Consider the following 72,089-nt stretch of genomic DNA (forward strand, 5'->3'; position numbering starts at 1 on the left):
GAGTAGATTAGAGGAAAGTCACATATCATACGTATATGGTTCTCACATTTAGATTATAAGAATCTAATCAATTTAAAGAAGAGAAACCCTATATTAACTACGGTCTTGTTAACGTTTGCATTTATGGTACACGTTAAACAAATTTAAAACAATTATACATTTTTTTTATTATACTCATTTTCATGTAAGGTGTATCACACTTTTAAATTTCTTAATACATTTTTTAAGGGCACACATTAACAAAATGCTTAATATTGGAATTAAGTTGAAAGTGTCTTGAAAATAAGTAAAAGTGTTTAAAGTGTACTGATTTTAATAAAAAAATGCATTAAAATTTCAATAAAAAATGCCTTATATTTTTCAATTATTCTGTCTTTTTCTTGTCTCATGAACACTTGTTAGCAAAACTCATTTCCATTACCAAAAGTAAGATAGGTAGAGATATAATCATTTAATGCTTTGTTAACAACAGTGCTTAAAAGCAAAAATTTTGGCAAATTTTATTATGATTATTGTATTACTGTTGTTATCCTCAATAACTATTGTCCCATTTTATCATTAATGCTTTAGTGTAAATATTATAAAATGATAAAAAAACAATATCAATAAAAATAGTAATATTCCATAATCACTAAATGATTGTATATCTCTACCAATCTCACTTTTGATAATGGAAATAATCACTAATGGTAAAATACTTATTTAATTTAATTGAATGTGAATTTGCATTTAGTATTTGTCTTACTGAAAATTAGTAAACATATGTGCATAGACTTGGTGCATAAAAAATTATCCATAAAATTATTGTATGATTTAGACTTAATTCATATATTGTAGGGTTCACATTTAAAATGAATATGACCCTATAATGATTTTTTTGGAATATTTTTATATACGAATTCCGTATATAACTTAGCAAGTTTGATAAATAAATAAATAAATTAAAATTTTAAGAGAGACAAAATTTTGAGGGGTGTGCTCTAAAGATTTGTGTGCCATAATTTGGAACATGTTGTCATCAATGCCATTAGTATAAGGGGTTTAAATTTTTTTTCGACAAATTAGGAAACATGCTACTTACATTTAAAATCTCTTATCCAATCATTTTTATAGGAAATTTAATTAAATTAACAAACATAGGGTTGCCCTTGCTTAGACTACATGAATATAGATACCAATTTAAAATTTATTGTAAACAAATGATATTTGCTAAATTAGATTTTTTTTGTTAAATAGTATCAATTAGCTTGATGTTATTATTTGAATGGACTTGATAAGGAGTTCATACTTCAATCCAACGGTAGAGATTCAATTTGAAATTTTATAAATATCCATGCAATCCAGTGAAAAGTCATTGAGGCAAAGTTGAGGTGAATTTTGTATTTTTGAGATATAACTCTTTTTCCTTTGGTTTCTTTGGTGAATCACTAATGAAATTAGAACTTTTTTTCTACTTGAAAGTGGTAAAACTAGAACTGAACTGTTAGGGTGTGTTTGGTAACGTTTACGTTTTCAGTTTATATTTATAAAAATTTTATAATTTGTTTATTTTTAGAAAAACATACACTACAAACACGTTTGGTAATTGATAAAATGTTTTAAAAAATTTAAAAATATAAAAAAGAGTGAGAAATTGCAAGTGGCGGCGGAAGACGGTGGTAAAAAGTGGTGACGGTGGGGTCGTGGGTAGCTGCTGGTGGTGGGTGGTGGCGAGTGGGTGGTGGTGGTGGGTGGGTGGGTGACAGTGGCGGGTGGTGGGTGGTAGCGAGTGGCTGGTGGTGGTGGTGGCGGCGGGTGGTGGGTGGTGGTGGCAGATGGCGGGTGGTGGTGGCGGGTAGGTGGTAGTGGTGGGTAGGTAGGTGACGGTGGCGGGTGGTAGCGAGTGGGTGGTGGCGGATGACGGATAGCGGGTGGTGGTGGCAGGTGGGTGGCAGATGGCGGATGGCGGATGGCGGATGGCAGGTAGTGGTGGGTGGTGGCGGGTGGGTAGTGGGTGGTGATGGTGGGTGGTGGTGGCAGGTGGGTGGCGGATGGCGGTGGTGGTGGTGATGGTGATGATAGTGGGTGGGTGGGTGGGTAACGGTGGCGGGTGGTAGGTGGTGGCGAGTGGGTGGTGGGTGATGGTGGTGGTGGTGGGTGGTGGTGGCGGGTGGGTGACAAGTGGTGGTGGATGGTGGTGGCAGGTGGGTGGTGAGTGGTGGTGGCAAGTAGGTGGCGGGTGGTGGTGGCCTGGTGGGTAGTGGCAGGTGGGTGGTGGTGGCGAGGGGTGGGTGGTGGTAGCGAGTGGGTGGTGGTGGCGAGTGGTGGCTGGTGGTGACAGGTGGGTGGTGAGTGGTGGTGGCAGGTGGTGACAGGTGGGTGGTGAGTGGTGGTGGCGGAAAACGGTGGTGGAAAATGGTGGCGAGTGGTGGCTAGTGTTGGGTGGTAAAAAAAAAAAAAAAAAACTCAAAACTCAAAACGGAAACACATTTTTTGTGTTTTCATTTTTTTGCCAAATTTATAAACTGAGACCGCTGATTTATAAATCAAAAATTTTACCAAACAAGTTTTTATTTGAGTTTTTTAAATGTTTGTAAATATAAACAGAAAACTGAAAACGTAAGTGTTACCAAATGGCACCTTATTGTTCAGTTACTAAACAACAGTTTGAGAAATGCTTTCTTCTTTGTTGAAACAGAAAAGTAAACCAATTACTTACTAAATTAATTTGTTGAACAAATTTTCTAATCAAATTTAGTATTTAACACTGTGTCCTTAAGACAGATTCGTCCTCTCCATAGTGCTTTCAGAATGTGGACGTCTATCTCTCAGGATAAAATGATCAACAACAAACAATAGCAGCACTACAAATTATTTACACAACGAACACACTTCGTGTTTACACTATTTCTCACAAAAAAATAATGCAGCAAAATGCAAAGAGAGCAGGCAGAGTTAGGGACGAAATTGGAGTGAAAGAATCAAAGGAGAGTGTAACAACTCGAAAATTTAAATTGTCCCTTAAATTTTATGCTAGTATTATGGTTATATGTGATAATATATATTATTAAATAAATAATAATAAATACAGAATCTAATTTGGTATTGGATTATTAAATATGAGATTAATTAGGGATTATTATTTGGGACCAAATTAACAGAAATATGGAATTGTAATACTAGTTGGATCAAATTAGAGTTAAGATAGCAAATAAATAAATATAAAAATAAGAGTAAATAAATAATAATAATAATAATAATGGGTGTGGTAGTAAAATAAATAATTAATTTTTTGTTGGTATACGATAGAGTGTAATTTAATTAAGAATTAATTTATTTATATAGTTATATTAGAAAACTGGGCCTAAGTGTAATTATCTTAAATATAAAAATATAACTCTGTGTTAATAATAAGCAAATCAGGTCAAGTTATGAAGCAGATCTGCGGGTTGATTCGACTGGCCACGTGTTGGCTAGATATTGGATTTCTCCCTATAAATAGGGAGAGTTGATCAAACCTGTGAAAGAAAGAAAGAAAGGAAAATGAAGGAAAAGAGAGGAAGGAGAAGGGAGACAAAGGAAGAAAAAGAAGAAAAAAATAATCAAAGTTAAGATGGTCTTTAATAGTGGAAAGAAAATGTGAGATATTAAAGTTAATGTGAGTTATATTATACCTTGAGTTACCATAATATATTTTACTTATGTTTTGACTTACCATATTTATTTTATACAAGTTATGTTTTATAGGTTATTATAAATTATATTAATATTTCAGTTACGTGGATAAATTTCTGAACTCTATTTGTTAAAATGAAATCTATGGATGTGTTTGTTTATATTTTAAAGAATATTTGACTAGAACCTTATAAACAATTATGTTTTGTAATAAAAGTAGAAGCTCCAATGATTATTTTGGTACCCTCACTTAAATATTATTTCTACTCGCACTTATTAATTTGTTCAAGAATTGGTCGGAGGTAACTTCAGTTACTGGCCATCACGATACTTAACCCTTGGGTACGGGGAGCGAGTTGTGACACAGAGGCTGCCTATTTATAGATGGAATGGTGACTGTTTGGTTTGAATTCAACAAGTATGGTACCTGTTCGGTTTAAATTTAAATAGATACAAATCTGTTTGAATTTAAATTAAGTAGGTAAGAAGTGTTTGGACAGATTTGAAATCTGTACAGAAAGGTGCAAATTTTGAACCAAAATTTGAATTTGCACGGTCAGATTTTCATAATTAATTTTTGAATTCTAGACAAATTTTATTTTACCAAAAAATAAAATAAGGCCTAGGTCCCCCCGACCGACCGACCGGACGGAAAGCGACGCGTGTGTGTTTATTTTTGGGTCCAATGAGTTTAGCCCAATTTGCCCATAATCTCTCTCTTCCACAAACTTGGAGTGCCCCTTTGGGCCCTTCCCAAGTTATAATTCCAAACTTTATAGATTCATAAATTTCTTCCCACCAAACCAATGTGGGACAAGCCTTTATTCAAACCTTTAGGAATTTTCATTAAAAACTTCATTTTTATGGAGCTCACTTTGGCTTCAATTTCCTATTCACCCGATAATGGTTTTAAGCAACTAAATATACCACGTGAATCACAATGCGACATAGAACACGTTACCACTTTGACTCGCGAAATTCGACGCATGGGTCCCATCTAAAAATTATACCAAAGTTGAGGGAAAATTCTGTTTTTCCAAAACTTTCAAAATCCATTGGACCCAAAAATAAACACACACGCTCGTGCCGTCATCGCCGTCCGTCCGATCGAGTGGGCGAGCTAGGCTGGGCTTGGGCCTGGGTGCGTGGTGTGAAGTTGGGTTAGGCTTGTCCGACTGAATACCTTTCCCTTCTACAAACTTGGGGTGCCCCTTGGGGCCCTTCCCAAGTTATAATCCCAAGCTTTATAAACCCATAAATTTATTCTCACCAAACCAATATGGGACAAGTCTTTATTCAAACTTTAAGAAATTTCCACCAAAAACTCCATTTTCATGGAGTTCTTTTTGGCTTCAATTTCTCATTCACTCGATAATGGTTTTGAGCAATCAAATATATCACGTGAATCACAACGCGGCATAGAACGCATTACCACCTTGACCTGCGAAATTCGGCACATGGGTCCTACCTAAAAATTAGATCAAAGTTGAGGAAAAATTCTGTTTTTCCAAAACTTCCAAAACCCATTTCTAACAGTCCCCCACATGAATGGAATTTGATGACAACGGAAATACAACAATATGCAGAATTTGTTGAAAGAGTATAAATCAAAATATCTTGCATCAGGATAAGTATCTTTCGACCGTGAACCTTCCCTAGTGATAACCTATTGGACTTACTAGCTAACCAATGGACGCGATGCCTTGAATTGTTCTGCCGTTTATGTAAGTCAAGACAATAGATTTTACACAAAATATCTTCTGACACATCGTGGTTCTCACGGTTGTGTTCATTTTAGCCTTGAACGCTCCTGGTTGTTCATGAGTGCTTCTAGAGAATTTAGCCTCTTCATTCTCATAGAATTGGCCCCAGTTCGACACTCATATAGGCGATTCTTATTATGAGTATCTCTTATACTCGTCTTGATTTTTATGCCTAAATCAAGATATAAGTAATCATTAAAGCAAAGCTAATCCTTAAACCCCTGCATACAACACGTTATGCAGATATCACTCTCACCATAAGAATGGGTAGGGAATTTTAATCCCTTGGTGATTTTTGGCGAGCCACACATAACTTAGTTGTCCATTTGAACTTAGTTCTTAGGATCTCTAGTCATATAAGTAGGGTTACGATTATGATGACTCTTATGTAATAGGCTTTAATTCCATCCCCTTCGATGAACTATATACTTACTCTTTTGTCAAACCTTTTATTAACATATCCGCAATATTCTCTTTAGATTTTACATAATCTATTGGGATTATTCCATTTGAGAGAAATTTCTTTACGGTATTATGTCGACGACGAATATGTCGTGACTTACCATTATACATATGATTCTATGCCCTGTCTATTGTAGATTGACTATTTGTGGGCTTACCTTTTTCTCGCTTCCCCGCCTTTCGGAAAAGGGTTTGAAAAGAAGGCCTTATAGTTCAGACTCCCGCGGTTCTGAATCTAGTCTCACAAGTGCAATGTGAAACTGATAATCACCAAAGAGTCCAATCCGGCAAATCATTTTAGAAAATCGATTTTGAATCATATAATGCCAAAATTAGACTGCTTTGCTAGATTACAAAGTCGCCACATAAATATTTTATTTTTTGGAAAATTTAGGAAACCCTGACTCGTGCCAAAGGCTACGCGTCCGTCATTACCAAAGTTGCCTCGGCTTAGGAACTTGGGTACGAGAGGGGAAGGTCTTGAAATGAGCACCCCCGCTCGCCCGATCAAATATCGGCCTCTACTAATCATGATATGCTCTTTTATAAACCTTATGTATTCTTATTTTGATTATTAGCTAACTTTACTATGTGACACACACACGTAAGTATAGACTATGTCGCAAGAATTGAAACAAATTCAATTCATGTTTGTTTTCGAAAATGGTTTGAAGTTGCCATCTTCAAATAGGCTTGGAAATACGGATTTACCACCTCAAGTGGGCCTAAAACATGATTTGCCACTTCGCAAAGTGGGCTTAAAACTTACACTTGTTGAATTGTTCCAATCCAAACAACAGAGGCTTCATCCACAGGTATTCATGCAGTTTAGCATTTAAGCACATAGCCTTATGGCAAGCATGCGAAACATGGCAATATGACAATCACACTCATGTAAATATGCTAAAGTGTAAAACTCACCGAGTACTCAAAGCCAAAACAAAAAAAACTAGTTAGAAGGAATGCATGATCCTAACTATACAAGATGCCTAATGCAACACATGCAATATGAAATTAATAGGCTCGGCTACTAATACGGCATATGATTCAATTTGATAACATGCTTTTAAATACGTATTCAAAGAAGATATCGGAATTGCAATACAGTTTGAATGATGCGCCAAGCCTCTGTGCATGCAAGACAAATCAGTGGATGCAAACATACGATATGCTAATTTGAAATATGATCCCTAATCTAACCATCAAAAGCGACTAAATAAAAGGGAGAAAGACGCGGGGTTAGAAAACATGCACACACACACGCACACTTATTACAACATTATGCCCTCGCGAAGGAGTGTCCGAATAAATAAGAGCTAAGCTAACCAACTAGCTACGCTAATCAAACTAATCTAATTAAACTAATTAGACTAATTATTACAACACTTAACTAATTAGCAAACTAATCAATTAAAACGAATGTACACTAACTAATCATGCAAGGCATTAAACCACACTGCCACAACTCTGCTTCGGGAAGTGGAAGATGCATGCGCTCGGGTTTCGCCCCGATAAGCCCTCCGTTTTGCTCCCGAGAGGCTTTGTTTGCAAAGTTGACTATACTCCAGAATCTTTCTGCTCTACCTTACCAAAAACTTGCTGAGGATTGCACCAGTGGCCTGTCGGCCATAGGAGGTTGCCGTCGGCCACCTATCGGCCAAAAATGTACCTTGCCGACCAAGAGTGAGGCTCTGCCGGCTATCAGTGAGCCACTGCCGGCCACTGGTGCTCTGAGTTACCACACTGCAACAGAGCACAAACAGAGGAAAATGAAGGGTTTTCCAGGAGTTTATTCGTATTGTGCCCCTCTTTAAGGCACAAAAGGCACAAAATAGGCGCAAAAGTATAGAGAATTTAGGCTATGAGGCACAAAATATCAAGAAAGAGAGAATTCTAGAGAGAGAGAGAATTTGTTTGTCTTCAAAATTTTCTAACCCCCTCACATGCAAGAGAGGGCTTCTATATATAGACAATGCAAAATCCCCTTATAAAGATCCAGCCACACACGTGTTGGAAGATGCCTCAATCTGTGCAAACAGCTGGTATAAAATATAAAATATCTACTGATGCACTGGTGGCCGGTCGGCCATCAGTGATGGCCGGCAAGGCACATCAATGGTCAGAAGGCCAAGAGCCATGGCCGGCAGTGCCCAAGAATAGCCGACAGGCCATCAACAACAACATGCTGAAAGGATCTAAACATGGTCCAAAGAAGAGACAGAATTGATGCAGGGTTTGGAAAACTCAAACCTCTGGCGTTCTGCCGCGGACTTCGAGTACTCGACGAGCAATCAAACTCATCATCAGATGTACCTGCAAGAACATCCAAGTCTTGAGAACGGTCAAAAATGGGGTGTCTACACTATCACAATGAATGCAAATATCTAGCACAGATTTTGGCCACATTAGAATGTCTTCTAAGAAGTGACGAAGTCATTTTGCTTCTTCTCCTACTTTGTCTAAAGCAATGAACTCAGATTCCATTGTGGATCGTGTGATGCATGTTTGTTTCGTGGATTTCCAAGAAACCGTAGTGCCTCCTAGAGTAAAGACATATCCACTAGTGGATTTTGAATATTTAGTATCCGATATCCAATGGGCATCACAATAGCCTTCGAGTACTGCTGGATATCGAGTAAAGTTCAAACCATGATCACGGATAAATCTTAGATATCTAAGAACCCGAATGATCGCTTTCCAATGGTCTTCTCCAGGGTTACTAGTGTACCTACTTAATTTACTGGCAGCATAAACTATATTAGAACGAGTATAATTCATTAGGTACATTAGGCTTCCAATGATTTGAGAGTATTTTAACTGAGATACCACATCACCTTTATTTTTTGATAAATAAAGACTGATGTCTACAGGTGTTCTAGCTACATTCATATCATCATTGATAAATTTACCAAGAATTTTCTCAATATAATGTGATTGAGATAATGCATATTCGTCAGATGTTTTAGTAATTTTCATTCCTAATATAACATTTGCGACCCCCATATCTTTCATACCAAATCTTCTATTCAGCATTTGCTTAGTTGATTTGATCATGTTTTGACTGCTTCCAATGATAAGCATGTCATCCACATAAAAACAAATGATGACATAACCTTTGTCAGTGTTTTTAACATAGACGCACTTGTCACATTCGTTTATCTTAAACCCGTTAGTAAGTATAGGATGATCAAATTTTTCATGTCATTTCTTAGGTAATTGTTTTAATCCATAAAGAGATTTTACAAGCTGACAAACTTTTTTTTTTTGCCCTAGCACTACAACCCCTTCGGGTTGCTCCATATAGATCTCTTCATTTAGATTATCGTTTAAGAAAGTTGTCTTAACATCTATTTGATGTATTTCTAAATTATACAACGTTGCTATAACAATAAGCATGCGGATAGATGTTATTCTTATCACAGGGGAATATGTATCAAAATAGTCTAGACCTTCTTTTTGTCTATAACCTTTTACCACAAGTCTTGCTTTATACTTGTCTATTGAACCATTTGCTTTCATTTTTCTCTTGAATATCCATTTATATCCAAGAGGTTTAGAACCGGGTGGAAGATCCACCAATTGCCAAGTATGATTTTGCATAATGGATTCAATTTCATTATTAACAGCCTTTTTCCACAAAGGTGCTTCAGGACCTGTCATTGCTTCCTTAAAGTTTTGAGGTTCATTTTCTAACAGGTATGTCAGAAAATTTGTACCAAAGAATTTTGATGTTCTTGCTTTTTTACTTCGTCTTGGTTCATCATCAGTTAAATCCTGCTGGTCGAGACCATTACTAGTGTCACGACCCAAACTCGCCCCTATGGGTTTAGCACCGTAACCGGCCAGTAATCTGAGATTACCGAAGGCCTGCTTAACAGTAGAACAGTAATACAGAGTACAGGGGCTGATGGAAGCCAATACAGTAATTAAAGTTGTCCAATGAGCTGTGATAGTCTGTATGAAAAAGACTTTTCATACATGTATACAATCAATACCAAACAGTATGCACAATATTTACAATCTTTCAAGACAGGGACTTAATCCCTATGTAAACAGTACAGTTCAAAAACATTCAGTCTATACAGTATTACAAAACAGTGACAGTTGGGTGAAACTAAGACACCCCAAAAGTAGCCTAAGCTTGATCACACTTGGAACCTCGCAGTGAGGCACAATGGTTGGCTGACAAAACAAGAGCTTGCCTGACGCCCCTAGCAACGGTCCGGTGCCTGAACACTTATATATATATATGAGCAGTGAGCTAAAGCCCAGTGAATAACATATGCGTAAAGAGGTTAAGAATGAATGTCCTTTTAGTATAGAAAACAGTCAATTGATTCAGTATATCAGTCATTCAGTTTATGGCTCATATTTCATGCCAACAGTCATTCAGAAACTATAATAGTCATATGTGGTACATCCAATAGTAAAACAGTACAGTAGGTCTTATAGACCGAACAGTCAGTTGATGGCCATCATATCAGTAAACAGTAGTGGTTCCAACATGGGAACCGATAGAGATCTCTATGACAGTAACAGTACAGTACAATAACAGTAGATTGTTATGGATGCCACGAATACAGTTCACAAATAGGACATCATTCATTCAGTAACAGTATCATTTCAGAAAACAGTACAGTTCAGTTGTTCAGAAGATAATCATTATTGAACATATCTTTACAACATTGTTACTCACAGAATTCTGGGCTATAGATAAGCTAGAGCGTCTCCGGAATGCCAACCCTACACAATTACAGATTGAACACACACTAAGCTACACAGTTGGGAAAAATAATAACTTAATCCCTAATTTGCCTCGATGTGGTTCTACATCAATAACTTCATTAAGATGCCTTAAACTAGGCCTAGGAATGCCTAGAATGAAATGAGGATGCAAAGATGCATTTTAAAAATATTTTTAGAATTTTCAGAAAACAAAGGTCCTGCTCGAGCGTGACTATCTCCGCTCCAGCGGACATGTAACAAAAAGGTTCTGCTCGAGCGTATACTTTCCCGCTCGAGAGGACTGTAAAACAGTCAAAAGTGCTGGATGCACGAATTTCACGCTCGAGCGCCAGTCACCCCGCTCGAGCGTGAGTCCAAAATCTAGAATTCCCAAATTTGAACCTCAAGCTCAAAATCAACTTCAAATGTATCAAATTCAATCCTTTTGGGCTAATTTTCTGGAAAACACTTCAAAACTCATAACATTACATGTTTCCAAGATCCATTTGAGAAATCGAAGCCCAAAGGTAGTTCAATTAAACCCAATTTCAAACTAACTTTCATGAACATGACCTCAATGCAACATGCATGAGTTAAATCAACTTTAAAGCTTCAAATACATGCTCAAGTGAGTCAATTTCTTCAAAGACAAGATGAATTCATGGATTTTAACACAAACATGAACATGCATGCAAGATTCTCATGAAATCCAACCTCCAAACTCAACAATGTAAACATGCATGCATGATTTGAGCTACAATACAACATACTAGGGCCAATTCTAGACTTAGCTCTCTAAACTACCATGATCCATGCTAGATACAACTTAGGTACACAATTAAGAGAGTGATTCCTCTACCTTATGTCTTCAATTCAAGTGTAGAAGCACAAATATGCAAGAATCTCTTCAATTTCTCTCAATCTCCAAGCCAATTCTCAAGAACTCAAGATTTTCTCCTACCCTCTCTCTCTCTAGTCGGTTGTGACTCTCAAAATGGGCTGATGAAATGTTTAGTCAAGAGTGTATGAAGTGGAGAGGAGTTGCCTAGATTAATCCACTAGGTGGCAAATTGGTAAATAGGGCCAACTCTTGTAATCTAGCTTATTTTAATCTAATTTAATCATACCAAATAGCATTTTTAATAAATATACCATTAAATCACATAATTTCTAATGGTCATAAACCATTAATCAATTTCTGATTCGGCCGCCGATAAGGCCTTCAATTCGCAGTTTAAACACAGAACATGAACAGATAATTTACAGTCAAACAGAGAGAAATGCAATTAAACTCATATACTCAATCAATCAGTTCAGACTTTCAGTCAATCAGTCAATTAACATGCTTAGTCTCAGTTTAGCAGCAAATAGTGGTGAGGGTTGTCACAACTAGTCTATTGAGTTTGATTGTTATTAGTCTCTTGACTTTGTGTACAATCATAAGTTCTTTTCTGTAAACTTAATTCCTGTCCTTTCTTGTAAGGAAAGACATGTTCAAAAAATACAGCATTCCTTGACTCTATAATAGTGTTCACATTTATATCAGGTATTTCTGATTTATAAGTCAGAAACCAATATGCACTACTATTTTGAGCATAACCAATGAACACACAATCCACTGTTTTTGGTCCTATCTTTGTCTTTTTTGAAACAAGAACTTCAACTTTTGCCAAACACCTTCACATTTTTAAGTATTTATAGGAAGGTGGTCGACCTTTCCACAATTCATAAGGAGTGTTGTTGGTTTTCTATGGGGTATTCTGTTAAGAACATAATTAGCAGACAATATTGCTTCCCCCCACAAGTTCTACGATAAGCCCGAACTTAGTAACATGGCATTCATCATTTGTTTAAAGGTTTTATTCTTTCTTTCAGCAATTCCATTTTGCTGTAGAGAATAGGGTGTTGTAGTTTGGTGAATAATGCCATGTTGTGCATAAAATTCATTTAATGGTGCATCATATTCACCACTCCTATCACTTCTAACCATTTCAATGGTTTTACCAAGTTGATTTTCAACTTCAGTTTTGTAGAGTTTAAACATTTTCAAGGTTTTCTCTTTACTTCTAAGTAAATATACATAACAATATCTTGTACAATCATCGATAAATGTTATGAAATATTTTTTGCCTCCTCTAATTTGAACAAATTTAAGATCACATACATCAGTATGAATTAAGTCTAGAGGTTCGGTTTTTCTTTCAACCGATTTAAATAGAGCCTTAGTTAGTTTCGCTTCTACACAAATCTCACATTTGTGATTAGGATCAATTTCAAACTTTGGTATATAATCCAAACCAATTAATCTACGCAAAGCATCAAAATTCACATGTCCTAATCTACCATGCCATAAATTCGACTCAAGAATATAAACAAAAGATATGTTATTCTTATTAATAGCAAGTTTTGGTACAACCGTTATTACATTCAACTTGAAGAGACCATCACTCATGTATCCCTTACCAACATACATACCACTCTTTGTTAATACAAATTTATCAGACTAAAAAACAAGCCTAAAACCATTTTTACTTAACAAAGAACCAGAAACTGAATTCTTTCGGATGTGTGGTACATGCAGTACGTTATTGAGGGTAAGTTCTTTCCCTGATGTCATCTTCATGATCACCTTTCCTTGTCCAGCCACAGTAGAAGTAGAAGAATTTCCCATGAAAAGTTGTTCACCACTTGCAGCCTCATTGTAAGTTGTGAACATCTTCTTGTCCGCACAAATGTGATGAGTTGTCCCAGTGTCAACCCACCATTCCTTGGGATTTCCAACCAAATTAGCCTCAGACACCACAGCAGAGAGATTGATGTCATTTACCCTGTCAGAGATGTAATCTAATTCTGTCACATTGGCTTGATTGGTGATCTTCTTGTTTGTACTTCCGCAATCATTCTTAAGATGGCGACAATCAAAAGCTCGATGTCCGGTCTTGCCACAATTATAGCATTTACCTTTGAACTTTTTATTGCCATTATTGTCGCCTTATTTAGGACCATCTCCAGTAAACTTTCTCTTTTTGTTATATGGTTTGTGCACTTGTTCAACCACATTAGCTTTGGACCCAATGAAATTTTTACCATTCCTCTTTTCAGCCTTTCAGTTATCTTCCTTAATACTTAGTCTTACAATCAATTCATCAATGGTCATCTCCTTGCGTTTAGGTTTTAAATAATTTTTGAAATCTTTCCAAGCCGGTGGTAACGTTTCCACTAAAGCAAAGACTTCGAAAGACTCGCTAAAAGACATACCTTCAGAATAAATATCATGCAAAATTAATTGAAAATTTTGAACTTGAGAAATTACTGTTTGGGATTCTATCATAACAAAGTCCAAAAATTTACCGACAATAGATTTCTTTGTGTCGGCATCCTTTATCTTGTATTTTTTCTCCAAAGAATCCCACATTTTTTTTGCTATTTTCATAGGGCTGTAAACATTATACAACATGTTGTCAATGCCATTAAGGATGTAATTTCTGCATAGGAAATTAGAATGCTTCCAAGGGTCTACAGCGGCAACAACTTGCCGATCACTTTCATCCTCTCTAAGTACTAGAGCCTCTTCACGGAGAAACCGAGCCAAATTTAGAGTTGTAAGATAGAACAGCATTTTCTGCTGTCATCTCTTAAACTCAGTGCCATTAAATTTTTTTAATTTTTCTCCATGATTTATTGGAACTTGAACATGGTTCTGGATAGAGATCGGAGTCGTTGTAACGATCGGATTTGAAATACTACTTTCAGCAGCCATAATATCTGATTACAAAAATCAGAAAAAACCAAAACACAACTTAATTTTCTAGTTACTAAAACTAGAAAATCAATTATAACACAAAATAATTTTACTTTCCTTGTTACTAAAACTGGAAAAATAAAATACCACAATAATTTTCTGTAACACAAATTAATATTCTGCAATTGTTAATGACACTAGTCTATTACTATCAGTTGTCAAAGAAAATAAACAATATATTACTACTATTTGTATTTTTCAACTAGAATATCACTTTGTGAAAACACAGAAAATTAAATACAACGAAGACACAAAAAATTATATGTCTTAAGAATGTAGGACAATCTTCACTGTATTTAATGAAATAAATTCTGTTTGTGTACTAAACAACAAACAAAATACAAAAGAAATATAGGAAATGAGAGAATTTGTTTGATTACAAAAATCAAACTAGAAAATGAAATAAAATAAATAAAACAAATTTTTATTTTGTTACAAAAACAAAATCAAAATCTGAAATAGAAAAAATAATAAAACAGAAAAGTAAATTAATTACTTACTAAATTAATTTGTTGAACAAATTTTCTAATCAAGTCCAGTGTTTAATACTGTGTTCTTAAGACAGATTCGTCTTCTCCACGTTACTTTCAGAATGTGAACGTCTATCTCTCAAGATAAAATGATCAACAACAAACAATAGCAGCACTACAAATTGTTTGCACAACGAACACACTTCGTGATTACACTATTTTTCACAAAAAAAAACAATGCATGATGCAGCAAAATGCAGAGAGAGCAGGCAGAGTTAGGGACGAAATTGGAGTAAAAGAATCAAATGAGAGGCTGCCTATTTATAGATAGAATGGTGATTGTTTAGTTTGAATCCAACAAGTATGGTACCTATTCAGTTTAAATTTAAATAGATACAAATCTGTTTGAATTTAAATTAAACATGTAAGGAAGTGTTTGGACAGATTTGAAATCTATACAGAAATGTGCAAATTTTCGAACCAAAATTTGAATTTAAACGGTCAGATTTTCAGAATTAATTTCCAAATCCTGGACAAATTTTATTTTATCAAAAAATAAAATTAAATTCAAATATATTTGGCCAAAAAAGAAAGGTATTGGGTCGGACAAACCCAACCCAACCTCACATCAATTTGCCCATAATCTCTCCCTTTTACAAACTTTAAGTGCCCCTTGGGCTCTCCCCAAGTTATAATCTCAAGCTTTTATAAACCCATAAATTTCTTCCCACCAAACCAACGTGGGACAAGCCTTTATTCAAACATTAAGGAATTTTCACCAAAAACTCTATTTCCATGGAGCTCACTTTGGTTTCAATTTCTTATTCACCCGATAATGTTTTGAGCAATCAAATATACCACATGAATCACAACGCGGCATAGAACGCGTTATCACCTTGACCCGCGAAATTCGGCACATGGGTCCCACCTAAAAATTAAATCAAAATTGAGGAAAAATTTGTTTTTTCAAAACTTCCAAAACTCATTTCTAACAGTAACTCACTAAAATAATTTGAGTTTTAACTCAATTCCTAAGGCAAATTATGTTATGCCTACTATGAAGATGAACCCTAGCCAGTAAGCAATTACATTACAAACCAATTGTTAGAGAAACAAAGGCTCCGTTTGGTAGAATTTTGTAATTATGATTTGAGAATATGAGTTATATTTTGAGTTTGTATGTTTTAGAATTATGATTTGAGTGTAGAAAATTTGTTTGGTTATGGTTTTTGAATAAAATGTTGAATTGAGTGTGGAATTGAGTGCAGAATTGAGTTTTGAAAGTTTGATTTGACATGTGAAGTAAGAAAATTTGTTTGGTTATGAGTTTTGAAAAGAGTTTTCAAAACTTAATTCAAATTGTTATAACTCATAACAAAACACATTACTTTCACATTATTGAAAATTTTGATCAACACTCATAACCAAACTCTTTTTAAAATTCAATTAAAAAAATTTATTATTAACAAAAAATAACATTAATCAATTTTTTAATTGAAAATACTACAAAGGAAATAATTTTTTTTCAAAATAAATATTCAAAACATTTAAATCATAAATATTTAAATAATTTAAATAATCTAAAAAATTTAATAAGTAAAAAATTAAAATAAATATTCAAAAATTTTAAATCGTAAAAATTTAAATAATTTAAATATTTAAAAAATTAAAATATTTTAAAATTTTAAAATTTTAAATTTAAAAACAACTCTACACTCAAATCGTAACCAAACACATAAAACAAAACTCAATTAAAAAATTATTTTTAAAACTCATAACCAAACACATAACTTGAAACTCCATACTACTTTCACAACTCTACACTCAAATCGTAACCAAATATATAACAAAAAAAATTAAAATATTTAAAAATATTTTTATAAAATAGAGTTTGAATTTATTTTTATAAAATATTTTAAAATTTAAAAAATTAAAATCGTAATATTTAAAAATATTCAAAAAATTAAAAAATTAAAAAATTAAAAAAATCGTAACATATTTAAATATTAAAATATTTAAAATCTTAACAAAATTAAAATATTTTTAAAATATTGATTTGAATGGAGTTTTGAAAAGAGTTTTGAATTATGTGTTTGGTTATGAGTTTTGAAAAGTAATGATTATGTTTTGAATTGAGTTTTGAAAAATGAGTGTAAAATTATGATTTGAAAACCCTAAACAAACACCACACTCAAAAGTAAGTGTGGAACTAGATTTTGAAAACTCCACCAAACGGAGCCAAAGTCTTTCCTTTGGTTTGAAGGCTTGTTCAATAAGAGATTAGCTCGATGTGAGAAAAGTTAAATGTCATTTCATTTGAAAGGTAACATAATTTGTCTTGCTTCCTAGGAGCGTGCTGGTATATGGTGTAATTTGACTAATGTCACTAGAGCAAAATCCTACTTACATCAGTGATTTATCAACAAATCAAAGTGAAAAGATCAAAGTGAAAAGATTATTTCACGGGGATTAGCTCCTTTCTATACCTCATATCTCCATATTTCTCTATGTTTTTTTTGTGGGTCCTAACTCAAGTACATTCGAATTGCCCATCTGGTAAGTCTAATAGTAAATTTTATTCATATAAAAAATTAATTTTATTGAATAATTATAAACACAGGAATAAATTACATTTTGGTTATAAAATAGATGGTTTAAGTTTACAATTATATTTGTTGTTATAAAATGGATGGTTTAAGTTTACAATTATATTTGTTGTTCATTTTATAAAATAAAATCTCATCGATTTTTGTGTTCACAAATGTCCGACGAAGTTAATTTTTTGTATAAATAACTTTTTTGCGGGACTTACAAAGTAAACGATTTGCATAATTAGTATGAGTCTGAGTTGAGACCTACAAAAGAGGTATTGAGAGATAAAGGTATAGAGAAAAGCTCATCCCTATTTGATAAATTGTATGAATAATGAATTTCTCTACACCTAAACAACTCATGACTAAGCTTCAAGAATGTATGAACGACGCTGTTCCTTTTGCAAAACATAATGGATGAACTACCAGCAAGTTTGGGCAGAAAACTCCCTCCAATGCCTAAGTTAGCTTTAGGATGAAAATCAGGTACACGAAGCAAAAGAGCTAGAATATCAAAATAGCATTACCTTTTACTTGTCTTGGCTTGCTCCTTTTATATCTTTTTCCGATCGATTGCATTCTAGTGGGTTCATAATTCCTAATTATCCTCTCAACCCACTAGGACTCTACTTCTTTTAAGATAATCCTTATCGTAAACATTCCAAACCACATAGATCTCTAGCGAAGTTTCTCTATTACGAATAATACGGATATGACTGTGCTCTCAAGCTCACCTTAGTTGCTCTTGCGACCGTCACACACTTAGGGGTCGTTTGGTTTTTGAGTTCGGCTAAAAAATCACAAAAGAATAAAAAAAGTCAAAAATCACAAAAAGATAAAAATCACAAAAAGATAAACAAAATATGTCATTCCAAAATCAAAAAGTCAAAAAAGTCAAATAAAAATATCAAAAGACTAAAAAAATCAAAAAAATCAAAATATTAACCAAAAAAATCATTAACAAACGAGCACTCAGTCGTTTTCCTCTCATGTCTGCCCGGAGGCATCCGAGCTGCGGACTAAAGATCCATGATGGGCCTTATTTAAGCTTGATGACTCACAACAACCTAGTTTACTTCTGCCCGATTAACAATGGGGTGTTTGGGAAGAAAGATTTTAGCCTCTTTTAGGTTAAAATTTACAAAAAAAATAAAATTGGCTAAAATAGTTAATAAGACAAAATATCACATCAAATTCATAATCATTTCACTTTTTCTCTTACAAACATCACATCCAACTATAAAAAAATTCAATCATCTTTCCAAATACAAAAATTTTAACCTACTAAAATAATCCAAAACTAAAATAACCTATTAAAATAGCAACTTTCTAAACACCCACAATATTTGTCGGCTAGATTATCCCTAGCCCGAAAATAAATAGCCTTATGGACAGAAGGTTTGGCATAGACCAACTTTGCTCAGTCACAGACTTTAGGAAGTGTGTGCAAGCCTACCCCGGCCCATTATTCTGTTCAAAATCTCCCTCTCACAAATTATTGTTTGGTAAATCACTGAACAACTATAGTTGGTTTCTAATTTTGCGTCAATAGTTCTATTTATTTCTTAAACATTGCAATGGATGTATTGGTATTTATGGCATTTCATATTGAATCTGAATATATTTAATTAAAGTATGAACATATATCATCATGTCCATGTAGATAATAACATCATTTTGATTAAAATATTTAAAGTAATAACCTTAATTTGACAAATATATCTGTCTATAAATTTTAAATTGTCTAGATTTTTATTATTTAAATGTGGGTATATTTATTATTTTCAAGGCTTCACAAAAAAATAGTTGGACATAAGTAGAAATAACACACGTTTTTGAACCCCTTTATTTATGATATTGATGATATTAACACACGTTTTTGAACCCCTTTATTTATGATATTGATGATATGGACTATGACATAAAATCAAGGGACACCTCTGAGAGATACATTTATTGTGTGGAGAAAGCTTGCGAAGATTTTTATAAAATAAAATATAAATATATATATTTTTGTCAAAACAAATATAAAATTACAAACACTGCACACAAAATAAATAAATAAATAAATAAATAAAATAAAATAAAATAAAATGTTATATGTATAGATAATCTCGAGACAAGTTTTTGTCAGGAGATTCTTGACAATTCAACGCTAATTGTGATTATGGAAATCTCTTCGCATTAAATATGTTTTGGTGGTTTATTGAAATCAGTGATGTTCATAAGATTGTGTTTATTTCTTAATCTAATGTCTTTTCGGTAACGTTAATATTTATAATATCTTTTTATTTTTATTAAAATTTTAAAATTAGTAAACAAAAATCCTTTTGTTAAAGGTAGTGGCTAGAAAAGTGTAGGTGTCTGACATTTTAAGCAGTGGTAGGTGACTATAGTGGTGATGGTAAGAATGACTACCTACTGTGGTTGATTGCTAAAAGTGAGGGTTGGAGGAGATTCTTAGCTTCCGTTTGGGAATTGGGTTAGTTTTTTGACTTTTTAATTTTTTTGATTATTTTAGTTTGGGTTTAAAAGTTTAGTTTGGGAAGAGTTCTTTGGTTTTTTAGTTTTTTTAAGTTTTTTTGTGAGAGAAGAATGTAATGATTATGGATTCGATGTGATGTTTTGTTTATTATGACTAAAATAACTTATTTTGTTTTTTTTGACTAAAATAACTAAAAAAAACCTACAAACACACTTGCCAAACACAGGCTTAATAAGAAGTGGTGGTTAAAAGTGGTTGGCAACGTGAGGGGGTGGTTGGATGTGATTATCTAAGCAGGTTATTGGCGACAATTGTTAGAGTTAAGAATGGTAGTGATACGCGGTGAATGATAGCTAAAAGGTTGAAAAAAAAGAGAGAGAGATGAAACTTTTTTCTTAAACAAGTGATGCTAACATCTTATGATTTAATTTTAAATCGGTTTACAATTGCTTTTTTAAAAATAAAATAAAAATAAAAATAAAAACTTAAATAGCGTTTGGTAACATTTACGTTTTCGGTTTATGTTTAAAAAAATTTATAAACTAGTTTTTGTTTAGTTTTAGAAAAACATAAACTACAAACGCATTTAGTTTGAACAAAATATTTGAAAAATTTTAAAAACATAAATTAAAAAATATGTTTGCTCAGGCCTAAAATATTTATATTTATTTTTTATTATTTATGACAATAGGATCATACACATTATAATTGGAAAAAAACTTAATTGAAAAAAAAAATAATTGGAAAAAAATTAACTGAAAAAAAATAATTACTTACAAAAAATTAATTGAAAAAAAAATTGTTAATCAAAATTTTAAATTTCTGTTTAAAAATTTTCCTCAAATTTATAAACTGAGACAATTATTTATGAATCAAAAAAATTATCAAATAAATTTTTATGACAGCTTTTTAAATTTTATAAATATAAACTGAAAATTGAAAACGAAATAGTTACCAAACATGTCTTATTAACAAGGTTTTTGTTTATTGTTTTTAAAAGTTTTATAAATATAAAAAAAATATTATAAATATAAACATTACAAAAAAAGACATTAGATTTAAGAGACAAAAGACAATCTTATGAACATCACTGATTTTAATAAACCACCAAAACATATTTAATGTGAAGAGATTCCCACAATCATAATTAGCATTGAATCGTTAAGAATTTCCTGACAAAAAGATGTCTCAAGAGATTATTTATGCATATAACATTTTCTTTTTTATTTATTTATTCTTTGTAGTTTTTGTATTTTATATATATATATTTTTTTTTGTGATAAAAAAAATATTTATGCTTGTATGACTGACAAATAAGAAACACATGTCAAAAAATTCATAATCTTAGGCCCCGTTTGGCAAATGACTTTTTCAGCCATAAAGCTAAAAAGTCACTAAAAAAACCCAAAAGCCAACACCTCATACCAAAAAGTCAAAGATTCCATTTTCTCTCTACTTATTGCACATCTTTTCGTAAAAAGCTAAAAAGTCATCCCAAACATACTAGTTTTTTTTACATCATATTTTAGTCAAAAAACAAAAAAGTTACTAAAAATGATTGTTCCCAAACGAGGCCTTAGTATATTTTCCCATATTCCAAAACACTTTCACACATTTTATTCTGTATTTTCAATGCTAGTGATAGTTATAAGGGCTATTTTTAGCATTACCATCTAAAAACTATCTAAAGATAATATAACATGAAAGTGACATCGGGAGTAGGGATAGCAATTTGAATCCGGCCCTACGGGGACTCGACCCCCCAATCTCGATTTGAGCGGTTTTTCTTGAAAAATATCCCCAACGAGGTGGGGATGGTATTCAAAAACTAATTATCGATCAGTTTCGAGCCAGGGACGAGGATAAGTGTCCTAGCCCCGTCCTCGACCTTGTCTTCTTCCCTGTTTGTCCCTGAAGTGAAATTACTATAATACACCCTCTATATATATATATATATAAATGAAACCCTCACACTCAGGCTCAAGTCTCTCTCGATCGTTCTCTCTCTCTTTCTCTCTCTCTTTTCATCCCCTTTTATCTCTTTTCTCGCCGTTGCCAACCACCACTCCCGTAGTCGCCCAATCGCCACGACTGACTACTACATTCACAGCCGCAATCTCCTCTTCGCTTCCATGACCTCATCTTCTCTACTTCAAACACGTATAGCCGACGAAAATCCAGATCCAAATGCTCAGTCACCGGAGCTGTTCAACCGCAAGATCCAAATCCACCACCACCACCGGCCGTGAGATCTAATCTGATCTAATCCGTATGTGTGAGATCCAGATCCACCGCCGCCGCCCTACCTCATCTCTCTTTCTCTCTCTCTGATCTGATCCGTGTGTATAACAATTTCATATTCTTTTTTTTTTTTTTTGTTTTTAAGTTGATGATGATGATGAAACATAAAAAATAAAAAAAATTCATTATACACATACTGATTTAATTTTTGTTCATCAAACATAACTTCTTCTTCTTTTTTTAATCTATTTTCATTATACACATATTTGTTGTTCTACATTTTTGATCTGTTTAATCTATTTTCATTATACACTCACTACAACAAAAAACATTTTTGGCGACGTTTTTTAGCAACCAAATTGAATTTAGTTGCCAATTGTATGTTTTTGGCGACAATATACGTGTTGGTGGCCAAAAAATACACCATTAGCAACAAATATCTCAATTCGTCGCCAAAAATGGTTGGCGCCAATTTAATTTTTTGCGCGGGAGCGCTAAAAAAGTTTTGGCGACGAAATTAATATATGGCGACGAAAATGTTTGTCGCCAATTTGGACTTTTTGGCGACGGAATTAAAATAGTCGCTGAAAGGTGAATGATATTTATGGCAACATAATGATTTTTGTCGCCAATAAATTTCTTGTCAAAACGACGTCGTTTTGAATCTCTTTTCTTTTTTTTTTCTTTTTTTTTTAATGACCGAATAAACAAGATTGACCTAAAATGAGTCTTCTTCATCTTCTCATTCCATAACCTGAAGCGGCACAACAGAAGACAAAGAGGTATGTCTTCTCTCCCTCTTCTTCGTCTCTCTTTCCCTCTCCCTCTCCCTCTTCTTCTCCCTCTCACGCTCACTCTCACTCTCACTCTCTCACACTGTCTCATCTTTCTCTCTTTCTTCTTTATCATCAATTTCATTCTCATGTTCGGCATTGCAGAACACAACACAATCAATGGGACTGATTTTTCCTTCACACTCTCTCATCTTCCTCCTTCTTTGTCATCAATCTAATTTTTTGGACTGATATTCTGATTTTTCGGACTGATATTGTGATTTTCGGATTGATATATTCTAATTTTTGGAATTGATTTTCGGGACTGGTATATTCTGAATTTCGGACTGATTTTGTAATTGATTTTGTATTTTTTGGGGACTGATATTATAATTTTGGGTATGGATCATCTGGTTTAGGAGGGTATAATAGTTTCAGGCTCTGAATCTGAATGTGTAAGAGGATAGGATTAAGAATTGAGTTGAGTTTCCTAGTCAGAGTTGAGTTTCCTTTTCCCACCATTTAACCTGAAATTACTGTTAGAATGAGTGTAGTCTGTGTAAAAGCTTATTTTTTTGCTGTGTAGTCTGAATCTGAAATTGCTGTTATTTTTTTGCTGTTAGAATAAGTGTTGTCTGAATCTGAAATTGTTGTTATTTTTTTGTAGTCTCTGTAAAAGCTTAGAATGAGTTTCCTTTGTTGTATTCTATTATATTCTAGTCCGTTTTCATTGTTTTGAACGGAATATATATTCGGTGCCTTTAGTTGTTGTTTCATTGGACTACAATTGACATTTTTATCAGCTACCCAGTTTTCTATTTTGCATTTGGACTTCTTGATATGGTGATAGCATCAAGGCCTCTCCCAAGCTCATTGTAGGATTTGCATACTATGTGATAAGCCATGTGAGTCTGTTCAAAGTTTGACCTTGACTGCTTGCAATCTTCATGGATATATCTGTTGGAATAAAAAAAGTAGTATAACATAGAAAACAAAAGAATTGAAAAAGACTTTCCATTTGTATTTAAGCCTCTTCTTGGAGGGGAAGCAAAAGAAATCGTCCTGCATATTATGTGGCAAAATCTTGATAGTCAAACTGTGTGCATCTTTGTTCAAAAAAAAAAAAAAAACTGCGTACATCTTGATTTAAAATTTTCCATAATTTTTAGTTTCTGAAAGACTTTTTAATGCCAAAGTCTGTTAAAACTTTGTACAAATTTCTATTTTCTATGATTATTGTGTGATTGATGGACATGATTTGCTCTTGTTCCATGTGTTTTTTTCATTGTTTTATCTTTTATGATGAAGGAATTAACTTGGTATTCAGGGGCATGCCTTTTTTTATCAGCTCATTCCTCATTATTAGTTTATCAGTTCATTTTCTATGTGAACATCACAAAGGCATTGGTAAGATGAAGTGTGTAATTTGAAATTAGCAAGTTTGACAGATTAGAGGTTCTAATGTATGAGTTCTGATGGGTTAAAATGAGTTGGGCATTTAAAATAACTCAAATGTGCAAGTTTTAGTCTTTGGGGTTAAATTTGATATGAATTGGACAAATTAATCCGACCAACCCTCTTATTCTAAAGCTCCTAATAAAATTATAGATATTTTGTGTATCGGTGACCCTTTTAATAATTTCATCATATAACATTCATTTCATGTGAGCTACTGCTGATCTGTTCCATTTTGATAGTGAAGTTTAATCTGTTCTAGTCTTTCAAAAAGTCCTCACTGCTATCGGTAACTTCTGCATTTGCTCAATTTTTGTTGGGATTCTTGCTGAGCTTATAGTCAGGTACCCGATACAGCACCGCAAGTACAGGGAAGGAATTGACAATTTACTGGTTCTCTTGATTGGAGGAATTCCAATTGTTATGCCAACTGTTTTGTCTGTCACCATGGCTATTGTTTCCCACAGGTTTTCTCAACAGGGTGTTATCACCAAGAGAATGACTGCGATTGAGGAAATGGCAGGAATGGATGTTCTCTGCAGTGATAAGACCGGGACACTTACTCTAAACAAGCTAACAGTTGACAGAAACCTCATTAAGGTGTTTGCAAAGGGTGTCGACAGAGACCTAGTGATTCTGCTCGTGTCACGACCCAAACCCGGCCCTATGGGTTTAGGACCGTAACCGGCCAGTAATCCGAGATTACCGAAGGCCTGCAGAACAGTAATACAGTAAAACAGAGTACAGGGCCTGGCGGAAGCCAATACAGTAAATAAATAGTGTCCATTGAGCTGTGACATTCTGTATGCAAAAAGGCTTTTCACACATTTATACATAAACAGTACAGAACAGTATACACAATATTTACAATCATTCAGACTAGAGACTCAACCCTATGTAACAGTACAGTAACACTCGGTCTATACAGAACAGTAAAACAGTACAAAACAGTACAGAATGGGGAAAAACAAACAAAACACCCCCAAGCCATAGCATGGCAACTCGGAACCTCGCAGTGAGGCACAAAAGCTGGCTTGACAAAACTGGAGTAACCCTGACGCCTCTAGCTGCGGTCTGGTGCCTGAACACCTACATATATATATAAGCAGTGAGCTAAAGCCCAGTGAATAACATAAAGCGTAAAGAGGTTTAGAATGAATGTCCTTACAGTAATGAAAACAGTTCAATTCAATCAGTATTTCAGTCGTTCAGTACAGTAAACAGTCATATGTGGTACATCCATTAGCATATCAGTAACAGTAGGTCTTGAAAGACCGAACAGTAATGATGGCCATCAATCAGTAAACAGTAGTGGTTCCACGAGGGAACCGGCAGAGATCTCTGTAACAGTAACAGTAACAGTAAACAGTAGGTACTAAGGATGCCACAGTACAGTTCAGAAATAAAGGACATACATTCATTCAATAATACCAGTTCAGTAAACAGTTCAGTTCAGTATTCAAAAGATATCAGTTGAACATATCTTTACACAATTGTTACTCACAGAGTTCTGGGCTACTGTATGCTAGAGCGTATCTCCCCAGTTGTCAACCCTACACAGTTCACAGGTTGAACACACACTAAGCTACACAATTGGGAAATATCATAACTTAATCCCTAATTCGCCTTGGTGTGTTCTACAATGATATCCTCATCAAGATACCTTAAACTAGGCCTAAGAATGCCTAGGATGGGATGAGGATGCAAAAATACACTTAGAAAACATTTTGCAAAGTTCGCTGAGAATAGGAGCCTCGCTCGAGCGAGACTTTCTCCGCTCGAGCGTAAGTCCAAAATCAAAGGCTTCGCTCGAGCGAGGAATCCTTCGCTCGAGCGGTCTGCAAAACAGTAAAAGTACTGGATTGTCACGACCCGAACCCGCCCCCGTGGCTTAAGGACGTAACCGGCCAGTAATCCTAAGATTACCTACGGCCTCAAACCAAAACAGACTTAACACATCAGAGTAAAGGGGCCAAAAAGGGAAGCAAAATTTAAAACTTTGTCCGTAGAGCTGTGCTTACATGGCACATCAAAACAAACCATACATATGTACGTTAATAACTCACAACAGAAACGTAGCGACATAGGTTTTGTACAGACAGGATCATCCAAAACTAAGTCAACCCATAAAACTATAAGCAGACATATACAAAGCTTCGCCAACCTGACAAAATGTAAATATATAACAAAAGGCGAAGACGGGTCTCATGCGTGAGACACGAGGGCTGACTCTCTCAAAACCTTAGTTGTTCCAAGCAGACTTCACTGGAGTTGGGTTTACGCTTCTCTTGGCTCACCTACAAGACACATGAATGAGCGTGAGCGATAGCCCAGTGAATAATATCAAATATGACAGTTACATAACGATGTATAGAACAACATGCTCCAAACGGCCTTGGGCCCAATACATACTTCTATTTAACAAATATATATATATATATATACAACTATACAAAATTCAAATCAAGTGTCTGTAGTTCCAAACATTCTGGCCTTTGGCCCATTCAGATTTCCATCCATATCAAAACGGCCTTCGGCCCGTTCATTTACGTCAAAACGGCCTTCGGCCCATACATTCATGTCAGAACGGCCTTCGGCCCGCTCATTCATGTCAAAACGACCTTCGGTCCACTCATATATGTCAAAACGACCTTCGGTCCACTCATTTCTATCAAAACGACCTTCGGTCCACTCATTTCTATCAAAACGACCTTCGGTCCACTCATTTCTATCAAAACGACCTTCGGTCCATTCATTCATTTCAAAATGGCCTCCGGCCCAATCGATTACGACAAAACGGCTTTCAGCCCAATCATTTATGTCAAAACGACCTTCGGCCTACTCGTTCATGTCAAAACGACCTTCGGCCTACTCGTTCATGTCAAAACGACCTTTGGCCTACTCGTTCATGTCAAAACGGCCTTCGGCCTATTCATTCATGTCAAAACGACCTTTGGCCTACTCGTTCATGTCAAAACGACCTTTGGCCTACTCGTTCATGTCAAAACGACCTTCGGCCTACTCGTTCATGTCAAAACGACCTTCGGCCTACTCGTTCATGTCAAAACGGCCTTTGGCCCATTCATTTACATCAAAACAACCTTTGGTCCATCCACTTCAAAACGGCCTTCGGCCCACTCATTTACATCAAAACGGCCTTCGGCCCATTCGTTTATATCAAAACGATCTCGGGTCCATTCATGTTTATCAAAACGACCTTGGGTCCACTTATGCTTATTCATATCAGACTTACGTCCCTAATCCCAATTAGCAATTCATAAAGCTTATAAGGGAATAGACAATTGGACATTCACAAGCATTCAAATATCGATATTACTCACAGTGATTGGCTTGTGGATTCGCCCTGGAGCTTGACCCTACACATTCCATGAACACAAAAGGGGTCATTAACAATTCAATCCGTTCCTTAATTCACATATTCGTCTTTTAGGCTTTATTCTTATCTCATTAGCTCATTTACAATGCTTAACATAAGCCTAAGAATGCTTGCAAGTGAAAGAGAACGGAAAACAGAACACAAAATGCAAAAACAGGATTTCAGAAAATAGGGTCCCCGCTCGAGCGTGGACTTCCCCGCTCGAGCGGACCCTTAGGTCTGCAAAAGTACTGGTTGCCTTCAATTCCAGCTCGAGCGTGAACTCGGCCGCTCGAGCGAACTGCCTGTCTACATAGCTCCCCGCTCGAGCGTCAACTTCCCCGCTCGAGCGGGAACCATGTCTGCAGAAAATGCTGGGAGCTCGATTTCTCCGCTCGAGCGTCAGGTTCCCCGCTCGAGCGGACATCAAAATTCTGGGTTTTCCATATTGTGTTCTTGAGCTCCCTTCAACATTCAAACCGTCATTTCATGCTTTTGGTGGCTCCAATTTCACATATACTTGTACTAACATGGTATAAACACCAAAATACATCTTCATGGAGCCCAATTTCATAAATCAAATACATGCATGGCTCAATTTAATTCAAGCTCAATTCTATCATACACATTCATGCATTCCAAAGCTCCTATCTTTAATTATTCAACATGCATGCTAATCTTGACTTCATTTTCATTCCAAATAATGCAAATGGTGCTCATTCTCATGGAGCTCAACAAAAACATGCTTGCATGTAAGATTTAACACCTTTATTTCCATATTCAACTTAATACATGCATGATTATGCAAAATCATGGTGATCTTACACATACATGTGCACATTAGCTTCAAATTCATCAATTATAGCACAGCTCTTGTTCTTGATCACCAATAAATCTTTAATTCACAAAATCACAAGTTCAATCTCATGAATTTACTCACCTAGGAGCCTTAAACACCCAAGCTCTAGCCAAATCTTGAGCTAAATCCCCAATTTCCCAAGCTTGAGCCAAAAATTACACAATTCTCTCATTCTCTCTCTCTATAGCCGGCTCTCTCTCTCTTTATTTTGAGTCCCAAATTCAGCCAAATGAAATGAAGAAGAGAGGATGGAGAGTGTAGTGACTTAACAACAAAACCCACTAAGGCCAATATAATATTAATAAGGTAATTGGGCTCTAATTCATCAATTTAATCAACTTAATCTGACCCGAATCAATTTCTAATTAAATTTCACCGTAGGCTCTAAAAATTATGCCGACCACAATGGCGTAATCAATTTCGGGTTCTGTGGCCGATAAGGCCTCCAATTTAATTTCCAAAGTGGTAAGATCAAACAGATATTCCTACGGTGAACAGATAGAAATTCAAAACCACATATTTTCACATAATGGCATACAAAACCATAACAAACACATAATCACATCCTATTAAGGACCAATTAACATATTACGGGACAGGGGTATTACATGGATGCTGAGATTTTACGCGCGATGGTCGCTCGAGCGGAGCCCTGGACAAAGGTGCTCGCTCGAGCGGGGAATCCTTCGCTCGAGCGAGGAAGCCAAATCTGGAATTTCCAGATCTGTCTCCCAAGCTCAAACCAAGCATTCAACCACTCCAAACTCGACCTCTTGGGCCCAAATTCTGGAAAACATAACTAAATTCAATGTATAACAAGTTTCAAAGCTCAATTTATGAATTCAAGCCCCAAAGGTGAGTCAATTAAAACCATATTCAAACCCATTTTCAAGAACAACATTCAAACATGCATGAATGAGTTTTAAACCAAATTGAAGCTCCAAAGCTTGCTCAAATGAGCTCATTTCTTTCCAAAACCAGATGAAAACATGGTCTTTAACAACAATATGAGCATGCATGTACTAATGTCCATGTAATCAACCTCAAAGTGCAACAATACTAACATGCATGCAAGAGATGAGCTTCAATCCACCATTAATGAACCAAAACATGGCTTAACTCTACAACACAAGCATGAATTGTGCAAGAATGAACTCAAGAACAACAACAAGAAGATGAATGTCCTACCTTAGTCTTGTATTCAAGGTCTAGGAGCTCAAAGTAGCAATCACACTTCAATTCTCAAACAATTCCAAGCAATTCAAGATGAAAACCAACTCCTCAAGTCTCTCTCTCTCTAAGGTCGGTTGAGGCAAGAAGAGGAGAAGAAATGTTTGGTTTGATCACATACGTGGAGTGTAAAAGGCTCAAGAGGTGTGATGTGGTGGCCACTAAGTGGCGGAACGGTAATTAGGCCAAACTATGCGATTAATCAATAGTTAATCTAATTTAATCATACCTAATCAATTTTCAGATAAATATATCATAAAATCACATAGATTATGAGGGTCATAAAACACTAATCGGTTTCGGGTTCGGCCGCCGATAAGGCCTTCAATTAGCAGTTTAAACACATGAACATGAACAGATAATCATACAATCAAACAGATAGAATGCAATTAACTAACATATACTCAGTCAATTCAGTTTCAATTTCAGTCAGTCAGTTCAGTACTTTAATCAGTTCAATTATCAGTCAGTTATCAGTCATTATCAGTTCCGTTTAGCAGTAATCGGTGATTATCGGTAACCAATCGGTCATTAATCAGTAAACAGTATGGGGGTTGTTACAGTCTCCCCTCCTTACAAAGAGTTTAGTCCTCTAAACTCGAGTTACCTTCATTCTGGAAGAAAACAGGATTCAGTGGAAACAGTTCAGGATATCTTTTGGCCATGTCATCTTCCCTTTCCCAAGTGGCATACACGCCACCGTGGTTTTGCCAGTCAACTTTCACCAGCGGAATCTCTTTGTTCCTCAGTTTCTTGATCCGTCGGTTTACAATCTGTATAGGTCGTTCCTCGTAAGTGTAGTCATCACTCAACACTATCCGAGTAGGCTCAATCACATGGAAGGGATCCCGGAGGTAATCTCTTAACATAGAAATGTGGAAGACGTTATGCATATGCTCCATTTCAGGAGGAAGCGCAACTTGATACGCCACCGGATTGATTTTCTCAATGATCTCATATGGTCCGACGTATCTCGGTGCTAACTTGCCTTTGACTCCAAAACGAGTCTAGCCTTTCATTGGTGTCACTTTCACAAAGACGTGATCACCCACTTCATACTCTCTGTCCCGTCTCCTGACATCTGCATAACTTTTCTGTCTACTCTGTGCAGTTTTCAGTCTTTGCTGTATCAGTTTCACTTTCTCAGTTGTTTCATACACAATCTCGGGCCCAAGCAAAGGCCCATCTCCGACTTCTGCCCAGCAAATCAGAGATCTACATTTTCTGCCATACAATGCCTCGAAAGGCGCCATGCCAATACTCGAATGGTAGCTGTTGTTATACGCAAATTCAGCTAAGGGCAAATGGCTTTCCCAGTCTCCCTGAAAATCAAGGACACACATTCTCAGTAAATCCTCCAGAGTTTGGATGGTCCTTTCTGATTGGCCATCTGTCTGAGGATGATAGGCACTACTCAGTCTCAGTTCAGTACCCAGTGCAGTTTGTAGGCTTTGCCAAAACCTCGATGTAAACTTCGAATCCCTGTCAGAAACAATAGACACAGGCACTCCATGCAGTCTTACAATTTCATCAATATAGATAACAGCCAATTTGTCTGCATTATAGATTGTCTTGACAGGTAAGAAGTGAGCAGATTTGGTTAGTCTATCAACAATAACCCAAATTGAATCCATACCTTTTCTGGAGCGAGGTAATCCAACGATAAAATCCATCGTGATATGCTCCCATTTCCACTCTGGTATGGGTAGGGGTTGCAATAGTCCGGCAGGTCGTTGATGTTCAGCTTTGACCTGTTGGCAATGAAGACATTTGGATACAAAATCAGCAATTTCTTTCTTCATTCCCGGCCACCAAAAATTCTGTTTCAGATCTAGGTACATTTTCGTATTCCCCAGATGGATAGACAATTTCGAATTGTGGCCTTCTTGCAGAACTCTTCTTTTCAGTTCAGTATCATTTGGTACACACAGTCTTTCTTGAAATTTCAGTACATTATTCTCAAATTTGAATCCCGGTCTCTGTTTGGATTCTCTTTCCTCGATGATCCTCTTCAAGAAATCATCCAGTTGCTGTTTCTCTTTACTCTCCTCAATCAGCGCCGGTTGAGCAGAAATAGCAGCTAAGATTCCACCTTGTTCTCGTAAAACAATTTCGATTTCAGATTTTTCAAGGTCACAAAGCAACTCTTTCTGTCCTGTAAGCAAATAGGCTAAGTTTCCAATCGATTTCCGGCTCAATGCATCGGCAACGGTATTGGCTTTTCCCGGATGGTACAGTATCTGTAGGTCATAATCTTTAATCAGTTCCAGCCATCTCCGCTGTCTCATATTCAGTTCTTTCTGTGTGAAGAAATACTTTAAGCTCTTGTGGTCGGTGTACACTTCACATGTCACCCCATACAGATAGTGACGCCAAATTTTCAGTGCAAACACCACTGCAGCAAGTTCCAGGTCATGGGTCGGGTAGTTCTTTTCATGTGGTCTCAACTGTCGGGAAGCATAAGCAATAACTCTCCCATTCTGCATTAAAACACATCCCAAACCCTTATGAGAAGCATCACTAAATACAGTATAACCATCCGTACCTGAAAGTAAGGTAAGAACTGGTGCAGTCACTAATCGAGTTTTCAACTCCTGGAAGGCAGATTCCCTTTGGTCAGTCCAGTCAAATGATGTCCCCTTTTGTGTTAACTGTGTCAATGGTAGGGCAATTTTGGAGAAATCTCTGACAAATCTTCTGTAATATCCAGCCAATCCCAAAAAGCTTCGGACTTCAGTCACATTGGTCGGTCTAGGCCAGTTCACTACAGCTTCAATTTTCTGTGGATCAACAGAAATTCCATTTTTGCTAACAACATGCCCCAAAAACATAACATGGTCAAGCCAAAATTCACATTTAGACAGTTTAGCATACAGTTTCTGTTCTCTTAAGGTTTGCAGGGCAAGTCTCAGATGATGTTCATGTTCTTCTATACTCTTGGAGTAAATCAATATGTCATCGATAAATACAACAATAAAGTCATCAAGGTATGGTTTAAAAATTCTGTTCATGAGGTCCATAAAAGCAGCTGGTGCGTTCGTGACTCCAAAAGGCATAACTAGAAATTCATAATGGCCATACCTCGTTCTAAAAGCAGTTTTATCAATGTCTCCTGGTTTAACCTTCAGTTGATGATACCCCGATCTGAGATCGATTTTGGAAAACACTTGTGCACCCTGTAACTAGTCAAATAAATCATCAATACGCGGTAATGGGTATTTATTCTTTACAGTTACCTTATTCAATTCACGGTAGTCAATGCACAGTCTCAGTGAGCCATCTTTCTTCTTGACAAACAAAACAGGAGCACCCCATGGCAAAGTGCTAGGTCTGATGAACTTTTTGTCTAACAGTTCTTGCAATTGCACTTTCAGTTCCTTCAGTTCAGTTGGAGCCATTCGGTAAGGAGCTTTCGAAACTGGCTGTGTTCCGGGAATCACATCCACGGTGAATTCGATCTCCCTGTCAATCAAATCCCTTGGCAAATTTTCTGGAAAAACGTCTGGGAATTCTCTGACTATAGGAATACAGTCCACATTAGTATTATCATCAATAGGCACAGTCAATACAGAACACAGATACCCTTTACATCCCTTTCTAATTAATTTAACAGCTTTCACTGACGAAATCAAATACGGAGGAGGTACTACTCCACTCCCATTAAACACAAATTCAGGCAAACCAGGTGGACGGAAAACAACTTGCTTGGTCACACAGTCAATAGTGGCATGATATTTTTGTAACCAATCCATCCCCAATATTACGTCAAAATGATCAATGTTCAATGGCAGTAAATCAATAAACAGATGCATATCCCCAACAATGATTTCACATGCGGGGTACATATAAGCACATGTCATGGATCCCCCTACGGGTGATGATATGGCTAGTAGATAGTTCATAGGTTCTAAGGGTCTATTCAATTTCCGTGAAAAAGCATGCGATACATAAGAATGTGTAGACCCCGAATCAATCAATACATATGCATTTTGTGTACAGATAGAGAGGATACCTGACACAACGGTCTCAGTATTTTGCACGTCTCCCGGTACTAGGGCGAACACTCGGCCCTGCCTCATGGGCTCTTTCCCGGCAGCTCTGGGGTTAGGCTTTGGTGCTACAGTTGATGCTGCGCCGCTGGCTGCAGCTTTGCTATTGCCTTGAGGAGCAGAAGGACAATCTTTAACCATGTGGCCCACCTTGCCACACCTGTAACAGGCTCCAGATAATTTGTGACAAATTCCTTTATGCTTGTTACCACATACAGAACAGGGTGGAATGAACCCACTCCCTTGGCTGGGGCTAGTCATTGATCCCGTGTTCTGTTTCTTATTGGCTGGGTTGTGCTTGCCTTTCTTGAATTTGAAACCCTGCCTTTTTCCATGCCATTCCGTTGTCGGTATTTCAGATTGTTTCACTGCTGCAATGTTCGACTTGGCCATCAATGCCCGGTCGAGAACACCCACAAAAGTCGGTAGTTTCAAAACATTTATCCGGTCAAGTATTGCCACATTAAGGCCACCTTCAAATTTTCTGGCCTTCTTATATTCAGTATCCACCATATGCGGTGCATATCTAGCAAGCTCGGTGAATTTCGTCTCGTATTCCGCAACAGTCATTGTGCCCTGCTTCAGCTGTTCAAATTCAGTCACTTTTCTATCTCTAACACACTGAGGGAAATACTTTTCAAAGAAGGACTCCTTGAACTGAGCCCAAGTCATAACAGTAGTTGTGTCGCGGATCAACATCCACCACCTTCTCGCTTCTTCTTGAAGGGTGAAGGTAGCTAACAACACTTTGTTCGCTTCTGAGCACGGAAACACTTCAAATAGTTTTTCTGTCTCAAGCACCCAAGCTTCAGCCTTTAGCGGTTCCAATCCTCCCTGAGAGGATGGCGGTTTCATCTTGCTGAATTTATGGGTGAGAGCAATAATATCCCCATCATTCACATTCACATTAGGCTCCGGCTGTACCGGAGGAGGAGGAGGAGGTGGGGGCGGTTGGTTCTGTTGTTGTTCCAGTCTAGCAGTTATCAGTTCTATCATTCTTTCCATTCTTTCCATTCTTGCCTCGGTAGACGAGGATTCAGGTTCATTTGTATTGTCCATTTCACTATAAGCAGTTATAACAGTTTTAAACATGAGCAATCATTTGTTTAACAATTTAACACATTAGCATGTATTCAGTCATAACATAACCACACAGTTATCATGCTCATGAGATGCCCTAATAACTTTTCTAGGACACCCTATAGCTCATTCGGACACGTGTGTGCGGTATAACTCGTGGTAAGTATCGCTCTGATACCACTCTGTCACGACCCAAACCCGGCCCTATGGGTTTAGGACCGTAACCGGCCAGTAATCCGAGATTACCGAAGGCCTGCAGAACAGTAATACAGTAAAACAGAGTACAGGGCCTGGCGGAAGCCAATACAGTAAATAAATAGTGTCCATTGAGCTGTGACAGTCTGTATGCAAAAAGGCTTTTCACACATTTATACATAAACAGTACAGAACAGTATACACAATATTTACAATCATTCAGACTAGGGACTCAACCCTATGTAACAGTACAGTAACACTCGGTCTATACAGAACAGTAAAACAGTACAAAACAGTACAGAAGGGGGAAAAACAAACAAAACACCCCCAAGCCATAGCATGGCAACTCGGAACCTCGCAGTGAGGCACAAAGGCTGGCTTGACAAAACTGGAGTAACCCTGACGCCTCTAGCTGCGGTCTGGTGCCTGAACACCTACATATATATATAAGCAGTGAGCTAAAGCCCAGTGAATAACATAAAGCGTAAAGAGGTTTAGAATGAATGTCCTTATAGTAATGAAAACAGTTCAATTCAATCAGTATTTCAGTCGTTCAGTACAGTAAACAGTCATATGTGGTACATCCATTAGCATATCAGTAACAGTAGGTCTTGAAAGACCGAACAGTAATGATGGCCATCAATCAGTAAACAGTAGTGGTTCCACGAGGGAACCGACAGAGATCTCTGTAACAGTAACAGTAACAGTAAACAGTAGGTACTAAGGATGCCACAGTACAGTTCAGAAATAAAGGACATACATTCATTCAATAATACCAGTTCAGTAAACAGTTCAGTTCAGTATTCAAAAGATATCAGTTGAACATATCTTTACACAATTGTTACTCACAGAGTTCTGGGCTACTGTATGCTAGAGCGTATCTCCCCAGTTGCCAACCTTACACAGTTCACAGGTTGAACACACACTAAGCTACACAATTGGGAAATATCATAACTTAATCCCTAATTCGCCTTGGTGTGTTCTACAATGATATCCTCATCAAGATACCTTAAACTAGGCCTAAGAATGCCTAGGATGGGATGAGGATGCAAAAATACACTTAGAAAACATTTTGCAAAGTTTGCTGAGAATAGGAGCCTCGCTCGAGCGAGACTTTCTCCGCTCGAGCATAAGTCCAAAATCAAAGGCTTTGCTCGAGCGAGGAATCCTTCGCTCGAGCGGTCTGCAAAACAGTAAAAGTACTGGATGCTGAGATTTTACGCGCGATGGTCGCTCGATGGTCGCTCGAGCGGAGCCCTGGACAAAGGTGCTCGCTCGAGCGGGGAATCCTTCGCTCGAGCGAGGAAGCCAAATCTGGAATTTCCAGATCTGTCTCCCAAGCTCAAACCAAGCATTCTACCACTCCAAACTCGACCTCTTGGGCCCAAATTCTGGAAAACATAACTAAATTCAATGTATAACAAGTTTCAAAGCTCAATTTATGAATTCAAGCCCCAAAGGTGAGTCAATTAAAACCATATTCAAACCCATTTTCAAGAACAACATTCAAACATGCATGAATGAGTTTTAAACCAAATTGAAGCTCCAAAGCTTGCTCAAATGAGCTCATTTCTTTCCAAAACCAGATGAAAACATGGTCTTTAACAACAATATGAGCATGCATGTACTAATGTCCATGTAATCAACCTCAAAGTGCAACAATACTAACATGCATGCAAGAGATGAGCTTCAATCCACCATTAATGAACCAAAACATGGCTTAACTCTACAACACAAGCATGAATTGTGCAAGAATGAACTCAAGAACAACAACAAGAAGATGAATGTCCTACCTTAGTCTTGTATTCAAGGTCTAGGAGCTCAAAGTAGCAATCACACTTCAATTCTCAAACAATTCCAAGCAATTCAAGATGAAAACCAACTCCTCAAGTCTCTCTCTCTCTAAGGTCGGTTGAGGCAAGAAGAGGAGAAGAAATGTTTGGTTTGATCACATACGTGGAGTGTAAAAGGCTCAAGAGGTGTGATGTGGTGGCCACTAAGTGGCGGAACGGTAATTAGGCCAAACTATGCGATTAATCGATATTTAATCTAATTTAATCATACCTAATCAATTTTCAGATAAATATATCATAAAATCACATAGATTATGAGGGTCATAAAACACTAATCGGTTTCGGGTTCGGCCGCCGATAAGGCCTTCAATTAGCAGTTTAAACACATGAACATGAACAGATAATCATACAATCAAACAGATAGAATGCAATTAACTAACATATACTCAGTCAATTCAGTTTCAATTTCAGTCAGTCAGTTCAGTACTTTAATCAGTTCAATTATCAGTCAGTTATCAGTCATTATCAGTTCCGTTTAGCAGTAATCGGTGATTATCGGTAACCAATCGGTCATTAATCAGTAAACAGTATGGGGGTTGTTACAGCTTGCTACAAGGGCTTCAAGTACTAAAAATCAAGATGCAATTGACACTGCCATTGTTGGAATGCTGGCTGACCCTAAGGAGATATAAATTTCACAAAGTATTTCTTTATTTCTTTTATTTTCCTTTTCTTTTTTTGGCATTTTTTAATTAATTTTTTTTTTCTCCCTTCATTTTTTGAATACTCTAGGTAGGCACGAGCTGGTATTAGGGAGGTTCATTTTCTTCCATTCAATCCAGTGGACAAGAGGATAACTCTGACTTACATCGATGCTAGTGGAAATTGGCATCGAGCCAGCAAAGGTGCTCCTGAGCAGGTACCCTCATTTTACTTTTTTGTTATGTTAAAATGAAGCGAAAAAAAACTTCTAGAACCATCACAAGTAGTAACTTACTTCTTGTTTCTTATTCTTAACAAATAGATATTAGCCCTTTGCAACTGCAAAGAGGACGTCAGAAAGAAAGTTCACTCTGTGATTGAAAAGTTTGCTGAACGTGGACTTCGATCTTTAGCAATTGCTAGACAGGTTTGCAGACTCACATTTTTACTTTTTTTGATTCATTGGAACAATCTTAATTGTTAAATTTGGCTTATATTATTTATTTGCAGGAAGTACCTGAGAAGACAAAAGATAGTCCAGGGGCACCGTGGCAGTTTGCTGGTTTATTTCCTTTATTTGATCCACCTCGGCATGATAGTGCAGACACCATCAAAAGAGCTCTCAATCTTGGAGTGAATGTAAAGATGATTACTGGTAATAATATCGTGCATACACTATTGTCTTCACTGATTTTTCATTGTGCTTTTTTTTTTTTTTTGGGTCCAACCTTGTTAGGTGATCAGCTTGCAATTGGCAAGGAAACTGGTCGGCGGCTGGGAATGGGAACAAACATGTATCCATCTTCTGCATTGCTTGGCCAAGACAAGGATGCGTCCGTTGCGGCCCTCCCTGTCAATGAGTTGATTGAGAAGGCTGATGGATTTGCTGGAGTATTTCCAGGTGGCTCTCTCTGTCTTTGTTCCCAATTTGTCTAAGGATATGAAACACACTTTTCCTGATTCATGATCGTGGGAAGTGTTCTTTTGGAACCATTATTTTCCCTAGTTTGAAAAACTGCACCAAATTATACTGAGTTTTTTATTAGCATCATCAACTGTTTTCAAATATCCTCTATGTTGATTGAACTTTTGACCTTTTCTTTTTGATTTTTTTTCAATTTCAACATTGATCCAGAACAAATCAATGTTAACAATACATGTTATTCTCTCATTTCTCCAAAATATGTCGCTTTCTTCAAATTGTTGTCTTAAATAAATCCAGAATACCTAATTATTTGAACGACTTTGTTAGCATGTGGCCTAAGTACACACATTAACATGACCCTTATTTCAATTGCAAATATAACAAGTTCTGAAGCTGTAATGGAATCTTTTCTTTGTTTCTTTTTTTTTCCCCCCAATAGATTCGATTTTTTATTTATATTATAGATTCTATTTATTTACCTCCTATGTTAAACAATGTAGGAAAAATTTGGTGTGAGACCATTGGGAGAGACGAGGCCTCAACAGATGATGGCTGCATTGTACCTACAAGTGAGTATCGTAAGTCAGGCTCTCATATTTGTTACAAGGTCTCGCAGCTGGTCCTTTGCTGAACGCCCTGGACTACTCTTACACTTTGGTTTTGTAGCCGCACAGCTGGTATGAATTTCCCAATAACCTACTAATATTCATGTGCAAAGACAAATATCTCTATCGCAATGTGCTTGATATCATAGTAATGGAGTTAGTTTACAAAATAAAATTTTAAAAATAAAAACATATTTAAATGAAATACAAAAAAACAAAGTACTATATGAAAAATCCTGAACTTATCTGATGAATTTCGGAATTGAATTGGATAGGCTTGTTCTAGTGGAGATGTAAACTATTCTGTAATTTGACAGATTGCCACCTTGATAGCTGTTTATGCTAAATGAAGTTTTGCAAAGATAGAAGGATGCGGTTGGGGCTGGGCCGGTGTCATCATTTAATATGTCTGGTTGTGTTGAACAAACAGGACCTTGATTGGATCTCCGGTTAGAAAATTAGAAGGAAAATTGTAAAACACAAGAGTTAAAAGGCCCGTTAGGGGGCTGAAATTATGAAATGACCACCAAAACCACCAAAACTTGGCACGGACAGCTTGTTCAAGCCTAAATAGACTTGTAGGAAAAAATGGGACCTCTATTGGATCTCCGGTTACAAAATTAGAAGGAAAATTGTAAAACACAAGACTTAAAAGGCCCGTTCGGGGCCGAAATTGTGAAATGACCACCGAAACCAACGAAACTTGGCACGGACAACTTGTTCAAGCCTAAATAGACTTGTAGGAACAAATGGGACCTCGATTGGATCTCCGGTTACAAAATTAGAAGGAAAATTGTAAAATACAAGACTTAAAAGGCCTGTTCAGGGGCCGAAATTGCGAAATGACCACTGAAACCACTGAAACTTGGCACGGACAGCTTGTTCAAGCCTAAATAGACTTGTAGGAACAAACGGGACCTCGATTGAATCTCCGGTTAGAAAATTAGAAGGAAAATTGTAAAACACAAAACTTAAAAGGCCCGTTTGGGGGCCAAAATTGTGAAATGACCACCGGAACCAAAATTGCGAAATGACCACCAGAACCACCAAAACTTGGCATGGATGGATTTTTCAAGCCTAAATAGACTTGTAGGAACAAATGGGACCTCGATCGGATTTCTGGTTAAAAAATTAAAAGGAAAAATGTAAAACACAAGACTTAAAAGGCCCGTTTGGGGGCCGAAATTTTGAAATGACTACCGAAACCACTGAAACTTGGCACGGACAGCTTGTTCAAGCCTAAGTAGACTTGTAGGAATAAACGGGACCTCAATTGGATCTCCGGTTAGAAAATTAGAAGGAAAATTGTAAAACACAAGACTTAAAAGGCCCATTTGGGGACTGAAATTGCGAAATGACCACCGAAACTATCGAAACTTGGCACAGACAGCTTGTTCAAGCCTAAATAGACTTGTAAGAACAAACAGGACCTCGATTGGATTTCCAGTTAAAAAATTAGAAGGAAAAATGTAAAACACAAGACTTAAAAGGCCCGTTCGGGGGCCGAAATTTCAAAATGACCACCGAAACCACCGAAACCACCAAAACTTGGCATGGACAGCCTTTTCAAACCTAAATAGACTTGTAGGAACAAACGAGACCTCTATGGGATCTCCGGTTAGAAGATTAGAAGGAAAATTGTAATACACAAGACTTAAAAGGCTCGTTCAGGAGCCGAAAATGCGAAATGACAACCGAAACCACCAAAACTTGGCACGGACAGCTTGTTCAAACCTAAATAGATTTGTAGGAACAAATAGGACCTCAATTGGATTTCCAATTAGAAAATTAGAAGAAAAAATGCAAAATGACCATTGAAATCACCGAAACTTGGCACGGGTAGCTTGTTCAAGCCTAAATAGAGTTGTATGAGTAAACAGCACCCGATTGGACTTCCCGTTACAAAATTAAAATCAAAATTGTGAAGTTCATATTGAGGTTTTTTTTTTTTTTGGTCAATCTAATATTTTTTTTCTTTTTTCATGTGACAGATTGGCAATGGTGGAAAATAGTTTGGGCTACATCAGAAGATTTGATTTTGTGTTTTTGGAAATATTTTGACATAGGATTTTGGTAAATGATTTATGGATTAAATGTTTAGCATCAAAATATTTGGTGTTGTGTTTTTGTAAATATTTTGACACAGGATTTTAGTAAATGACTTGTTGGTTAGATGTTTAACATCAAAATATTTGGTTGTAATTTTGAAAATATTTTGACATAGGATTTGGTAATGCATTTATGGGTTTGATGTTAGTAGTTTGTAAGTGCTTTGGTATGCATGTTTTAGATTGTCAGAGAATTGTAATTATGTTTATTGGGATTTTTCATAACTATTAATTTTGAATTAGTATGAATGTCTTGCACAGGTGTATTATTATTTACATTACATTTGTGTATATATTGTGCACAGGAAAACAGGTGTTTTGGATTATTTTGAACCAGAAATTTATTAAAATCAAAATTTGTGTACTAAATTTTTAGTGACAGGTGGTATTTTGGTCGCTGTTAATATATTTGGCGACAACATATTGTTTTTGTCGCTAAAAGTTAGTGGTTATTCCAAGAACTTTTAGCAACCAAAAATTACTCGTCGCTAAAAACGTGATTTTTAGCGACTAAATTAATTTTGTCGTTAAATAGTACTTTTGGCGACGCATTTATTTGTCGCTAAAACTACATAGCCTATCCAAATTTTAACATTTTAGCAACAAATTGTAATTTTATAGCGACAAAATATATGATTTTTGGCGACCAATTTTGCTTGTCGCTAAATGTCTACCTACGGTGACAATTTCTGATTTCGTCGCCAATACTTTTAGTGACAGGCCTTTGGCGACAAGTTGTATATTTGTCGCCGATTCTTTTGGCGACGGAATTTGTACTTTTGGCAACAAATTTTTGGGTCGCCAAATGTGTTTTTTGTTGTAGTGACTTATCTGTTTTCTATTTGATTTGTTTCATTATACACAAATTTAATCTGTTTGCATTATACACATATGTTTTCAATTTAATCTGATTTATGCATATCTGGTGTTCTTGTGTTGAACAAACTTCGTATATGTGATTTACACATATATGATGATGATGATGATGAACATATATGATGTTGTTGTTGTTGATGAATATATAAGATCTGCTGTTGTTGAATATGGATGTTGTTTTTTTTTTTTTTTTTTTTTTGCCCGGGGAATTTTCAGGGTCGGGAAAACCCAATCTTCGTTAGGAGGTGGTGATAGGCTCTCCGTCGGAGAACGAGGCCGGGGACGGAAAATTTCTACCATCGGGAATTGGGGACGGGGGAAGTGATCTTCGGCCCCGCCCTGGCCCATTGTCATTCCTAATCGAGAGGGGGGAGCGGGGTGTTAATTGTGACACATAAGGAATATTAGGATTTTAATTATTAAAATTGATATCAAGGGATATAAATTGAAAAACATGTAAAATTTCGAGATTTTTTTTATATATAATTTGTCCTTCTTTTTTTCTTTATTTATTTATTTTTATTATAATCGTTACTCCAATTTATTCAAGCAAGATGAAGATAAACCATAATATTTTCTCTTTCTCTTTTTTTTTTTCTTTCTTTCTTTCTTTTCTTTTCTTTTCTTTTTTTGTGTGTGTGTTTTTTTGGTTGAGAGAATCACTCAACAATAGAACATGAAAAGAAAAAGAAAAAAAAGGACAAATCACATGAGTTTGAGTTGCACTCATCACAAGAAGAGTTACATCCATTAAGTGTATTTTTTGAGGGGATAAATTACTGTAAATTCTCTTAAATTATGATTTATTTGTATTTTATCTTCATGAACTTTAAAACTCAATAACTAGCCACCTTGAACTATTATTTTGCTGCACTTAACATTTTTTGTTAGAGTTCTGCAAGGGATTAAACGGAATGAGATGGGATATAAAATATATGACATACTTACTGAATTTTTAAAATAATAATAATTGTTATTGATTTTTTAATAATATCTTTATGTTGTGATCTCATTTGTATTGTCTGTCTTATTTTAGAAATAAAGTGCAAATCGGATCATCAAATTAGGGTAGTATAGTCCTTAAAATTCAATAAATGTGATAAGTGCTTTGCACATGATCTGATTTTGTTTAAATTCTTAATAAAATCTTAACAAAAAGGATTAATTGTAACAAAATAATATTTTGAGGTGGTTAACTGTTGAGTTTTAAAATTGAAAGAAACAAAATACAAATGAGTCATAGTTTAAAAAGATTTATTATAATTTTTTTTTTGTTCTACTGTAAAATAACTTCTTCATTTTCTTTCCTAACTTATATAATAATTTTTTTCTCTTTCTTCTAAACTCTTGGCATGACGCCGTTAAACGCGGTCGTAATGCATTTCAAAATGCTAGATAGATAGTAGGATGTTCAAATTACCCAGTAAATCGAAGAATTAAACCAAATTGACTTCTTTGGATTGGGTTAGTTTTTGAGTGTATTAATTTGATTCTGAATCTTCAAATTGTCAAACTGATACGATTGGATTAGTTGCCTAAACTGAATCAACCAGAGAATATACTCCCTCGTCCCATTTTATGGTTCTATTATTTCATTTTTTATTGTCTCAAAATATATGTCTATTTTGAAAAGTCAAAATTTTAAATTATTTTTAAAAAAAATTGTCCATGGTAAGTAATTATAAATATATTTAAAAATAAAAATAGAAGGCTATTTTTGGAATAAATCTTTTAATATTTAAATTTAAAGTGTAATGATTATGTTTTTTTAAAAAGAATATCAAATTTTCAAAAAGGACTATTAACATGAGATGGAGGAAATATATTTATTTTAAAATTTTATTTATATTGATATGTTTTTACTTATTGTTCTATTATGATGGAATTAATTACACCTAATAATTTTTCACATATAAAAATTATTAAGTAAACAAATAAAGTAGTAGAAGTTTGAGTCAGATTTCACAATTGTTTTAATTTGTATTGGTCGTATTAATGGATTTAATTTGTATTGATAATATTTAAACTTGAATTGGATTTAATTTATATTGACTTACATTAGATAATATTTTGCTCTTTGTTTGTGTTATGTTTAAATGCAAAAAATTTATTTATTTTATACAAAATTCATTAAAAAATCATTTTTCAAATGTTTGTATCTCAATTAGTTCATAAGATATTCTTATATTTCAATAAGTCTTAATATTTTGGACATTTGATCAACTAAATCTAAATTATCGTAGTATTTAAGATATTTTATGAACAATTTTATCTTTATATATTTTTTGAACCCTTAACAACTTAGTGAAGTAAACATTCACATTAAATAAATTTGACAGTGTAAATGTTCATATCATGAAACATCTACATTGTTAATGTGAACATCAATACGCATTTCACTCTATTATTATTAAGGGTGTTTTGATAATCATATCACTCATAGGATTTATTGAAATATAAAAAAATAATTTAAACTAACTAAAATATAAGTACAAGAGAGATTATGAATAAATGCGTCTTATTTTTGTTTAGGATGACCTAAATAAGTGCACTTTTTATCTTTTTACGAAAAGATGTGCAGAAAAGTAAAGAGGTGATGTGATGAAAAAAGGATAAAAAGATGGATTATTTCTCATATGCCAAACTTGACCTAATTATTTATTATTAATTAATTTACTTACTTTTAATATAATGAAACTATTCTAATTCGAACCAACCAAACTATACTAAGTTGAGTTAATTTTAATGCATAAATAATTTGATTTTATATCTAAAAATTTAAAAAGTGATGATAATTGAATTAGTTCTAAATTTTATACCAAATCCAATCATACATCAATACCCTTAGCTTACATTCAAGTGGAATATTTGATCAAATATTTAGAGAAATATTGGGTGTATTTAGTTTGTATTTTGAGATAAATTAAAAAAAAAATTAGGGATAGAGTTTAAAATTTTTTTTGATTTGTTTAGTTGTACATTTTGAAAATAGTTTTGAAATTTAAAATGATTTGATATTTTGTTATAATTGAATAAATATATATGAGAGAAAAATTGATTAAGAAAAAAAGAAGAGAGAAAAAAAAAGTGACTAATTAATGTATAATAAAAATAGAAATAATTTTAAATTTTTTTTAAAAATATTATAACCAAACATATTTTTAAAAATTTTCTTCTAAAAATATATTTCAAAAACACAGAGAAAACAGACCGTTAGTTTCTAGTATTATTCGTCAAGGTAATTATTTGCTTACAGGGAGTCAGCTTAAACCGCGCGAAACGGACACGAAAATCTATGACCCGACCAAACCATATCCACAATGAGGCGGAGAACCACGAGGTGGGCCCTACTCTACCGCCTATCCTTTGACTGACAACCCTTCTTCTCCTTGTCTATAATTCTCATAATTTCGGCCTCTCTTGCTAATGAGTAAGGATCCTTTAGAGTTTTTTTTTTCTAAAATTTCTTAGAGTGGTGCATTGTATGGTTGAGATTTAATGACAAGTCACATCAATTTTTCAGCATTAAATCTCAACCACACAATACACTACTTTAGAAAACTTTAGAAAAAAAACACTCTAGAGAATCCTTGGTGCTTGCTAATTGTTATTATTTTTAAGTATTATAAATTAACTTTGTGCCTTCTTAATTAATAAGATAAATTATAAATATATTTTTTAAAATTTATTTAAAATACGAATTATTTTTTATAGTTTAAAAAATTATAAATATTCAATTTCTATAAGTTTTTACTTAACTAAATTAATTGAAAAATAAAATTCTTAACTATTCTTTTATATAATAATAAAACTATTTGAATTATTAATTAAAATGTATTATTGACATAATTAAAAACTATTAATTGAGTTGATAATTTATTAATAAAAAGAGAGTATTTGTTATGAAATTATAAATTTTAAGAGACGAGATGCAATTTTCATAACTATAGAGGCAATTTATATTTTAAATAAATCTCAATATATGTATTTATAATTTACCCTAATTAATAATAATATGGATAAACTATACTGGCATTAGGGTGGGCGCGGGTTGGTTGCGACCACAGAACCTCCAATCCGCCATCCGTCCGCCAAATTGGTGGATTGGAAAAAATCAATCTGTATTCGTCCGCCAATCCGGCGGATGTGGATTGAGCGGATTGGAGGTTTGGCGAATGAATGCGAATTGGTTTGGCAGTTTAAGATTTTATAAATTTTCAACATAATTCAACTTGTGCACTTCCTCAAGAAAAAGAAAAACAGAAAGTATTACAGTCAATGACTTAAAAAATTATTATAATCACTGTATATCTCATCCAAAAAAAGAAAGTTTGAAACTTTAAAATATCACAATCACTGCATGGCTCATCCGCATATTACAATCACAGCATGATTCATCCACATAAAGTATTACAATTGTGGTTCTTAAAATATAATAACAATTCAAATCACCAAAACCATGAATAGAGCAGTAGTAGAGATTGTATGTCTCTGTATTGTTACATCTCTATATGTTTTTGAAAACCAAAACCAACCATCATATATCATATTTTCTATTTATTATTTTTAGAGTTAAATTTAAAAACCAAAAAATATAGATAAATAATACGTTTATTTTTTCAATTCAAAAAATATATTCAAGTTGAAAACTTTTTTTCAACAGAATATTTAAACTCTTTTTCAATTGAAAACACAAACAAAATATTTAAATAAATTGAAAACATAAAGTCTTATAAATTATTAGGGGTGCTCGCGGTTTGGTGGTTCGGTTGCGGCCAAAGGAATCTCAAATCTGTCATCCGTCCGCCAAATTGGCGGATTGGAGAAAATCAATCTGCAACCGTCCGCTCGTCATCACGCATCCGTCCAAAATGCGGCGGTTCGGTTCGGTTCGGTCGGTTTTGACGGATCAGTATATCCGCTGTTCACCCCTAACTGGCATCCCTTAAAGTTGGAAAAAAAATATATAGCGAGCTTTATAATTTGGACATAATTATACTAACCTACCATTTAATAAGATTAAATATATCGAAACTAATCTAGATGGTATGAAAATATAAAAATAAACAAGTAAAATATATATTTTGTGTAAAAAAAATGATAGCATCTTTTTTTATTCATATAGCTAACAAATTATTGACAAAAAAAAGGTTAAGTGTTATATATATATATATATATAGATATATTTGATGATGTCTAGTTTAGTTTACGAGCATTTCGACTAATTTTGAAATCCATGCAAAGTATCCCTCCTACGTAGATCGGGCAAATCTCAAGCAGAGTCTACTGGCGTGACTCCAATGAGCGAATTACTCTTAACGAAAGTTGAACCTGAGATTTACAGGGCGCGCATCTCTCGATCCCAAGTTACACCAACTAATTAATTTTATTAAAACTGTGACACTGATTGTATTTTCTTTAAACTTTCAAGGAGGCTAGTGTAATTTAATCTAATAACAATAATAATAATAATGAAAAAATCATATTAATTTTCTTGAGATTTGAATTACAATAAACATTTTAAAACTTTAAATTCATATAATACTTCACTTTTATTATTAAGAAGTTATTTCATAAATTTAGGAGTATATGTAGTTTCAGATTACTAATATTAATTTATAAAATAAAAAAATATTATTTTTACATCAATATTTTAAAAAGACAATAGGATTAGTGTCAAATTTAAAGAATTGACCAAATAATTTTTCCTCTTATTATCACAGCCATTAAATATTTTAAAAAAGGGCTCTGCTACTGTTCAAAAGCAGATATAATGAGCTGTCGTCCTTAAAAAAAAAAAAAATAGGGGAGATAAAAGACAAAATAAAAGGGAAAAAAAAAAGATAAATTAATGTCCTTTTAAAGATCTCACTCATTTCTGTTTTAAAAAAATAAAATCTGCGTACGTGTCAGTTTCTGAGATGACCACCTGACCAGATCTAAAACACGTTGCAAATGCCCCTCGCCATCACATTATTATCACTAGCAATTGAGAGTGACAACTTATCACTCTAAGGGGTTGTTTGGATAGTCAAAAAGTTGATCCTACATTCGAAAAATGGAGACCTCCACCATCAACGGAGGTGAGAAAAATCAACGGAAGACTCAAGAATGTGACTATTTATAAATTGTAGATTTTAATTGTTGGAAAAAAAATATATATGAAAATAAAATGTGTGAGGTATATTTTAATGAAAAAATTATTAATAGGTCCAACTTTTGAGACTTATTACCTATTAAGTTTTATTGATAAATTTATTAATCTCTTATTTTTATGAATAAATTTATAGTGATAAATTTATCAGTCTCTTATTTTTGTAGTGATAAGTTTATCAGTTAGGACTTGCAGGTAAATAAGTCTACTTAATAATACTAATTGGTAAATGCTCCTTAGCAAACAATTTTTCTCCAATTTAAAATCTAGACTTGAGGGTGTTATTTAGTCCTTTACGATTTATCACCGATTCTTTTTTAATGATTCGAATTCTTTAGAGATAATTGCTAAAAAGTCTAATCTAAGGAGGATATAAGACATTAGATTCAGTGGATATTTTTTATTAGTGAGAGGTTCACATTTTTATTATTTTGGAGAAAATTTTATTTCTATTTCTATTCCTTAATTTATCTGTTGACTTTTTTTACTATTCAAATTTATATATATCTATTCAAATTATTTCCTATTTGTTCAAATTTTTTTGACCATCTGTTCAATATTTTTTATCTGTTTAATTTTTTTAGCTATTTGTTTAATTTTTTTCCCTTATCTGTTCAAATATCTATCCGAATTTTATTATCCGCTGATTTTTTTCCCTAAATTTTATTTGTTAAAATTCTATCTGTTCAATTTTATTTTTATTTTTTGACTATTTGTTGAATTTTTTGACTATCTATTTAAATATTTTTTATTTGTTTAATTTTGTTACTATTTATTCAATTTTTCCTAGAATCTGTTCAAATATGTGTCTAAATTTTATTATCTGTTTAATTTTTTCCTGAATTAATTCTATCTGTACATTTATTTTTTTTCTATCTGTTGAAATATCAAGCCAAACTAAATCCTATCTGTTGAAATATATAGCTAAACCAACTCTTATTTGTAAACCCTATTTGTTCCCAAAAAAAAAAAAAAAAATCCTATATGTTCTCTCTCTTCCCCTATCTGTTGCAATTTGTTTTAACAACAAAAACAAAAACCAAAATAAATAAATAAATAAATAACTAAAAAAAATATAGATCTGAAATCGGTGGCCTTTTCCATAGATCCAAATCTATCACAACAACGACAATAACAACCACAACAATAACAACAACAACAATAATAATCAATAATAACAACTAAAAACAAAATTGAGTAACTCGTGACGTTAGACTCTATCTGTAACAACTCTGACACATGATTAACATATAATCCATGATTAAGCATGCCTAGTAAGTAATCAGGATGAAATCCTGAGTTAACTACATGTGCATTGCATTATTTGAGTTTCTATCTGTCCCTTGTAAGAATATCTGTTTGCATTTCTGTTTCGTTTTGTGAATTGAAGGCCTTATCGGCATCTAATCACGAAATTGACTTGATATATGTGTTATTTGGGAATTTTAAAATTTTTTGGTAGGTTTAATTAAAATTTGATTCAGAGCGATTAAATTAGATTAATTAATGTCCAATTGAGTAACTTAATCAAAATTTAATGAAGCCACTAACTAAGCCTATATAAGGCCCACATGAACTCATTAGCTCACTTTACACTCTTTTATTACCCTACCTTGAAGAGAAAACATGGGAGAGATTAAGATAAAAGAAAGTTGAGATCAAAAGCTAAGAAAATGGGGAATTGCTAGGAATTGTTGGAGACTTGCAAAGAATTTGGGAGTTGAAGCTTCTTCACTTGTGCAATTAAGATTCTAGGTAAGAATTCAACCCTTAGATTGTATATTATGGATGCTTAAACCATGAATTCAAGAGAATTGAGAGGATTACACAAAAATTAAGCTAGAATTGGAGAAATTAACTCAAACCATGCAAGCATGCATATTTCATAGCATTTTGAAGTTATTTTCCCAAGAATTTCCTTACGCATGTTACTTATTCACCTTAGTTTTGGGAATTCATCAAGTTTTATGTCATTTTGTGTCATTAGATCATGTTTTGGAAGTTTTGAAGTCAAGACAATACATACATGTTATGTTTTCTAAGAATTGGGTCTTGTTTTACACAATTGGCAAGTCTTTGGGCTTTGATTTTGCGAAATGATTTGGAATTCCCAATGTTTTCCTAGTTCACATATGATTCCTCGAGTGTTTGGCCCAAAAGAATGAGTTTTGGAGTATTTGATTTGAGTTTGGAAGCTTGGAGGTGAATCTGGAAATCCCAAAATTCAATCTCTTCGCTCGAGCGATAAATCCTGCGCTCGAGCAGCCACCTTTGTTTTTGCATCTCCACTCGAGCGACCAAAAGTCCGCTCGAGTGTGAAATGCAATTTCCCAGAAGTTTCATGTTTTTGCAGACCGCTCGAGCGTCGAGAGGTGCGCTTGAGCGAGAACCTGAGTCTCATGCTCGAGCGGCCGTCGAGCGTGAAAATCACACAACCAGTACTTTTGCAGAAGTTTATAAACCGCTCGAGCGACCACTCATATTTTGCATGTCTGCGCAAGCGAAGGAAGTTGCGCTCGAGCGGGACCCCTATTTTCAGCAAATTTTGTTAAGTGTTTCCAAGTACATTTTAGCATCCTCATTACATCCTAAGTATTCATAGGCCAAGGTTAAGACATAATAATGAGGATAAGAAGTAGAAACACACCAAGATAAAAAAAGAATAAAATTAATGATTCCGAATGTGTAATTTTGTATGTGTTCGTTCTGTAACTGTGTAGGTCATGCACCATAAAACATCTGATTTGCATACTCTGTCTGTTTTCTTTGGACCCAACTGTGAGTAATAACTTAGTGAATATATGTTCAACTTTAATTATTTTCTGTATGATGAAATAAGATCTATTTATGAAATGTTATGTTATGTACAATGAATGATTGTCCAAATCCTAATAAGTATTCGAGGCTCAAGTAAGTTATCTGTTCCCGGTCTGGAGGTTCCTTTATGGAACTAACAAGTTATCTGTACCCAGCTGGAGGTTCCTTTAAGGAACTGACAAGCTATCCACACCCGGTCTGGAGGTTCCTTTATGGAACTAACAAGTTATCTGTACCCAGCCGAAGGTTCCTTTAAGGAACTGACAAGCTATCCACACCCGGTTTGGAGGTTCCTTTATGGAACTGACAAATTATTCATACTCGGCCGGAGGTTCCTTTATGGAACTGAAAAGTATGATCTTCGATGTCCCGTATGTGATCTATTAGCGCTAACGGATGTAAGATTAAGTATGCATTTTGATTTCTGTTATTGACTTGAACAAAAATATGAATATAAACCTGTTTCTGATATGAACTCTGATTTTCTAATTATGTTATAGACATCATCATTCATCAAAACCCTTTACTCTGTTATTATTCACTAGACTTTCGTTCACTATTTATATTATGTATGTAGGTGAGCAAGTGTGTGACCAAGCCTAAGTTGTTGCCAAGAGAGGTTAGAGTTAGCTAGCTACCGTGCTTCTCAGGGAGGTTCCCTTTTGAGATGTCAAGTTTTGTAACTTTGTTGCAGATGTTTTTGTTTTGTTTTGTTTTGTTTATCTACACATTAGGCTAAGTCCTCTTTTGGCTTTATCTGTGAAAATGGGTGACATATGACTAATGTATTTATGACGTCACATGCACACAAACACATACACACACACACACACACACACATATATAAGTTTGTTTTGAAGTTTTATGTCTCATGTATCTCTACACAGCTTAATGGACTATGTATGTTTCTTTATTTGCTTCCGTTGCCCCTAATTATAAGTTATTCTGTTCAGAGGCCTTTGATAATTTAAGAATTATTGGCCGGTTATGATGCTAAACCTATAGGGGCGGGTTTGGGTTAGGATACTATCCCTCTGTCACATATTTCATCGAACACCTTCTCTACAATTACAATAGTCTTCTCAAACCTATCTACTGGATGCAAATCCTAGATCTAGAACAAAACAATGCCTATTTAACTAAGACAGAATTATCAACAATCAACAACGAAAAAAACACCACTAATACACACACAACAATCAACAGCAAAAAAAAAAAAATATCGCTGATCTATTACTCATCAATTTGATTTTGTATGCGTGTCTGTATAACGATTTATATATGTATGTATACATGTTGTTGAAGGAAGCATTGACAATCCGAATATGCGACAATTCCAGATACGGCGACCGAGACTCCAGCAACTTCCACGAGTTTCTCTCCGTCGATCAGCGGTCAAAGAGATCAGATCAGATTGACGTTGTTGTCCGGAACGAGAAGTGCCAGATCGTATCGGCGTGAAGTGGCGAATTCGTAGGGCTACGTTGGTAGCCTTGTTGATCCAAATCAATGGCTCCAAAACTACTTCACTCAGGTTGAGCTTCGAAGTTAGAAATCTCATTGCAATTTATAACGATGAGGAGAGAGAATGGTTGTCTCACGTTAGTCAACTTAGGAACGAAGATGTCGAGATTGAAACACGTCCGTGAGAGAGAAAGGAGAGAGGAACTGCGGGGAGAGAAAGAGAGAGAGAGAGAGGCATTTGATTAGGATTTGGTTGGTGAACAATATATATATATATATTCCTAGATACTTTGGTTATTTTATTAGAACTTGTCCTTATAGATAAAATATTTTAAAGTGTGGATCTATGGGCAAATAAAGTCAAAAATTAAATTTATGGATTGAATGCCTTATTGTTTATGCTGTAAAACCTTTTGTATATATTAGAGGTGAGCAACGGTTCATCCGATCCGTAAAAACTGCCCACCTCGCATACAAATGGACGGTTTGGCAAATACAATGCGGGCGGATGCGGTTTGAAATATGACATGTTTGCGGGTTGCGGGTTGTCTTTTCCCCAAACCTCATAGATGCAGGCGGGTCCAAACCGATCCGAAAACCGTCTAAATCCGAACTGCGAACACCCATAGTATATATATCATTCATAAAATTAAAAAAATAAAAATAAATTGATCATTCTTTAATTTATTGTGTTTGTCAAATAAATAAATAAATTAGACGACATGTGTAAGTTTTAAAATAGACTATCCTTTTTTAAAATAACAAATGTGACAAATTAAATGTGTTATGATTATCGGATCAATTTAATATTTTTTATGAGTAATATACACAAAATATTTTATAAAATAAATAGTTCAAATCATTATCAAAATATGATTCATAATGAACATTATGAGTTCAAGTACTTATGAAATACATTGGTTAAATATTTGAAGATTTCAAAGCTAGAGCATTTGTACTATATAAAATGTATAATTATTTTTTAATTTATTAGGTAAGGTATTTAGGACACTTAACAAAATCCAAACACAAAAAGACCAGTTAAGTTGTAACTTCCAGACTTGGTTAATGTTCACCAAATACGACCTATTACTTGTTTAGCAACTGCTTCAAGCTAGTTTTATTATTATTTATTTTTTAAACTGTTTTAATTTTAGTGAATTTTCAAAAATAAATAAATAAATAAAATTAGATGCACTTTAAAAAGTAAAATAATTTAAAAAAAGTTTAAAAAATTTACTGAAAATTAAACAATAAAAAAATAAAGAGTAAATTATAAATACACCCCAAAATTTGTTTAAAATACATATTACTTCATGTAGTTTTGAAAATTATAAACATTCCATTGTCAAAAATTTTTATTTATCAAAATTATCAAATAAAATAAAATTTCTATCTACTCTCCTCTACAATAATAAAATTATCAAAATTATTTAACAAAATGTATCTCTAATATCATAAAAAATTATAAATTAACTTTATGATTGATTAATAAAAATAGTTATTTCTTATGTGATTAAAAAATTGAAGAGAACGAAGAATGTAGACATGTATTCTAAATAAATTTTAAGAGGCATATTTATAGTTTATCCTAAAATGTAACGCGAATTAATGATGTTTTTGTCATTTTTTTTTTCACTGTAATGTGTCGTTGTGATAATTTAATACTCCATAAGGCCTTAAATAGTTACATTTTGATTACTTTAATTAAAAAAAAAAAAAAACTTTCTCGTTCAACTTTCTTACTGAAGATGTACTTTTTAATTACATTTAGTAATTACGTCAGTTTTGTAACAATTACTTTTTTTTTATTAAAAATATATTTGTCAAACCAATCTTAAGTTTAAATTAAAGTTTTTTAAAAAAAGATTTTGAAATATTTGCATTGATTTTTAAATTAGAATGCCAATATATATATCTCTATATTTTTAAGGTGTTTTGTTATAATAAAAATCATAAAAAAAAATTATTACTAAATAGAAAAAAAAAAAAAAAAAAAAAAAAAAGGACATACGATCCAAATCCTTACCAAACCTGTCCAAACGAGGCCTAACAGCCGTGGAACCCCGATACAGGTAATAACTTCCTAAATATTAAATTTTTAAAGAAAAGGGTGATGAAGATAATCTTGTTTATTTATCCAATTTGCAATATTTTAAGCTTTAATGGATGAGGATAAGACCTTCGTCTTCCTCGGTTTATTCTCTTTTTATCTTTGCGAGATAAGTCTCTCTCTCTCTCTCTCTCTCTCTCTCTCTATATCTATATCTATATATCTCTTCTGTATATACAAAGCTTGATGCTTGTATTGTTTTTGTTTTTATGTGCGTTTTTTGAGTTGACGATTTACTGAGCCGATGACGATCGCCTTGGAAAGCAGTAGTCGGATCGAACGGTCAGGATTGCGCCATGGAATGATGTCGTGTGGATCGGTATACGAGTCGCCGGAGTCCGGAAGACCGGTCGCCGGAAACTTCGCCGGGGATCGGCAATTAGAGCGAGGGAAAGAGGTTGGGGATTCGAGTAGCTCGTCGTCGATCGGAAGGGATAGTGACTCGTCGGGAGGTGAATTGGACGGCGATGCTGATTCCGGCGATGGTGAGGTTCAGAGCTCGTTTAAAGGACCTTTGGATAGTTTGGATGCTTTGGAGGAAGTTTTGCCTATGAAGTATGTATCATTTTCGCGGTTTTTTTTCTTTTTTTTTTTAGTAGGGTTTGTTTGGTTCTTTGATCAATTTTGCAATTGGCTTACAATTTTTGTCATTTGTTTTTGTAAATTTTGGTGCTTTGGATCTGTATTGGGATGATTTGTTTGGCTGTGTAGAAAATGATTAACATTTGTAATTAATTAATGAACTAGTGAAGATGTTTATCATATGATTATTGTCTGGTTTTTGAAGGTAAATTTTAGGGGAAAGACTTGGAATGCTGAATAAATCACATTTTTTTTTTGTTTTTTGATAAATAAAAGTTTGTTATACATAGTAATTAAGTCCCACATCGAATAAATCACATTTTAGGTATAATTAATCACTGATTGGTTACTGAGAAAGATTATGAAAAGGAAACTACTTCAATTCTTGATCTGAGTGGTTTTTATTTTATATATATTTATTTTATTTATTAATATAAAATATGTGATTTATCCTAAAGCTAAAACCACACAATTGCTCAGCTGTCAAACTTTTGTCTTTGTGGCTTCAAGAAAGGATGAAAAGTGTGAGGAGACTTTTGCTCATGCAGCCATTTGACTTTCCCTTTACACTTGGGTTAAGATTTGAAAGAGTATTCTTGTTTGATGGTTTTGCCTAGTGATTTGCATATTTGGTTTATTTTGGTGCAATTTATTGGAATTGCATATGACTTCTTTCTTTTGAATGCCAGAGTGTTCGGTGTAGCTTAGCTTAAATAAGTTTTAGAAAGGCTAATTATCTGAAAACGGGTAGAGGGGTGCTTTTAGTTTTTGTTGTCTGATTATCAACTTTCAACCGTTCAGATATAATGTTTGAAATCTATGCTTAGATAAAGTTTACTAAAAATTAAGTATTGAAAATGCTGAATTAGTTATCTTCTAGTGTAGTACTATGTCTATTTAAGCATGTTTTAGATGACATGTGTATTATTTATCTTCTGTGTCGCTTTTTTTTTTTTTTGATTTTTTCCAATGTTTCTCACGATATGGTTGGAACTTTTCAGGAGAGGTATATCGAAATTCTACTGTGGCAAATCAAAGTCTTTTACTAGTCTGGCGGATGCTGTCTCTTGTTCCTCCCTTAAAGAAATTGTGAAGCCTGAAAATGCTTACACCAGGAAACGCAAGAATTTGCTTGCTTACAGTACTCTCTTTGACAAGAATCGCAATTCTCCACTGAGAGGTAACAGTGGTGGCATATCAAAGAGACCTGCCAACTCCAATAGAAGTACTTCGGCTCTGGCGATGACTATGAACGGCAACGAGAGCAATAACAACAGTGAAAGCTCCAACTCGAACTCATCGTCAACCACTCCGTGTCGTCCTCCTCTCCATCCACATGGTAGAAAATCACCCAACAACGAATCATCCTTGTCACCCCCTGAACGGACTTTCTCTCCATGGCGATCTTTCTCTCTGTCTGATCTGCAGTGTGCTGCCGCTGCTACTCCCAGTATCACTGGCTTAGTAATTAGCAATGGAGATAAGGACAAACTGCAGTGAAATCTAACTTGAGTTACTTTGGAGAACTGTGAATATGAAGTTTGGAAGATGTTCATGGTGTTGGGGTGCTTTGAATGCATTCTCTCCTGGTTTGATCTTGTTGTTTTGCCCATTGTACTAGTTGTTTAAGCATACGATGCCGCGATATTTTCAGAATATAATGGCAGCAATATAGTTATAACCCCTTCTTTTCTTTAGCTTTATAATGGATGGATTGCTTTTTTGGTTATCATGGATGATGAGCATTGATGCATTCTTCCATTTCATCCCGTCATCTTCAGCATTGTTCTTGCCCATGCTTCTTGTCAGATTATGTAATTTTAATGGTTTTAGAATGTATGTAACAGTGGATTGCCCATTTTCTGGAACTGCTCTGTAGATCTCTCATGGGGCAAAACAATGTACTCAATGCTGGTTATGCCCTCGAATCTGTTTCTCACATGAGACATCGATTTGATGGTTTTGGCATGGTGACTAGTGTGTATAGGGAGTACTTTGCTCGATTTGCAGATTGGTTTGAATTGTAATTCATTTCTGATTCCGTGTAGTAATTTCAAGTGTGGTTATGCTGGTTTGACTTGTAATTCATTTCTGACTCCGTGTTGATAGCCTGACTGTAGTGCTGTCAAGTGGTTACGTTACTGTCCAAAGTTTATAAGTCGAAATCGCCTATTTGGGCTACCCCTTTATGAGCAACAATCCTCGAAGGAAGACAGTCTTTGTTTCTTTCTTTCTTTGTGGTAGCGAAGCTTGATTTAAAAGATTCTTAGTGGGTCAAAGATTCTACCAGGCTCGGAGACTATCATGAAAGCCCTATGAAAAATGGATAATTGCTTCAGGGTCACAAGCCGGGCTCATACCCAGTTAGACAAAACTAGTCAAGTGAGCGTCTCACAACACTACAACATGTGTGATAGGCTCTCTGGTCTTTTAACTGCTTTACATGGCACAACTCTTTCAATTTCTGGGCTGGCGTTTGAGTTTTCTTTCCCCTTTCAATTGACACACATGACATAGATAGCTCCAGTGGCCCCCTATTTCTGCCTGTCAGACAGAATCCATCCTGAGACAACTAGCCAATACAAATCCTGTTTGGCAGACTGGTAATACTGAAACTTATTTTCCAGGGTTGTTTATGGTTGCTCAGAACAGATGATTACCTGGTAGGCAAGTTCCATGTCAATCATGTTGTCTGGTAATGCTGGTGGACTCAGTTTTTCACAGCCATTTATCATTCTTGAACATGAAGTAGTGATTGCAGAAACAGGGTCTGGTTTAGTCCGGTTTCATAGAAATCATGTCTACCTGTACTTGGTAGTAGACTCCTCTTCCGGGGCTATTATGCAGCTAGCTATGCTCACTTTTGTGAGACAGTGACTTGGGAGACAAAGTTTTAAGTGGTCCAAAGCAATGGACCTGGCTTATGAGGAAATCTTGTTGAAGATTGCAATTTCTTGCTCAGGTTAATGATCTATCCTCTTGACTATGCTCCATGATAATTGATGCTGTCATACAGTAAGCAAACATTTTGAAGTGCCATTGATTGCAACCTAAGATGCCTTGAATTGAACAATTCATAATGCTATTGGAGACATCTATGCACATCCAGTATTCTTGTTTAATTTGTCTAGTACATTCAAACTTTTAGCCGCTGTTTGAGTTGCTGCCACGTTGGCAATCTCTGCTGAGATGACTTAGGAAAATATTCAGGAGAACCCAAAAAAAGCATAAAACTGGCAGTCTCTGCTGAGATGAATTACGAAAATATTCAGGAGAACCCAAAAAAAGCATAAAACAATTGTTTGTGTCGTTTATATCATAATTTTCAAAAGTTGAATGCCGACAACAGCTATTGCCTTTTATAGTAATGAACTTGCGGAACATTATCCTAGTACTAGATTCAATTACTAGGATTCTAAATATTTTCATTTTCAAATTTTATTTATTTATTTATTTTTTTGGAAATTGGAAATGGGAACTTGTTCTGTATATTGTTTTTGTTTTTAAAAAAGTGGAATTGATTTCGAAATTTTCAAAATTTTTGGAAACAAAAATGGTAAAAGAGGTGTCTTTCACTTGTTTTCAAGACACCATTGATTGCAACCTAAAATGCCTGAAATTCAACCATTCAGATGTTATACTTGTTTAATTTGTGTTGTACATTCAAATTTCTAGCCGTTATGAGTCACCACGTTGGCAATCTCTGCTGTGATGATGTAGGAAAATATGCATGAGAAGCAGGAAAAGTACACAACACACGTCTATCATCGTTTCAGTGTTGTTTATATCTTAATTGACAAAAATTGAATGCCTTCAACAACTATCGCTTTTTATAATAACAAACTTTGGAAATGCTATCCTAGTACTAGGTTCTGTTACGAGGATTCCAAATTGGAAGCGAAAACTTGTTTCGTGTATTGTTTTTGCTTTTAAAGAAGTGAAATTGATTTTGAAAAAAAATAAAATTTGTTTCCTGTAAATTGAAAACGTTATCAAATGATACCTGGCTTATGAGGCAAACTTCTTGTAGATTGCAGACTATTATCAACTTGATAACTAGTATTTGTCCAACAAACTAATGATGTAGAATTAAGCAATTTCTTGCTCAGGTTTATGTTCTATCCTCTTCAATTTTTCCTATACCCTTAGTGGACAATTTGAAATGCCATTCAGATATCATACTTGTTTAATTTGTGTTATACATTCAAATTTCTAGCCGTTATTTGAGTCGCCACATTGGCAATCTCTGCTATGATGGCGTAGGAAAATATGCACGAGAATCAAAGAAAAAGTATACAACACACGTCTACCATCTTTTTAGTGTCGTTTATATCGTAAGTGACAAAAATGGAATGCTGACAACAGCTATTGCTTTTATAATAACAGACTTTTTGAACATTTTACCTGTGCGAAAACGATATCCTAGTACTAAGTTCCGTTAATAGGATTCCATATATTTGGCAGTAAGATTACCAATAACAAAAATAGATTCATCAGATTGAATGCCGACAAAAATGTTATCCTAGTACTAAGTTCCGTTACTAGGATTCCATATATTTGGCAGTAAGATTACCAATAACAAAAATAGATTCATCAGATTGAATGCCGACAAATACGTAGACTAATCCCAAACAGTTGGCAGAGATTGTTAGTACAAAGTAGAAATATTTTTAGTTATATCAATGCGAAGCATAGGATATGTGTAGTTATGTTAGTTTGCAAAATTTTATATCTTGAAATCTTGTAATGAGGCTGTGGACTGAAAATGAACTAAACTGATGAGTAGAAAGTACATAATTAATTTGGGTTACTTTCCAATCAATGCTGTGAAATAGAAACTGACTTAAATGAGTCAAATATTAGAGAAATGTGAAATTTATGTCAAATGAAAACAAGATACAAACTAGATAGCTGTAATTACATGTTTCTTTTTAATTTGGATGTATTTTTCACGGCATGTATTCTAAATCCGAAACAAATTAGTCCTGCTTAGTTTCATACTAGAGGGAAAAGAGAGTTTTGAACCACGATTTTACGTTACAACAACTCTTGACTTGTTATAATCAGCCAAGCAGTGGAAAAAGATAAAAAAAAGGCTGGTCTGTAGATAAGCATTTGAGTTATTTCGATTCCTTTACCCTTCCTTCATGTTCAACACCTGTAAAATTTTCCTTTTGCCAGATACTCAATTGTCAGAAACGGAAAATTTGTGAATGGGTCCAATTTGTGATTGCTGTAATCACATTCAAAACATTAATTACCACCTTCCCTAAGATGATTTCTTTCTTAAAAAGATTCCAATGTAATTATAGCTCTTCACTGTATAGAAATGACTTCGATAATTTGATGAGGACAAGCTAATCACATTAACTCGGGTTAGTTTGTTGTAGATATGTGTTAAATTGGCTATAAATTGAAGTGGGGTGCTGAGTTGGAGCGGCTGCAAGAGCATCTAGAACTTGGGTTTTCAAGTTTTTTCAGAGAGAATGCGTTCGTAAGAAAAACCATCGATTCTGCCCAGGAAGCGTTCTCTTCAGGTATCTTCTTCTTTGCTCGGGTCATTGAAATTTTATCTTCTCATTTTTATGGTTGTCTGTGATCTGTGAGTACAAATACACGGCTGCAAAAATCAGTTAGAAGTATGATGAGGCTTTGGTTAATTTTTGGGGCTTCTGGTTATTTTTTGGGGCTCCATAGATGCTCTTGACTAATTTTTTTGCAGCCCTCTTTCAGATTTGAGGGTTGAGTGAGATGGCTACTCTCACATAGCCAGATTTGCTTTCCCCCAACAATTTTGAGGTCGGGTTTTTGTCCCACTGATTTTGTGCCTATATGATACATAGAAGCCTTCAAGGCACTCATGCCTAGCACTCAAAAAACTCTTGCTAGATGCAGTTACTAAATTTTGATGGGATTTTTTTCTTTTTCTTTACCTTCCCTCTTTTTCTTCTTCTTCTTTTTCATTTTTTACGGATTTTATTACTCACGTGATACTATTTGGCCATGCCGGAAGTCACCCTTTTTCATTGTTTGTTCTTTTGATTTTGAGAACTATTGACTATTTTCTTGAATTAAGTCTACGAACACAGAAATCAGTCACAAAATCGGACGCAAAATGTAAATGGACAGATAAGATTTTTAAAAGTAGATATCACTAACAAATTCTGTAAAATCTTGTTCATTCATGTATCTTCTGTGTCCAATTTCTATGTTCATAGCAGAATTGATCTATTTTCTTTATTTGAATGTTACATTGTGTGAGCAGCTTTTCAGAAACCTTCTGGCTATTTCTCTCCATCGGGGCACCACTCCATTCACAAACCATGTTTCTCCTTGAGGACGACTTGTCTATGGTCATTTCCACCGAGGAATTCAAGATTTTTCATGAAATGGACAGAAGACTGTACACCATCCTCACGAAAGACCTCTGGCGCGACCCTCTGGAATCCATGAGGATCATAGCCTTATGGCTCTGGTTGGAGCGGTCCAGTTTCAAGAACATCATCAGTAAGATTTTGTCCTTGACCCAATTCCTGATAAATGAACTAGCAGACGAGGCAGTAACATGCCTCAACTGCCTCAATGCCAATCCATTTCTGTCCTTTTATGAAGCCATTCACATCCCACTAACTCAAAACCTAATGGACAATGAGATCTCTCTCAAGTACTTCCACGAAAACCGTGTCACTGCAATCCAGGGTGTTTCAAAGGTGATAAGTGATGTTTGTGCGAGGGCATTGACTGACCTGATGCAGCAAGCTATTGAGCGAAATGCTGCCAAAATGCTTGTGCCATCCTTGGTTCAACCTGACTTTGTTCGCCTGAGGCTTGGTGGTGTTGAGATGATCAAGCCACCGGGGACTAGAGCATTTGAGGTGCACCCAGATGAGAGGACCATGTTTGTCACATTCTCCAAGGGCTATCCAGTGGCAGAGAGAGAGATTCGCGAGTTCTTCACTAGGATTTACGGGGATTGCATTGAGTCACTCTATATGCAAGAAGTGCAGCCCGGTGAACAGTCTCTTTTTGCGCGAATTGTGTTCTATTTGCCTTGCTCCATTGAGTTGATCCTCAATGGGGTTGAAAAAGTTAAGTTCACCATCAATGGGAAGCATGTGTGGATGCGCAAATTCGTGCCGAAACGCCGTAGGTCGTCATCCCCGCCACCACTGCTGCCGCCACCTACCACTGCCTAATCTGCCAGGCGCCTGCACTTCTAACTAGTTTATAACGTTATGTTTTTTTTCATATGGTGTTATGTGTCAGTACTATTAGCAATACTCCTTCGTTTCCGTTTTGCAAGCAATGAATGTCTATGTTTGGAAACTATATGTGCTAAGTTAAAATGTTATGGGAACTATATATAAGTAAGTGAAAATTTCCTGTCTTATATTATTTGTTACTTACTCTGTACACACTTGTTTTTGTTTTTTGGGATGTAAGTGCACTCATGTTATTAGTATGCTAAATACAACATAGAAGTGTAAAACAAAATGAAAAATAACTTGATTGGTACTCATTTTCTAACACAAGAGAAACTGGCCATCAACGTGTTGGGAGTGAATTTTTTTGTGCTTGTTATGTCAAATTTTACTAATAAGAAGTAGATGAAAAATTATTGAAGTCGCTCCAAATATGATAAAAAAATGAAGGATAGTGTTATTCATCACACTTTATTTATAATCGTACTTAGTATTTTGTTTTCTAATCAAACTCTATACATGACATGACATTATTTATAATCTACCTTAAATAGCAAAACTTAAAAGTAAAAGTATAATAAAATGGAGGAGGATGTCCTCCGGTCACTTTTTGACCTGAAGGGGATTGTTTCGACTCGTGAGACTCATTATAGGTCTTGTTTTGATAATTTAAAATTTTTATTTTGTTGGATGTTTCATATATTTTATTTATATAAAAAATTAGGTCGATCTAATAACTGTAACTATTATAATTTATAGTATTTTTCACAAAAAAATTAGACGACAAAAAAAATAAACCATATATTTTTTTGATGACAAATACGATAAATTGAACTAGTTACCGTTATTGGATCAATCTATTTTTTTTAATGGATGAAATACATGAAATACTCGACAAAATGAACAATTTGAATTATCAAAATAAAACTTATGGTGAACTCCACAGACCGAAACAACTCCGTTCAATTCAAAACAGTGATTGATGGGAATCCTCCTCCAATAAAATGCAATACTAATAATAACACTTCCTAAATTAAATTCAAGAGATTGCCAACTTAGGCTATGTTTAGCATAATGGATTGGGCTAAAATAGTTACAAAAATATAAAATAGGTTAAAAAGTCCAGAGTGATTATACTTACACCACTATTTTATCTTTTTACACCTTCTATCTCATTACACCACCAAAAAAAAGTGATTTACATTACACCTATTATATTACCAAAATTAATTCTAAAGTAAGACTTTTTAAAACCCTTTCATCTCTTTACACCAATTGTTTTTGGAATGAAAATAAGGGAACAGAGAAAGACGTAGCAAGGGAAAGACGCAGGGAAGACAGTGAGTGGAGCCCACAACGAAGTGCCTGTTTGGTCACACAATGCTAAACAATTTACATTCCTCCAGTGTTATATTACCGAAAAAAATAGATTTCTCTAGCATTTTGATGCTATACATTTACAGAGCCATTTTCTTCCAAACAAAGATTTTTAAATTTGTGATGGGCTTGTTCAGTAATACAATGCTAATGTGGTAGTAGGTGTAGGAGTGAAGTGGAGGTGGTAGGTGGAGTGTGTGATAGTGGAGGTGGTAGGTGTATATATAGAAGAAAATGTGGTAGTAGGTGTAGGAGTGAAGTGGAGGTGGTAGGTGGAGTGTGTGATAGTGGAGGTGGTAGGTGGAGATAAATTCTAACAGCCCCCCGCAAACTCAAGGAGGATAGAAACTAACCAACTTGAGTTTGAAGAGAGGAACAAAACAAGAAAATACATAAAAAAATGATAGGAGACACTGTATGGTCGTGTCAGACCGTTGGTGAAGACACTGTATGGTGGTGTCATAACGTTGTAGAGGACACTGTATGGTGGTGTCATAACGTTGTAGATGACACTGTATGGGGGTGTCATAACGTGGTAGAGGACACTGTATGGTGGTGTCAGACCGATGTAGAAGACAGTTTATGGGGTCATGTCGGACCGTTGTAGCAGACAATGTTGTGACAGTTGTTGTGACAGTTTACAGAGTCTTGCTGGACCCTTGTAGAAACTAACCGGAATCAATGTCGGGACAGTTTACAGAGTCTTGTCGGACCCTTGTAGAAACTAACCGGAATCTATGTCGGGACAGTTTACAGAGTCTTGTCGGACCCTTGTAGAAACTAACCGGAATCTATGTCGGGACAGTTTACAGAGTCTTGTCGGACCCTTGTAGAAATTAACCGGAATCAATGTCGGGACAGTTTACAGAGTCTTGTCGGACCCATAAAGGAGCTAACCGGAATCAATGTCGGGACAGTTTACAGAGTCTTGTCGGACCCCTTAAAAAGTAGCACCCTCAAAAGGTGTGCCCAATCTTTCAAAAGGCGTGCCATCAAAAGGCGTGCCCAATTCATCAAAAGGTGTGCCGGACATGATGGCGAGGCACGTGGGCGCCTTGGCTTGCGCGCCCGTTTTGTCGGCTGGTGGCAAGAGGCACGCGATACGCGTGGCTGCCTCGGCTATTTAACCAAGACGAAGGCTGAGGCTGAGGCATACCATTCTGAAACCTCTGAAACCAACCCTTCTCTGAAAAACTCTGCCTCTTCGGAGAGAGAAACGGTGGAACACTTTGTAGCCCAGAAAATGGCTTCATCTTCCCGGAGTCTGCTCACTCTCTTTCCCGACCTCAACGAGTCAACAAGAGAGAGAACTGGAGCGGTGGCACTGGAACCTCAACCGAGTGCCCCGGAGTTTACTCCGCTGAACTTTCCGATGCGGTCTGTGGAGCAAAGAATGGTAGTGCAGTCGGATGTGGAGGCCAATCAGTATACTTTGAAGGCATGTGTGGAAAGCATGACGGCGGTCACAAACTTGTCAAACCGGCTGCAGAGTAGGACAAATGAGGTGCAGCATTTAAACGCCCAACTGGCTCTGCTCCAACGCATGTATAAGGATGCGCGAGCAGAGATAAGTGTGCTGAAAGCAGAAAATAAGGAGCTGAAGCGGAAGGCCACCGTAATGTTCCGATTTGGAGGTCCGCCATATGCTGCAGTGGAGGAGTATGGGGGAGTGATCATGCCCAGTGGAGTGGGAAACACGGAGGCAACACCGGCAAGGACCGCCCAGGACGGAGGCAAGAAGAAAAGACCGGCGGCAGAGTAGAGAAGAAAAATCCCACCTGTGAATGTGGTTGTTTGTTTGTATTTGTTTTTATTTTTATTTTTATTTTTTTTTTGTATGTGGAAACATGGTGATCGGGGTGAGCCCCGACATGAATAAATTATGGTTTGGTGTGCAAAGCTATATGGTATGAATGGAATTTGAAAAAGATTAAAAATAATGTGAAAGAAAACTAAAGAAAGAAATAATAAAAATATATTTGAAATCAAAATGAAAGATGGGGAAATAAGGAAAGTGGTTTGGAAGTGGAAAGATGAGAGAGAGAGAGAAAGTGAATTTGTTTGAGAGAGAATAGTTACTGCTGACTGTGAGCTGTATGAAGTACTTGGACCAGCTTTTCAAAAACAGAATAGTTACTGTGATTGGGAAGCAGAAAAGACTCAGACTGAAACTGAAATAGCTATTGAGATGCCTGAGGTAATGGACAGTAGTAGCCTGTTGACGGCAGACTCTGGCTCGGAGCATCTTCTGGAAGCAGTGGTAGCTAATGTTTGCCGTGGTGGAACTGATGTCAAAAGTGAGAAATCATTCTGTGAATCAGTGAAGTCCCTGTTGACTACTGAAAAATATGCCACAGCCAACCTGTGATAAGCTTACTGTTGGTTCGGCGGTTGGTTTCATTTGATCAGTCTTTCGTGGAAAAGGAGGCAATGCACTGCTTGAGCTCTGAAGCATGTGGTGTGAGCTCTGGAGAAAATTGCAGGCCTAGGCCAAGGGACAGACAATTGATCCAAGATCGCATCAAGGAGCTAAGAGACCTTGTACCCAATGGATCAAAGTGCAGTATTGATTCACTGCTGGAGCGCACAATCAAGCACATGCTCTTTATGCAAAGCATCACTAAGCATGCTGAGAAACTGGGCAGTGGAAGTGGGCAGTCACATGAAAGTTTGTCCAATAATGATAGAGAATATCAACATGAATGGGCAAATGCTGATTGAGATGTTGTGTGAAGACTGCACCCATTTTCTTGAAATAGCAGAAGCCATTAGGAGCTTGGGTCTGACAATTTTGAAAGGTGTAACAGAAGCCTGTGGCAAGAAGACCTTGATGTGTTTTGTGGTTGAGGGGCTCAGATTTACAGTTCCGGCGAACGATTCGTCGACGAAGTGGTTCGAGAACCACAACGAGTCGTCGACGAAGTCCGAGAGCCATTCGAGCTCAGCTACAACATCACTGGGGACGGAGAGGTCGTCGGTGAAATCAGTGGATTGATTGAGATTGGGAGCATTGCCTCACACATGACTAGTTGCACAAATCTTTGTTGATTTTATCAGCGGAATGGGTTGAGGTCCGGCGGGCGGCCAAGGCGAGGTTGCCGCCCGCCGGTGAAGCGACAAATACTAAGTTTTTTAACCTTGCTCTGATACCATGTAAAAATTGATGTATTATTGATTGATATTGATTGATATGTTGCTATATTTACAATTCCTATATATAGAAGAAAATGTGGTAGTAGGTGTAGGAGTGAAGTGGAGGTGGTAGGTGGAGTGTGTGATAGTGGAGGTGGTAGGTGTATATATAGAAGAAAATGTGGTAGTAGGTGTAGGAGTGAAGTGGAGGTGGTAGGTGGAGTGTGTGATAGTGGAGGTGGTAGGTGGAGATAAATTCTAACATAATGAATTTGAATTAATCCAGTGCCATATTACCAAACAAACTTTTTTTTCCCGACAATATGCTGTAGTTTGATTGGAGGATAACAAGAAATTAATTCAGGTCACTTATGAAGTACCTGTTCAGTGATACATTGTTATATATAGTTTACTCCTGTGTTATGTTGCCAAACTATAATAGATTTGTCTAGCCACCTGTCGTTGTATATTGAAAGATTTACTTTTCTTTTCAAGCATCTGTAAAAACATCCAAAAATCAAACAAGCATCTATAAAATCATATATAAGAAGTATCCATAAATATATTCATAAAAACGTCAAGTGTACGAATATCCATAAAAGCATCCATAAAATTTGTCATTGTTTGCATTCATCAATCAAACATGTTATCACAATTTGTCTACATCGATAGTTTCAATAGTTACTACATCAGGGTTGACAAGCGTACGGAAATGATGAATACGGGTAGTATATGCTTTCTCTCATCCACTAACACACGCGTGATGAAAACGAATCCAATTATTTACTATCTGAGGTACTGGATGACCAGATTGCAGATAAGCCTATAACAAAGATATTAATAAGTAGAATTACAAAATAAGACATGGTAATGAGCTAAGTAGGCTCAGTAGCTTATACTTGCATGTAACAACCCCACTCTATAATTAGCTACTAATTTATAATTAAGAATATTAATAAGATGGTTAAGTAGAATTATGTGTTAACTGTGTATTTTGTATGTGTTTTGCATTCATATCTGTTAGTCGCAGGAATATCTGTTCAGAATTATGTTTTGTTCTGTTACTTGAAGGCCTTATCAGCATCTGAACACGAAATTGACTAAATTCATGTGTTATTTAGAATTTTTGGGATTTTATGGTAAGTTTAATTAGAATTTGATTAGGAATCAAATAATTAGAATAAATATTTATTTTTGATTAGTCTTAATTAAGTTAGATTAATCAAAGGTATATAAAGCCACTTAGAGTTCACGATTGCATATCAATCTTCATCTTTTGAGAACAAAATGTGAGGAAGAGAGAGAATTGGTGTGAAAGCAACAAATTGGTAGGAGATTGAAGAATTGACTTGGAATCAAGCTAGAGATTTGGAAATTTGGGTAGAACAACGTAGAATTCTTGCTAAGCCAAGACCTTAGGTGAGTAATCAACTCTCAACTTTTGTGTTTAAGTCACAATTATGAGAATTCAAGAGAACATAGGAATTAATGCATGATTTGAGCTAAGGAATGTAGAAAATGAGCATGAGTTATGCATGCATGCATACATAATTTACCATGTTTTGAAATTGCATTCCAAGAATTTTCTCATGCATGTCATTATTTCAACTTGGTTTTGGAAATTCATCATGTTCTATGTCATTTTGTTTTAATTGATCATGTTTTCAAAGTAAAGAACTTGGATGATTACATGCATGTGCATACCATGTGTTGAAGAGCATAGTTTTGAGTTGGTTTTGAAAAATTGACTTGCTTTTGGGTTTTGAATTTATGAATTGAACTTCATTTCTTGGTTTTTTACAACTTTCTAAATGTTTTGTTTCATTTTGGCCTAAAAGGATGAGCTTTGATGTGTTTAAATTGAGTTTTGAACTTGGAACAACAATCTGGAAATTCCAGAATTCGCAAGGTACACTCGAGCGATGGGTTTTTCCTTCACTTGAGCATACTTTGCATGCTCCCAATATTTTTGCAGTCGAAGTAGTTAGCTCGAGCAACCAAAACTTCGCTCGAGCGAACTCGCCCCTTTAAGGCATATGGCTCGAGCGAGCAAAAGTTGGCTCAAGCGTAAAATGAAAGCATCCAGTACTTTTACAGACTTTGCAAACCGCTCAAGAGACAAAAGTTGCGCTCGAGCGAACTGTCATGTTTTTTGAAAATTTTGCATATGTTTTAAAGTGCATAATTGCATCCTCATTCCATCTTAGGCATTTTTAAGTCATGGTTTAGGCCATACTAATGAGGATATGAATTAGAAACACACTAAGAAAGAAATATAATAAGTTAACTGTATTCAGAGTGTGTGTTTCAATATGTATCTGTCTACGTTGTCTATGCTTCTAGAGCTATTTGTGAGTAACAACTCTGTAAAGCTATGTTGGACTATAAGTAATTTCTGAATGAAATGATATGATAAGCTCTATTTTTTGAAATTATATTTTTTGTATAGATAATTGATTGTCCTATTTCTGAAATGTATCGTGTGATATGTTACCGGGGTTTCAAGTGGGTTCTATTCATGGAACTGATTATGCATAATCAACTATATGATCTGTAAGTGGGTCTTTATGACCATCTTATGTGGTTATGGGTCTTAATGATCACCTGCTCTGTATATGGGTCTTGATGACCAATATGATTTATTAATGCTAATAGATGCACCACGTATGACTGTTTACAAGTTTGAATATGTATATGAATCTGTTTCTGAATTGAATTCTGATTTGTGAATCTATTATGGACATCGTTTATAAAACCTTTACTTTGTTGTTATTCACTGGGCTCTAACTCATTATTTATATGATGTAAGTAGGTAATCAGGTGTGTAACCAGGCTTGAGACTTCCAGTCTAGATCCGTTTGTGTCAGCCAACTAGTACGCCTTTCAAGGAGGTTCCGAAGCCTTTCTATCAAGTTTTTGTGGACAATGTTGTGACTTAGTTAATGAACAAGTTTTAAGTTTTATCTTCTTTTTTTTTTTTGTGGAAAAGTTTATGTTTCTTTTGTATGTACGACTGACGTCATATTATATGTAAATATAAGTTAAAATTTTTTGTCTCATATAAGTCTGACTATTATATTTTTGTTATTTACTTCCGTTAACCCCTTAATTTGTTAATCTGTTCAGAGGCTTTTGGTAGGATTACTGGTCGGTTACGATGCTAAACCTATAAGGTCAGGTATGGGTTGTGACACTATAGGAAATGGTTTTCATTTACAAATCCTATGCAGATATCTTTTCAATTAGGTGTTGTAATTGATACTGATCTAAGTGGTAGAAATGTCAAGCACTGTTACATGGATAAATGATAAAGAACGACTCGGTAGTATGATGTTATCAAATGGTCCATGTCAGGCATAGTCATCCACTGATTAAATCCAGGGCCAAGTTCAAGTAGTAGGATAAGATAGATGCAAGATCAGCAACCCTTTCTTGTGAACTAAATAGTTGTACGTATCGCACTACATTTGAATGTAGCTCAAGTGTAAGTGTTGGTTTTCTGCTATTACCTCATGCATCTGATGTCTTTATAACAATGACAAATCCAGTCTTCTTCTCACCGTCAGAAGCCCATTTAATTAATTCTTGACGACTACTAAAAATCTAAAGATAATAAATACATTTATACGTCAACTTATTAATAAAACTCAATACAAATAAAAGATATAAAAATCATATTCATAAAAAAACTTAACAAATCTCGTCGATAATGCATTCATGTCTGAAGTCTACTAATAATGCAGTACTTGCATTGTTGCAATGAGTAGAAGCATAATCATTCCAAACAAAAAAATAAAAAAATATAAAAAAATGAAACTGGAATTACACGGTAATGAGTAGACGAACAAATTTTAAAAAATGGGCCTTAAGTAACCGGAAATGTATCCTTTATTCGGTAGTTGGTCAGCAGACAAATATTTTTTGTTCGGTAATGTAATGCCAGACTATTTTATTTTGTTCGATTTCGAAACACTAAACAAAAGTCGAAGAATAGTCCAGAAAAGCAAAACAAAAGCCTACAAAACAAATAAAAAAAATTCACCATTTCACTTTTTTAATGGTTCTTCACCACAATTTCTTCATCCATTATTTTCTTCTATGATCAAAACACTATGATTCTCACTTTTTGAAAAGAGATGTGTAAGAGAGAAGAAAAATTGAGAAAGGAAGAAGAGGAGTAGGATTGAAGACCAAAGGGTGTAAGGAGATAACAAAATGAGAAATTCTTGGTGCCTCGAATTGAGCTGCTTCGAATGGCTCGAATTTGTGTTTACCAATCGACTGGTCGGATGACTAGCCGAATGATCGGGTGAAATACTTGTTTACAACGGTTGTCACCTTTGTCGACCGCGACTGCTAGTTTTTTTGCCGAACGATTGGCGAAATGAAATTCGAGCCATTTGAGGCAAGCTCAAATTTGAGGTATGTAGCGTTGCTCTAATAAAATATATTTAATTTTATTATTTTGTCCTTAAAGGTAATTTCACACATAGGTAAAATTTAGGGGAAAAAAAAATCTCATATGGAGAATATAAAGAGATAAAGTAGTGGTGTATGTAGAATCACTCAAAAGTCAATAAGACAAACATATCCAAATCATAATTATTTTATTTTTTTTCTCACAAAAATTAAAAAAGTCAAAATTCATCTCAAACGAGACTTTTTAACTTAAGCTAAAATAGCCAAAAAATGAAAAAATGAAAAAGTTAACTCACTTCCCAACTGAAGGCTTAATGTGGCCATGCTAATCATATTGGGATGCAAATCAATACTGCTGTTTAGCAATAAGTTAGAATAATTAAAAAGTCAATAAAAAAGTTAAAAGATTATACAAATAAGTCGAATATTTTTTCCCATTCTTTTTACGTTTTCCACCTTTTGTTTTGTTTTGTTTTTTTGGCCATTTCAGTTTTTTTCACCTCATATATTCTAGCAAAAAAAAAAGCTAAAAATGCACTAAATATTCATTTTCCAAACGGATTCTTAGTTGCGTTACATTTATATGGAGATTTTTTTTAAGATCTCTGAT

The 72,089-nt window shown here is 35.2% G+C and overlaps 3 protein-coding genes and 1 long non-coding RNA gene across 4 annotated transcripts; all 4 read left to right on the top strand.

The window, feature by feature from the left end:
• Nucleotides 1–24,868: 24,868 nt before the first annotated feature.
• Nucleotides 24,869–38,753, top strand: LOC114283736 (plasma membrane ATPase-like). The gene is made up of 6 exons (XM_082922845.1): nucleotides 24,869–25,063; nucleotides 37,609–37,687; nucleotides 37,798–37,922; nucleotides 38,028–38,132; nucleotides 38,216–38,360; nucleotides 38,442–38,753. The coding sequence occupies exons 1-6, from the start codon at nucleotides 24,869–24,871 to the stop codon at nucleotides 38,639–38,641; spliced, it is 849 nt and encodes a 282-aa protein (XP_082778971.1). The 3' UTR covers nucleotides 38,642–38,753.
• Nucleotides 38,754–54,694: 15,941 nt separating this feature from the next.
• Nucleotides 54,695–57,033, top strand: LOC114310911 (uncharacterized). The gene is made up of 2 exons (XM_028257009.2): nucleotides 54,695–55,322; nucleotides 56,351–57,033. The coding sequence occupies exons 1-2, from the start codon at nucleotides 55,012–55,014 to the stop codon at nucleotides 56,847–56,849; spliced, it is 810 nt and encodes a 269-aa protein (XP_028112810.2). The 5' UTR covers nucleotides 54,695–55,011; the 3' UTR covers nucleotides 56,850–57,033.
• A 4,639-nt stretch (nucleotides 57,034–61,672) lies between these two features.
• On the top strand, nucleotides 61,673–62,545 carry LOC114310926 (uncharacterized). The gene has a single exon (XM_028257025.2). The coding sequence runs from the start codon at nucleotides 61,673–61,675 to the stop codon at nucleotides 62,543–62,545; it is 873 nt and encodes a 290-aa protein (XP_028112826.1).
• Nucleotides 62,546–63,986: 1,441 nt separating this feature from the next.
• On the top strand, nucleotides 63,987–65,979 carry LOC145824486 (uncharacterized). Its single transcript, XR_014366016.1, has 2 exons — nucleotides 63,987–64,146; nucleotides 64,201–65,979. It is a non-coding gene; the product is annotated as an uncharacterized LOC145824486 (long non-coding RNA).
• The last annotated feature ends 6,110 nt before the right edge of the window (nucleotides 65,980–72,089 follow it).

This window comes from Camellia sinensis, chromosome 4, assembly GCF_055761805.1.
Source record: "Camellia sinensis isolate YWXY chromosome 4, ASM5576180v1, whole genome shotgun sequence".
In the NCBI taxonomy this organism is placed as follows: Eukaryota; Viridiplantae; Streptophyta; class Magnoliopsida; order Ericales; family Theaceae; genus Camellia; species Camellia sinensis.

What these genes read in the sequence shown, in the direction of transcription:
- LOC114283736 (XM_082922845.1), top strand. Translation starts at nt 24,869, where the DNA reads ATGGCTATTGTTTCCCACAGGTTTTCTCAACAGGGTGTTATCACCAAG. An exon ending in GAGACCTAGTGATTCTGCTC is followed by an intron (nt 25,064 to 37,608) that starts GTGTCACGACCC and finishes GGGTTGTTACAG; the next exon opens with CTTGCTACAAGGGCTTCAAG. An exon ending in AATGCTGGCTGACCCTAAGG is followed by an intron (nt 37,688 to 37,797) that starts AGATATAAATTT and finishes AATACTCTAGGT; the next exon opens with AGGCACGAGCTGGTATTAGG.
- LOC114310911 (XM_028257009.2), top strand. Translation starts at nt 55,012, where the DNA reads ATGACGATCGCCTTGGAAAGCAGTAGTCGGATCGAACGGTCAGGATTG. An exon ending in GAGGAAGTTTTGCCTATGAA is followed by an intron (nt 55,323 to 56,350) that starts GTATGTATCATT and finishes GGAACTTTTCAG; the next exon opens with GAGAGGTATATCGAAATTCT.
- LOC114310926 (XM_028257025.2), top strand. Translation starts at nt 61,673, where the DNA reads ATGTTTCTCCTTGAGGACGACTTGTCTATGGTCATTTCCACCGAGGAA.